The sequence below is a fragment of the Barbus barbus genome (assembly GCF_936440315.1).
Source record: "Barbus barbus genome assembly, chromosome: 29".
Classification (NCBI taxonomy): Eukaryota; Metazoa; Chordata; class Actinopteri; order Cypriniformes; family Cyprinidae; genus Barbus; species Barbus barbus.
The window spans coordinates 1,578,377-1,643,553 of NC_136757.1; the positions used below are offsets into that span (position 1 = coordinate 1,578,377).

Consider the following 65,177-nt stretch of genomic DNA (forward strand, 5'->3'; position numbering starts at 1 on the left):
GTCTTAAGACTGCACAATATATTTCTGTCAGTTTCTTCATGTTAAACCAAACTTTTATTTTGACGGGTTGCCATGAAGAACTTGCAGCTGCTGTGAATGGGATATGACAGTAGTTGATGGTAGAAATGACTCTCAGAGCAGCTGGAGATGATATTTGTGTTCATATTGTCATATAGTGAGACTGCAGAGGCTGAAAACAGCGCTTTAATATGCGTGTACTATCAAAAATTCATTCACTCATTGTGGAACTCTTGGTGCCCTATGCGTGATGTCAAATGCTTCCACAGATTTGTAGCATTTCACCTGAGCATTGCACATCCTGCATGTTGCTTTGTTTGTGGCTCTCATCAACAGTATCTCCGCCATAAGCACTAAATGAATGACAGGCTTTGTTGTAACATCATGCAAGGTAAATAAGAGGGTGACATCTAGTGGAGAAGACTAATAAGATTCACGTTAATCAGATCTTGTTAAATGTTTGCTGAAATAAATACTGGGAATCGATTCACGGCTTTTGAAAATCGATATCGAATCGACATCATTTTAAAAAATGATTAATCAAAAAATCTATTTTTTTACTCAGCCCTATTCTGCATGTCACATTTATTTGGAAGGCACATTTCCGAAAAACATTTACAGAACATTCATGTTTAAATGTTACAGAGTCGACTCATTGTGCTTGTGTTTGCAGTGCGGGAGGTTAAGATGGATGATAAAAACCCCCTGTCTGAGCTACAGGACATCAGTGACAGTGAGAGGAAGACCAGCACACCAGAGTCATCAATCGGTACATCTCTCTCTCTCTCTGTGTGTGTGTGTGTGTGTGTGTGTGAGAAAGAGAGATGCAGGTTGACTCTGTGTTTGTTTTGCCAGGCTCTGGGTCTGAGGATGAAGAAGGTGAGGAGAATGATGAAGAAGAGTCCAGCAGTCAGAGTGAAGGAGATGAAGAGGGCGAGTCAGGATCAGACTCTGAGGGGTCAGAACACAGCGAAGGTTAGCACACACACACACACACACACTCTTCTGCTATAGGTCAGTCTGTTGTTGTTTTTATGTTTGTCTCCTGAGTTTTTGTGCAATGAAACGTCCAACAACAGTGTCTTGCCATATCTGGTTATATATATAAAAAGGCTTCAAATCATGGAATGACCAGTGTTACGTTCTAGACAGGGCACCATTATTTCTCTAGTGCTTTATAGTGTCAAAGCAGCTTCACATGGATAAACAGGAAAACAACAGAATAAATGATGCAAACCTAATCAAATTCTGCTGTAAAGCAGCTCTAACAAGACCGTAATGTCAATGTTCAGCTCCAGTCAGTTCGTGTTGATTCAGGTCAGTTCAATAACAGTTCTCAGGACTGGTTCTCTGGTCTAAGCAAACAAACACAGGGTTGTTTATGACGCTGTATCGTAAGTTGTAGTCTGTCCAGCAGCTTGAATCATGAGGTAGAGCTGCCGTTTAGCCAGTAGCAGACGACAATGAACCAAAAGACACAGAGCCAGTGGTTCAATTAAGTCCTCCTTTTACTCTCAGAAACTTCAATAACACAAAATAGAGCACAAGCACCAGCACGACTTCACAACAGATGCACATGATATTTAACACCACAGAATGCAATTGGTTAACAACCACAACAACCAGTCTCATCCGGCTGCCTTAGTATGAACTGGACAGAAGGGAACTTCTGCAGTGCTGTTGGGAATGATATTTGATTTCCATTGTGTTCGGCTGTTATTTCAGCTGAAGGTGGCTGATTTGAGTAATAAATGTATTTTCTTTTTAAATCCAGTAGTATATATTTATTGGTTATCCATGCAAATCAGGGTCAGAAATGTACAGGTGCTTCAAGGGATCCCTGGGTATTAAGATGTATAGCTTAATATAACATAAATTATGTCTCTTATTTAAATATGTAGTTAGAAAACCCATGAAAGATGTGGTGTTTTAAAAAAAAAAAACGACATAGTTTTTGGACCATGGGGGGGGTGCCATTATTTTATGTGCACAGTACATTCTGCGTTGATGTCAAATGTTTGCAAATGGTTGAGCTACTGGAGCTTATGTCTATAGTCTTTGGCTTTTTACCGCAACACAACTCAGAAAATAAAATACTGATACCATACCACATTGTGTGGCTTTTGGTTGTAATTTTCAGTCGAAGGCAACAAAAGAAGCAATGTAAGACTTCGCTGCTTTCCTAGCGATAAGAAGAGGAGAAAAGAATGTCAAGATGCCTGTGGACGAATAAAACTTCCTAAAGACCTGCTGCTTTTTTCTCTCCACTTTAGCCCTGATGCCTTTGAGTCTTTTAGTAGACCACAGCTACTGAAAGAGCTTACAAACGGCTGCGACAAAAAACGCTAGATGCCATCTGTTAGGATGTAAACATGCCGACACTGTCACGCGGCCGCTAGAGGAGTTTCTCAGCGTGGATTTCCCTCGAGATCCAGAGGCGTTTAGACTCCTTGTGGGGAAAAATCGATGGTACAGCATTTGGTTTAAACCTATAGCATGTCCATTGCCACCTGTAAGCTCTTTCAGTAGCTGTGGTCATCATATCAGTATTTTATTTTCCGTGTTGCCTTTTCCGAGATTTGTTGTGGTAAAAATAGCAGCAGGTAGCGCTAGTAGCTCATCAAGTGCAACCATTTTATGTCATCAGAAGAATGGCGCCCCCATAGTCCAAAATATGTATAAAACGATGTGATTTAAAAAAAAATGATATAAGGTAAACGTATTAAGCTCACCAAAATCTACATTGAGTCATTTTTAGTGCACAAGATATTGGTTTCAGTACAAAAAGTTGTTAAAATAAAATATTAATATCTCACACACAAATATTTAATTTTATTTTAAATGACAAAAGCATTTCAATTACGATATACATCATTGAATTCAAAAAGTCTGGCTGTGCTTATTTCTGTACCCTTTAAGCACACCCCTGTTCCCATTAAGCTCACATCATGTTTTATTAAAAATTCTTGTTTATTTTAAAGGGGTCATATAATGCCCATAAACTAAAAGTTAAATTATAGTTAAGTCGATATTATTTTTTAGGGTCTTAATGAAAAGTCTGCAACACCGTTTGATTTAAAAATTTTCATTGGTAGTGTAAAAAATACCTTTTTTACCGTGTCAAAAACAGCTCTTGGCAGAGCAAGCCGTATTGTGTCATTCTCCTTTAAATGTTAATGAGCTCTGCTGACTCTGCCCCTCTCTTCCGAGCCGCTGGCTCGATTTGAGAACGGGGTAAAGATTTTAGTAGATTAAAAAAAAACACTGGGTGGATTTTTATCATTATAGGGTGGTTGTGTACACACACTGCCAACACACATTTCAGTTCAAACTACTTGTAAGAGTGCATGTAGCATTATATGACCCCTTTTAAGGGAAATTTTGAAAATAATTGTAAACTTTTTTTGAAGGTACGAAGTCAATCACAAAAAAACAGAACACTAGAATCAAGCAACAAGGCACTCAAGTCGATCAGTTATATATTCATAATGAAGTGTCATTAAGCACATATCAACATCTAGACTAACACATTAAAAAATCGAATAAAACAAACCAATAAAACATTGAATTCATGGGATGAACACAGAAACTAGCCTCATTATGAAACCTCTTTTTAAATGGATGTCAGCTTATCTATAGTCTCTTAAATCTGGAGATCACTGCATGATTTCTGCTCTGATTTTCCACAGATTTACAGTCTGGAGAAGATGATGCTAGTTGCCAAAGATCAGAGTCAGTCTGCAGATTTGAGTCACAGAATCAATAGAAAACCAATTAACTTAAATTAAAGTGACAACCATCAGTTAATATTTAAAGTCTGTTTGTGAAGTATTTATATAGATGTTCAATGTGGAAGAGCTTAAAGAGAGCACACTGAGCTTAATGGGAGCAGCAACAATTATTCATAAATTTCATGTAATTTATTAAAATGACAGGATTTTGCTAAATAAATAGTCTAGGCCATGTATTAAGTTCATATTTTAATATGAACAACTATTATTAACATCTATGAAAGTATGAAATACTTTTTTATTGATGTCACACTGAAGCTGTGATTTTCATAGTGTCCTTTAAGCTCTCCTTACAATAATATGAAATCTTTAAAAATTACAGTACTGTAAAACCACAGACCAGCAATAAACTGATTATAATATTATGGATGTAAAAGTACAAGCCAGTAATGCCTGTGAAGTAATATGTTAGTTTAGCACACAATCTAATACAGCTAGTCCGCTAACTGTGTTCTGTAGCATCTGCGCTATGTTGCTAAAACTATCTTTTGGATCTAATGCAATTATTTCCCACATCCAAGGAAATAATACAATAAGTAGTGAAACTTACCCAAAATAAATTCACAAACATCTAAAAAATGCACATTTAAGGGGCTCCTCTTTTGGTGAGAGTTTTTAGACAGCTTTCAAAATGTCCGCCATACAGTGTGAACACATGGAGACTAGCGATCGACCGATATATCGATTTACCGATATTTAAGCATTTTTCCATAATCGAATATCGGTTTTGTAATATCGGATTCCCCGATAAACACATTCCATTTTCCGGTTTTATTTTGTAGAAAACATGGAAACCCCAAAGATGCTTTAATATGTTATGCATTTTATTAGACCAGTGATGAACGCACAGAGTAGCATTATAACAGAACTTTCAACATACTCTTTAAAATTCAACACATCTGGTATGATAAAATAGCATAGTTTTACCTCACACGCATGACCGGAAGCAGAAGCGGTCGACTGTGGCATAATGAAAGCTCTGCTGCTTTCGTGCCGTGTATCGCGCTCGTCCTTCATTATCAATTGCTCCAGCGGCCTCGTTTCGCTTTCACGACTTTCAGCCCCACCCTGCTTTATACTACAGTGACCTTAAGTCTTTAATGCATTAGCTCATCAATGGACATGATTGCATCGGCTGTGGGGATGAAGACAACCAGTCCCATGATTCCACACTCAAATCACGGCGGCGTCAATATACCCCTTCGTTTCTCTGTTTGTTTTGAATATGCGCCCTCTAGCGGCGAAAACTTACATATTGTGCCTTTAATGTTTGCCTACAAAACCACCGCTGGCTCTGCACCCCTTTACCTAAATTCATTACTTCAGACTTATGTGCCTCTAGAAGCTTGCGTTCTGAAAGTGAACGTCGCTTTATTGTTCATCCTAAAGTCACTTTCACAGACTTTTACATTAACTGTTCCCACCTGGTGGAATAACCACCCTACTCAATCCCAGTCCTGAAGTCATCTTCAAGAATTGGCTAAAAACACATCTCTTCACATCTCTTGACACTAGCATTCTCTATTTTATATATTTATAACCTTGCTACATGTACTGCGTTAGGCTAACCTAGACTTGTCATACAGCACTTGCATATTACTGCTCTGTGTTGTTTTTGGCGTTTTATGCCTGCTCTTTTGTTAGGTTTTGATTGCTTCTGTTATCCACATTTGTAAGTCGCTTTGGATAAAAATATCTGCCAAACGAGTAAAATGCCCCCCAGATTCAAGATATGGGCCAAAAAATGCCTTTGCACAATTAAACTGAATCTGCTATGGCTGTTGTGGTTCAAGTGAAATGTGAAAGTGAGCGAATAGTGATTGTGGCATTACCTCTAGATCTTCTCACATGGAATTGTGAGGATTTATGCATCGTTTATTTGCACTGTTGAGCATCACACTTGTATTTATTAAGTGCATGAATTATGTAATTATTGTGTTCGCATTTTATCTTGCTTAGGTGCCGTGAGTGATGAAGAACAGTCAGATGAGGAGGAAGAGGACAGAGAGAATGGAAACCACATTCCTCCCAGTGAGCATTTGCTTTGATATGATATTTTAGTGTTGTCAAATATCTTTCACATTAGTCTGGGTGTGTTGTGTCGTGTTGTTGTGACAGTTCCAGAGTCCCGGTTTGATCATGACTCCGAGGTGAGCGGTGAGGAAGAGGAAGAAGAGGCAGCTGAGGAGGCAGGAGACATCACCCCACAGTCTCCCTCTCATTCAGCCACTCCAGAAGAAAACTTCATCCCCGAATCACCGCCTATCTCGCCCGTAGAGCTGAAGAAAGAGCTGCCCAAATACCTGCCGGCTTTACAGGTACACACGCTCACGTACACCTGTCTGCTTACTAGGGGTACAACAATACAGTTAGTCCACGGTTCAATACGTACCTCGGTTTTTAATCACGGTTTTCAGTTCGGCTCTGATAGCTTGGGAGTGTTTTTTGCAACAAATTAACAACAAAAAACGCCTGTTAACCTCTGTACACTGGAAAAAGTGTGGATTATGTCTGCTTAAAAAAAAAAAAAAAAAAGAACTCAAAAGAAATGTTAAGATTCTTACCCAAAATAGGATGGATCGGCCATTAAGCGCTTTAAACATATGTAATGTTTCATTCTTACTGGATGCCAGAGGGCGCTCTCGTGCGGAAAATCCACACATGCATCAGAGAAGTAACACTGATGACTTTCCAGGAAATCCATAATATGGATAAAGACATCACTATTGCTGTAACTGGATAAAAAGAAGATATAATGTTAAAGGTTTGGAATGATGAAATGTAAGGACAATAAACACTCGCCTGCGACAATATATGGTTTACCGGTGTTCTTCAAGCCATCTCTGGTGTTTTCATAATGATTAATATATTTGTAAGCCATTTCTAATCGACATAGCCTTTATTACAAGATAAAATATATTTTCTGCCTCATTCTGTGATAAGAAGCCACATCAGTTCACAAAAGGAAGTTATTTCAAACACTCGACTAATGTTGTGAAGTAAAAACATTATAATGTTCTCTATTGTTGGACAACAGGTTTAGAAAGGCTTATCATTTCATGTCATTACAAGGGAAGATGCTCATCATCTCCTCATCTCAGCACGTGAACTCATGGACACACACACACACACACACAGCCAGTTCTGAGAGAAATAAAACACACGGATATTTAAACGCAAAACCGGAAAACTGCAATTCACAAGCTTGTATTGAACCGTGGATGTTGTACCGAATGGTTCAATATTGAGAATTGTGGCATCTCTACTGCTTACACAATCAGTCCAGTGCAGGTGTGTGTGACCTGATGTCCCGCTGTGTGTAGGGCTGCCGGAGCGTAGAGGAGTTCCAGTGCTTGAACCGCATTGAAGAAGGCACTTACGGCGTCGTCTACAGAGCCAAAGACAAGAAGACGGATGAAATCGTGGCCCTGAAACGACTGAAGATGGAGAAAGAGAAGGAGGGCTTTCCCATCACCTCCCTCAGAGAGATCAACACCATCCTGAAGGCCCAGCACCCCAACATCGTCACCGTCCGGGTCAGAAACACTCCAGCTTCTACTGTAAACCCACAGATGTGTAAAAATGTCCGGTCAGGGTTTCCGCAAAGTTTTAATTTGCCCTTCCACAATTTAAGGCCTTGGAGCAGAAAGTCTGAAATTCATAAAGTCAGGGCATTAAATGTTGCATGCATTGCAAGCATGATTATTTCAAAAGTGAGTTTATGCTTTAAACGAGTACAAATATCTGTCAGTGAGGTATTTTGAAAATTTCCCTTTTGAATTAAGTACATTTTTCTAAACCATTGGCAGATATTAATAAAAATAATTTTATCAGTTTCTCAGAAAACAAGACATGTCCTTTTGCTTCTCAAGTAAATGTGTCTTGATTTAATTTGCACTGCATGCAACATGCAACTTTTGGAAAATAATACATTTTTAATTAAGTAATGGAGATCTGTTGTAAGTTGTGCTTTCATTGCTAAACCATTTACATTTAGAGACCATATTGATTATTGTATTCCCTTCAGTTTATTCCATACATTTTTCTTGATTTGATCTTAAAATCTTAAATTCATAAAACCTTCTGAAACCCTGACAATGTGCATTTCACTTTTGGTGGGTTTAATTATTTTAGATGTTATCCTGTTAAAATGAACAGGATTTTTAATAGATTTCCATAAAGGTGTGTTTCGGGTGTCGCTGAATCTCTCCTACATGTGCTTTCTGCCTGCTGTAGGAGATCGTCGTGGGCAGTAATATGGATAAAATCTACATTGTGATGAATTACGTGGAGCATGATCTGAAGAGTCTAATGGAGACCATGAAACAGCCCTTCCTGCCCGGTACGACCCTGGCGGCACTAAAGCATACCGAATTATTCACCCTTGCCATAATGAGGTGCTTCACTCGCATCTCTTCTGTTTCCTGCGCAGGTGAAGTCAAAACGCTGATGATCCAGCTGCTGAGAGGTGTCCGTCATCTCCATGACAACTGGATCCTTCATCGTGACCTTAAGACCTCCAACCTGCTGCTGAGTCACAAAGGCATCCTAAAGGTCAGTCATCGTCCGCTGAATTCACGGGTTACACATAACAGCTTGTTTGTATAATCAGCTGTGCAGTGTGTTATATGTGTAGCGACAGATCGACACGTGTCATAATCTGAAAACCATGCCCACCGTGGGGAAAAACCATCCAATGCTCTCCATTGACTTTGTATTGTGGGAAGCTGCATCCTTGTCATTTCTGACTTATAACAAAAAACAGAACAATGTCTAAAAGCTGCTGTGTGACCAGGTTTACAGTAAACAAGCTAAAAAAAACAGAACTACGTTTTATAAGCTGTTGACCCAAAAATCGAGCGTTTAAGGACACAAAAATTTGATCGCAACGTGTCATATTGTCGGAGAACTACACCCACTGGAGAAAAACGTCATCGGCGACAGGAAACATTCATTATTTTTAATCATGTCAAAGGATTATTTGACCACCCAATGTGAACCTAAGAGGAGATATATTGAGAAACTAAATTTGATTAGTCCATGTCAGTACTCCTTGTCCTTACCTTCCTTTTGTTAGAGAAATTATCTAACTGAATGGCCTAAAGTGAAATACCCTGACATTTACAACTATTTATGTCCTAAAACACTTGTTTTTTGGGTTGACAGCTTATAAAAACATAGTTCTGGGTTTTTTAGCTTGTTTACTGTACACAGTTCTCGTCACACAGTTCTGTTGTTGTTATAAGTCAGAAATGACAATGAGGCAGCTTCCCGCAATAGTCAATGGAGAGCATTGGATTATGCCCCCCCCCCGTGTGGGCGTGGCCTAAGTGCGCTCTGTCTCTATTGCTGTACTAGTAGTGTTCTTTGTGTGATTTGGAATATTAACTAAGAAGTGACTGTTTTGCAGATTGGAGACTTTGGTTTGGCTCGAGAGTACGGCTCTCCTCTCAAGCCCTACACACCTGTGGTGGTCACACTGTGGTACCGCTCACCTGATCTGCTGCTGGGGGCAAAGGTCAGTGGACAACACTGGTATGATGTTTGTGGAGCCAATGTTCAGGCACTCAAAAATAATCATTCTGAAGAAGTGTTCATTTGTGTACAGTTTAGGGGTGTGCGATATATCATCTATGATAATATATGATAATAATTAACAATGTGCGATCTAACATTTATCAAATATATTGCAAAAACACACCCAGAGTGTGCGCACATACACATGATATAGGTTAGACTACTGCATTCAGAGTTCATGCATTCACTGTGTGATTCAGTCTATTAAAATACTCAAATTCAAGATATGGGGCAAAAATGCACTCGTATGACTTATGTCTTTTATATTTATATCATCTAATATAGTTATCACACAGAGTGCAATTTTTCTCCAAATATCAGCACAATTGCAAATGTGATATTGATTTTATACAACAGTTTAAAAAAAAAAGGTAATGTGAAGCGACAAATTCCTGTTTTTGCTGCATTTCACCAATGAAAAGTTTCAAACACAGCCACAGCAGAACTGTTTTGCATCTCTGAGCAGCACATGATAGTGATTCGTTACTGAATTGATCAGCCGTTTGAATCAGTTGAATGAATGACTCATTGACAAAACAATTGGCCTTATAAATGTTAAAATGCCCATAAAAGGTAAAAATCTATTTAAACTAGTTGGAAAAGTGAATTTCTGATACTCCTGCAAACAAATCGCCACACTGAATATGAAGAATAGCCAGAGCTTTGGGAGTCAGCTGTCCACGGCAGTCCTTTTAAATTACCTGCACAATAACGCACTCAGCAAAATATTGCCAAAATTTCAGAAAATATAGTTAACATTTTTATCATCGCACACCCTTACTACAGGTAGCAAATATTGGGTTCCCACTATTTTTTTGTTCCGATTTTTAACAAAAACTGTCCTGATCAGGATTTTTGTGCCCCTGATCCCAGTAATTGAATATTAAGTATCTACTGATACAGAGTCCCGATCTGATACTTGTATATCCCTATAGGAATGATGTTTGGTGCACATTCCAAGTACATTAGTGTATGTATGTATGCATGTATGTATATATATATATGTATATATATATATATATATATATATATATATATATATATATATATATATATATATATATATATATATATATATATATATATATATATATATATATATATATATTAGTAATATGTAATTATAAAACACTCTTTCTATGCACACACTATATAAAGACATTGGTAGATGTAAACATGTTACAGTGGTGGACATTGCTAACAGACTGTCGTCACAATTATGAATATGGGACTGCTGATATAAAATTCTTGTTTTTTTTATGTACAATAAGCAGAATAATTACAACATAAGGTTAGAAAGCATGAAGCTTGTGGTGTCAGAATGCCAGTCTATCAGTCAAATCCGAAGCCGCCTATAGCAACGCATTGACAACGACGTCTCTGATGGCAGATGAAAGAAAAGGATAAATGAATGAGATCATTACAAAAGTGTGCATCAAATACACTGAACACAGAAGCTCAAACGTGTGATGCGCTACAACAAGCATCTGCTAAATGTCAATGTCAAACTGGTGATAATGGTGGACGGTTGATCTTGCTCACGCTCTGAAGTTGTTGCACACTGGGCTGTCGATAAACTAGTGTTTTGCAGTCATGTCAGCTCCTGTTTCTTCCTCAGGAATACTCCACAGCTGTGGACATGTGGTCGGTCGGCTGTATATTTGGAGAGCTCCTCACACAGAAACCGTTATTCCCTGGCAAATCGGAGATTGATCAAATCAACAAAGTTTTTAAGGTATGCTTCATCACATCCTGAATGTCTTGTCAAATTAACTTTTTTTTATTTTTATTATTGATTCTGATAAGCAATATTATCAGCTCATCAGGAGGAATCACTTCATAAGGCCATTACTCATTTACAGATCTTTCCATAGTTTTTGGAGCAGAAATATCAGCCCATGTATCTATTCCATTATAGCTGCAAACACAAAATGCTGTCCGTCTTACGTAGTATGCCATATATCGGATTAGTGCAGCCCAGACCTACTATGTTTAATGGGTGCCCAGATGGTGCAGTATATACAGTTATTGAATGCTTGAACCTAAGAGTGAATTCATTTTAAAGTCACATTAAAGTGAGTTTAGCTGAATGAAGATGGATAATCGATGTCTGTCAGTGAGGATTGTGGTGGCGACCCAGTTTTGACCTGATTATAAGAGCCAGCACTAGCATGAACCTATGGGACTGTGGCAAGTCGTGGCCTAATGGTTAGAGAGTCGGACTCGTAATCAAAACGTGGCGGGCACCGAACCCCCAACTGCTCCCCGGGCGCCGCAGCATAAATGGCTGCCCACTGCTCTGGGTGTGTGTTCATGAGAATTTTTTTAGAAAAAAAAAAACTCTTAGTTTTAATATGAATAACTAAACCTGGCTCTCACCAGGAACATAGCCATAGAAGCTGACATGGTGTTAAAAAAGAGAAAACGATTATGAAATTATGCTAAATGATATCCAACCTAATAGGGTGCTTTTACACTAGCACAAAAAAATATTTTTATTTTTTTACTCGCATGATCAGATATTGTAGCTAAGCCTCAAGCATCGACGACAGATCGCTGTTTTTCGATGGAAAGCTTATAAGGAATGTATTTGCTACATTTGTGTAAGCAGTACACATCCAAACACGCAGAGTAAAAAAGCAGTACGTACCTTTATCATTGTAATAACGAGCCACAAACGCGTCCACTGCTGAAATCCCAGTTTAGTTAGAGAGGTAAGGGTCCACAGAACAACATCCCAGCGAGCACTTTTAGTCCAGCGAAACAATAACGCTGTAATAAGGATGAATATTCCTTTGTTTACGTTTCATTTCTTCAGAGAGTTATTGTTCGCGTCCGTTATGGAATAAATTACGCTCAAAAACAGCGTCTTGGTGGTAAAAAAACAACCCGGTGTTGCAGCATACGGTTTTACAAACAGAATGAGACCGTCTACGGAAAAAAAGTCTCAGAAAAGCAGAATATAGATTATTTGAATTTGGCGCTCCCTCCAGCCAGCCATGACGCACGCTGTGACACGCACGCTGTCATCTGAGCGGGGCATAACTTAGCGATCTGCTTTATCCATAAAAAAACTGTTTTTTTTTCTTCTACATTTTTTTTATATATGTGTGTGTGTGTTGTGTGGGGAATGTGGCCGTGTCTGCATGATTATCATCTGTATGGACGGACATCAGCGTGTTTATTAGCGACTCTATGACGGCTATTATTGTGATTCATTTATAGAGACGGGTAATTCACATGAGTCTCTTGCTCAGATTCTTTCAAATAAATTAATCTCACTACATTAATTTATTTCACTACAGAATTCTGTTATTCTATTATAGATTTTTTGATTGCTTCCATTGTCCTCATTTGTAAGTCGCTTTAGATCTACTAAATGTTGAGGTAAATTCTAGATCTAATAACCTGTAGGTTCAAATAACACCTAATTTTGTGCTCCACGCTTGAATGACAGCTTTAACTTGTCCATGCTGGTCAGTGATGACTGTATAAGTGAGAGAATCACAGCTGGTGTGCGTCAAAGGATCATCCACTGGGTATTATGTAGGGCTGTCGATTTTAGTCGACGACACGATTTTTAAAAATCGTCGACTTCATTTTGCTGGCATCGACTAACCGGCAAAATACCGGAAGTGGCGCATTTCACGGACGAGAATCCATAAAACACATTATTAGACTATTTTCCAAGGCTGCATGATATATTAAACCCATTTAAAAATCATAATTAAGCAGAATTGTGAATTCACAAACGCTATGATTTAATAATTATGCGATGCAGTTTAATTATGTCCATGCGTGTAGGTTAAGCTCGTGCGTCTCACAGCGGCTCCGTTCACAGCGGCTCCACAGAAACTGTTATTATTTACATGTGGAGCGACTCAAACTCATCTCTGCATGCTGTTCTGAGTTTGGGTTTATTATAACCTTCATCTGAGAACGCAGCGCGCGCCATTTGATCAGATTTGTGAGGTAAATCATATATAAATCTACACAAACACAGGAGAATACATCACTGTTTCAAAATAAAAGCTGAGACCCTCACTCTGAGTTACACGGATAGATGTCCACATGTTCATTTAATTACAGCAGCTATAGCATTTCTGTCCTAAAGAAATGGCCAAATATTAAAGATTAAGAGTACGTTTGAATTAAATAGTGCTTGGTCAATATTAAACAGTAATGTGTAAAAATAATCATCCGGCCGTCGGCGCTCCTGCAGGTCTTTGTTGTGATGCGTAATCTACATTAGCTCTATTGTTTATAATATATTATGTATTTTAACAGTTTTGTTCAATAAAACCATATGATTTCTTGCTTTTGATACTTTATTTGAACTAATTATTATTGCATCATTGCTATTATATATGTACTTTAAGCCATTTTAAAAGCTATTGTTCTTCTATTTTTATTACCACAAAAAAAATTATAATTATTGGGCCCTATGAAATCCGTTTTATTTCCAAATTATTTTTTTTTCCATTTTTCTATACTCTGTTTTAATGGTTGAATTAAATTTTATTAATCAAAAAGCCGGAGTTTTTCAGTTTTATCTGTACAAAATACTGTTTTCCATATTTTCTGGATTCCATTTGAATTGTTCCATTAAATTTTAATAATAAAAATCAACTCCAATTAATTGGTTCTATAAATATAAAAAAATGTAAAAAAATAAATATATATATTTATTATTTTATTTATTACATTGAATTAAATTTATTAATCAAAAAGCCGGTCTAATTAATTGAGTTTTTCAGTTTTATCTGTAGCCAATTCTGTTTTCCATTATTTTCTGGATTCCATTTGAATGGTTCCATTAAATTTTAATAATAAAAAGCATCTCCAATTAATTGGTTCTATAAATATAAAAAATAAATGAATAAATAAATATATATATTTATTTTATTTATTTTCAGAAATACTGCACATTTACTTTTTTCACCTACATAAATTCTGGTAAATACTCCTTTTAAAAGGTGTTTTTTGATGATAATGTTGTTATTATTATTAGACTAGAACAGGTGGATATGATGTCATTCTCTCACTATAATACTGAACTGATTTCAGTGATTATGAGATGGACACCTGCTTCTTCTTGCACTCTGTTACACTTCACTTTTGCTTTAAAAAAGGATTTCATAGAAATTTGGATTTCATTTGGTTTAATACAACATTTTAAAGTAAAATTTAGTTGTTTTTTTTGTGTGGGAAATCAATCGTTTAGATTAATCGATAAATTAGTCAATAGATTAATCGAAATAAAAAAAGTCGTTAGTGGCAACCCTAGTATTATGTAAACTTATTTAATAAAATCATTGTAGCTTGGGTGGGGATTCATGTAAAGAACAGTTGGTCAAGTGTTTTCTTCTCTAAAAAGGGCCAAAACACATTAAGGCTAATTCACACCGCACAGACAAACGCCAGCAAACTAGTCTGTTAGAGTTGGTTGGATCAGTGTGTTACCCCTGTTGGGGTTGGTTGGAGTTTTTCACCCGACTGAGCATGCTTATAGAGTTGGTCGGTGTCTGCTGGAGCAGTGTGAACACAAGTTATTTTTCATAAGAGGCCAGCTTGTTTGTTGGAGTTTGTCTGTGCGGTGTGAATTGGCCTCAAGATGGACTTCCAATTGCAATGCCATAGTTTACTGTAGGTTTACAGTACTGCTTATGAAGCTTTGCTGAAACATAATTATAGGAAGAGGCGTTAAATTTCCAGCACATGCTGTAAGTGTTTGATCAGTAACAACAGACTGGGCCCGCTGACCAATCAGAGCAGAGTTTTTCAGAAAAGCAGGGTGAAGAGAGGCACTGCAGCAATGTACACTGAGACAAATCATGCGTTTTCAACGTTAAATCATGTGTTCTTTCAGACCAAAAATGGAATAATGAACCTATTAGAAGTATAATATGGTCACTTTAAACATTGAATGTACTGAAGTACATGACATGGCCTTGGTTTTTGATTTTTCACGTTCACAGTCTCTCTTCCTGTGTGTGTGTGTGTGTGTGTGTGTAGGACTTGGGCTCTCCCAGTGAGAAGATCTGGCCGGGATACAGCGAGCTGCCTGCGGTGAAGAAGATGACTTTCACAGAATATCCTTACAACAACCTGCGCAAGCGCTTCGGAGCGCTGCTGTCCGACCAGGGCTTTGACCTCATGAACAAGTAAGAGCTCACACAGTACTTCACACAGCAATTTTATATTTACTATAAATATTTCTAAGTACATGTAAAGTTTCCTTCACCAGTTCAATTTGCAAGAAGCTGGTAATCAGACCTTAATAATGTAATGCACTTTTGCTTGAATACGCGTGGTTAGTCAACATCAGCGACGCTTTCAAAACGGTCATCCAGAGAGCTAACATTACACTGGTGATAAATCAGCTGAATTGTAGAATACGTCACAGAAAATCAAACCTTTGCGAGGTATGAAAGCGTTGAGCAACACGTGGCCGTCCTGTTAACTGGCCTGAAACTCATTATTATTCACAGACTGAAAGGGCCTGTTTTTGTTGCCGTTGTTTTGCTGAAGTGCTGCATCAGTGCAGGAACAGCTGCTTCACATTATGAAACACTGCAGTTAAAAACGAAAGGCTCAGAACAGTGATGCGTTATAAATGTGATTGAAAGCGTTTGAAGGTGTTGTGAAGTACCAGTAAATGCGTCTTTTAGGAGGGTTAGGCACCAAGATCACATGACTTTTATATAATGGTATTATGAACAAAATATATAAAATAGTTAAATTTTCTTAGCTGCAGTTGGTTGAAAAGACGCATTTAACTTTTGTTCTGGAAACCTAAGCATTTGTGGATATTCACAAACCTCGTCATTGGGCCTGTGGAACATCAGCAGCAGTGTGATTGAACGTGAATCATTCATCTGGAAATAAACAGCCATCCATCTGAACGTCGCTACAAGATGTTTGTTCATTTTCAGACGTTTCTGGCTTTCAGTTTCTTTCTCAAGTTGAAATCTCTGAATGGGTTCTTGTTTCCATAGTTTAAGAGGCCCTGATGGAAGGGATGCTAATGCAAATGGTCACGTCCCATCTGAAAGCCCCATCACAGCCTGGCTGCAAATACCACATTCATATGAGAGAGCAGCCGAGGAAATGGCACAAATATAGGAGTCGAAAGAGGAAAGACTCAGATTTGGAGAAATGTCTCAGCAATGGATGCTCTGCAGTGAATGGGTGCCGTCAGAATGAGTCCAAACAGCTAATAAAAACATCACAATAATCCACACCACTCCAGTCCATCAGTTAACATCTGGAGAAGACTAAAGCTCAAACACATCCAGCATTAAGATGTTTTTAATTTAAATACAAGTCCATAATCCATAATAATGCTTCCTGCAGTGAAAAAAGTGTTCTGGTCTGAATCAGGAGAGAAATCTGCACAGATCAAGCAGCGTTTACAAGACAAAACAGCTCTGAACAAATATGTAGCTGGATTTTGATGAGAGAGACAACAGCAGATGCACTTTTTCACTGCAGGAACCATTATTATGGATTATTTTAGCCGGAAGCAACAGTTTGGGATTAAAAATGTCTTAATGCTGGTTTTGTTACTTACAAACATGCAGCTTTTCACTTCACAAGACATTAATTGGCAAAAACAACTATTACCATTATGAACACTGAGTCAGTTTAAAGGGTCATGAAACACCAAACTAGTTTTTCAGCAGAGGTGTTTGTGTTGCACATCATAGAAGACCGTGTGAGCACCCTTTTCATTTTAATTGTTGGAGAGATCCAGTTAATATTGAGCTCTTTTATGCTATTTTTATCTTCCAGGTTTAAAATCTACATCGCGTTGATGTCACAGTTTGTGACGTTGCAAAAGACTATAGGACTCCGATGATGCGTCGGTGTCTCAAGTTTTCATGAGACTGCGCTTTGCTTAATTATTCACAATATCATGAGTTGATTTCCTAAGACACGCTTCAGACTGTGAGATTGTGTATATTAAGTGAAATGCACGTTCATGGATCGAAGGAGGGTGTCTGTTTGCTTTGTAAGAGTTTGGCACAAACGCAATTCATTAGTGTTCAACTGGTTTTTGCAGCTGTATGATGCAACACATTAAAAGGCTTATATAAACACCACAAAATTAGCCTAAAAAGTTATTAAGAGGTGTGCCCGCGTGTTCATATGAGTGCAAATGCCAGTGCGTTTATTTCTTTTTAACAACTTTTTATCTGGGAGCAAAATGAAGCTGTCTGAACCTGAAGCTAGTGTTGTTGGAGACATGCATAATGGAGATAATGAAAATATCTGAAGACCGTTATGAAAATGAATGTTAAAAATGACATGAAAACATGTCTTTAGAACACTTTTAGATTATGATTGTGTTTTCAATCATGTGTTTATGTAGCAATGTTATTACAAAAGAAGCAATCTAAAAGGGAATACACATCCTATGATATTAATCAGAAAACCTTCGATACATAACATTACATCTGTTATCTGCACAAAAGGATGCAAATGCCAGTGAAATTTAAGTTGTGTGCTATAGCGAGAGAGAATTAGAATTTTAGCCAAACATTTATTTCACAATTTTACACACAAAACAACTCTAATACAATAAAGACCAAAAAGCTTGACATTAGCATCAATCATTATAACAAACAAGAAAAAAAATAGAAGTTCATCTAAAACAGAGCAAATTGCGTCATTATAACACCACTGACTTGAAAAGAAAATGTCTTTCGTGATCTTATAAAATTTTAAATCAACCCACACTCTTGCTTTTATCCGATTTTTATTTTATTTATTTTTTAAATGGATACACATGCCAGTGATCTTTGTTGTAGCACGAGAGAGAGATTGAGCTCCTGCCGTGATGTGCTTTCATAACAGCGCGCTGAAACATGGACAAGGAAAGCAGACAGTTTACTATAGATTTCACCTTCTATAAAGTTCTCATTATAATGCTATGGCAGATTTGTGCTTTATTTTCATCTACATTATCAAGTGATTCCTGAAATCGCCTACGCATTTTCAAAGCCATACAAATTACGAAAACAGTTTTAATTGAAATATGATTGCTGTTGAACAAATGACGAAAAAAAGCACTGCTGCTTTATTATAACATCAATATTAAAAAAAAAAAAGAAGAAACATCTAAAGCAATATGACCATCTTAAATAACTCGGGCATTGCATTTGAGCATGAAACTAAACACTGTTAATATGCAGCGCATTCAGCATGTTAATAAATGTTAATATCCCAATGCATCCTATATCTGACCCTGGACCACAAAACCAGTCTTAAGTCGCTTAGCAATAGCCAAAATACATTGTATGGCTCAAAATTATACATTCCTCTTTTATGACAAAAATCATTAGGATATTAAGATCATGTTCCATGAAGATATTTTGTAAAATTTCCTACTGTAAATATATCAACTTAATTTTTGATCAGTAATATGCATTGCTAAGAACTTCATTTGAACAACTTTAAAGGAGATTTTCTCAATATTTAATTTTTTTGCACCCTCAGATTCCAGATTTTCAAATATCATCCTATCATAACAAACCATACATCAATGGAAAGATTATTTATTCAGCTTTCAGATGATGTATAAATCTCAATTTCTAAAAAACACTTATGACTGGTTTTGTGGTCCTGGGTCACATATTAGATGAATCAGATATGTATGTAGCTATAACCAGAAATCACTACGTGACTTTGAAGCCGTGCTTCTTTCTTCTCACGTCTGTGCTTTGGACTGAATGCTGTGCCCAGCTAAACAATCAGAGCTCAGGTTGCCACCCAAAGTGCTGCTATAGCCAATAAAAAAATATTTTTTATCCACAATAATCATTTTTATGATCGATAGTAGCGTTATGGCCGAGTACTTGATCACTGTGGCACATCCCTAGACTCTTTAACCTCACACCTTCGATTACAGTTCCTGCAGTGACTCATTGACTGACAGCAGTGGGCTTCACATCAGTGTTTCTCACACGTCTGTTTTCTGCCTGTTCCAGATTTCTGACGTACTGCCCTTCCAAGCGGATCAGCGCTGATGAAGCACTTAAACACGAGTACTTCCGGGAGTCGCCGCTCCCCATCGAGCCCTCCATGTTCCCCACCTGGCCAGCCAAGAGCGAACAGCAGCGGGTGAAGAGAGGAACGAGCCCGCGCCCGCCAGAGGGAGGACAGGACTTCAGCCAGCTGGTACAGACACTCTTTCAACAAACCAAAACTAACTCTGCTGCCTTGAATACATGTCCCTGAATGATTCAGAAGTTCATGTTGACCTGAAGCTTTCTTAAAACTTTCAAATAAATCACAGTTCTGTCTCTGTTGCCCTAGAGGAGGAGCAATTCAGCTCTGTCTTTTCATGTCGTCATCTTTAGCCCTATTCGGACGGGACTAGATTTACAGGGGGTCGTTAGAGAAATTTGTTTCACAAACGTACTTAGCTAATTTCATCCCATCTGAATCTGTTACATCTCTTGTCTTTCTCACACAACCTCTGTAATAACTCCAGAGCAAATGATCCTCTGAGAAAACTAATCCCATCTGAACGTGAATGTCTGTGATTGCAGACGATATTTTTTTCACAACACGTTTTCTTGTGTTTTGGCCAACGTGAACAACTGTAGATGCTCTTACCGTGCGCATTTTTGATACGTTTGCCTCCCGGCAAAGAAAAAACAAAAAATAACAATTAAATCAAGAATCAAATCACAAACCGTTAAGACTGGCTACTGTAATATCAGCGTCAGGAAAGATTAACGTTACACACCTTCATTTCTGCACTCAATTACATGGCGTTTTATTTACATTTATCTTGATGAAAATTAAACATGGTTTTACTACAAATAAAATAGTAAAGTAACCACACATTAACTATGGTTTTGCTATAGAAGCCATATAGCTTCACCATGGTATTTGTAGTAAAACTGTGGTTATACTATCAATCTGAATGACTACGCAATACACGCATACAGAGCATGTGATCTCTGAAACACCCAGATGTCCAAAACAGACCCTCCCCACGGAGATGTTAGTCGTGTCCGAATTAGCACATGAAAAGTGCAGACGTCAGGTGATAAGAATGGAAACTCAGTATAACTAGTCCCATTTCAATAGGGCTTTTGTCTTCCTAAAACTCTTGGTTATTGTTTCTCAATCTCATCTTTCTGTTGTTCTCTTTAGGGTGATGATGATCTTAAAGAGACTGGTTTCCATTTGACCACTGCTTACCAGGGCGTCTCCAAAGTTGGTCCAGGATTCAGCTTGAAGTTCTGAGCTCCAGCGGCCAGCAGGCTTTCTTTTGCATATGTGTGACACGATACTGAGACTCATTTAGAGAACGAGCATCAGAGAGCAGTTCGCTGAACTTCACTGGGACACAGACTCTGGGGAACAGTTTTTATTTTATAAGCACAGAGGACCTCCATAAAGTTCAAGTGCTTTGAATTCCTCGTGTTCATCTGAAATATAATGCGTTGGTTTGTTTTGCTTGGTTTTCTTGCTCTTTTGTCCAATTTAAAAACAAGCAGCAGATTAAGCATTTTCAGACCTCTTTTTTTCCTCTTCATTTACAGTTGTAGCTAGGAGTAGGATGTTAAAAAAAACATTTTTGTGATATCAAATGAATATTAAAATAAATCCATTTTAAAAACATTGATACCATGGTCTGTCTGAATACTAGATTCTGGTTGACTGGAAGGTGTGCATTAAAGCCACTGAATGCACAGAGTTTGTAGTGATTTTACTTTTGCCGACCCAGGGAGGTGAGATAATGTAGTGATGGGTACTAACGTCACGATTATGTTATGATTTTCATATCACATGCCACTTTAGGTACGGTTAAAAGTAGGGCTGCAATGAAATCGCAATCACGATTAGGCAAAAGCTGTGATGCGCATCTTGTCAGTGAAGCAGGGTTCTGTGATCAGTAGTAAATCTCCAACTGAAGGCCAGAGAAACTCCAAATACACCCCAAGAGATCCCTATAGAGCTAGCTGAATAAACAGAAGATTTAACTGCTTTCATTGATCCAGCGTGACTAATAAACACGACTACGACAATATATGGTTTATCTGAGTTCTCATTATTATTATTTTCATTATAATAAGGTATATAATAATGCAATGCCTTTGCTTAGAATACTTTGAAATATGTTGTGTGCCTTATTCTGTGTAAGAAGCCACGTCATCTCACAGAGGGATTTATTTCAAACACTCGACTGACGTTATGAAGTGAGTTTGGAGTAAAAACATGTTATTAACTGTGGTATTTTCACATGCTTTCAGATGGAGCCGTAGTTCACTGAGAAGCTACGCAAACAGCTGTCATTATCGCAAACGATATCTTCGATTTCATAATCGCGTGATTATATCGTCTGTCACTTTTTGATTTTTTTTTGTGTAGCTTGTCAGTGAACTACGGCTCTGTGTATTAAATGCTGCTTCATCTGAAAACAGGTGGAGATTTACTACTGATCACAGAACCAGCTTTAGTGACCAGATGCACATGACAATCACTGTCGATTAATCGTGCAGCCCTAGTTATAAGTACATCAGATGAGCACTTCCCCCTCTCTTAGTTTGGGGACCAGGACTTTTACCTTGTTGATATGAGAACACTCCCATTAATCATTTAGAATCATGCAAACTAAAGGGAATTGGTCAACTGATTTATCTGAACGATTGGTGGGATATCTAACTTGTAGAACCTCTTACTGCATTATGAACACAAGGAAGACCAGGTGTAATACAATTTCATTAACCGAATATAAACAAGAGTAATCAACAACCACTAAATGAACAACATGAGTGAAAAAGGAATAAAATGCAAGTGATGAAGTTTGCTATGGCAGAGTTACGTTATCTTATGGAAAGATAAAGTGTTGCTTCTCTTAAACTTCACTTGTAGAATGTTGATCTCCTGGAACACACAAATGAAAGTATCTTGAGGTGAAGGTTTGTTTGCAAAAGCTTAATCTTGTCACTAATGTCTGTATGTCTTCTGCCTCTCTGGACTAGAGACTCAGAACTTGGTAAATCCGCTTTTGTCTCTCTAGGATGGAGACTCAGGATGTGCTGCATCTATGGTTGTCTCGCTAAATAAAGACTTTGAGCATAGGAGGTCTGTTATTGCCTCTTACCTCATGGGCCGCAGGTTCAGAAAGTGGTATCTGTTGCTGCCCTCAAAAGAGGCTCAGAACTTTATCTGTTGATATCTCTCCATCACTGGCCAGAGACTCAGAACTGGGTGTTACTGTTAGTGTCTCACCTCTGCAGGGGCAGTCTTGGCCTAATGGTTACAGAGTCGGACTTGTAACCCGAAGGTCATGGGTTCGAGTTTCAGGTCCGGCAGGGATTGTAGGTGGGGGGAGTGCTCTCTCCCACCTTCAATACCATGACTTTCGATGGTGAGACCTTTGAGCAAGGCACCGAACCCCCAACTGTAGAGGAGATGAATATCAAGGAATAATGGTGTAAATTTTGGGCTTAAGCTCTTATATGACATTTACATATTTACACTTATATGACATTGCTCATGGAAGAGATGAGTTTTCAGCTGTCACTTGAATATTGTAAGGAATTAGTAGTTCCAGATGGAGGTGGGAATATCATTCCACCGGCCAGGAACAGTGAATGAAAACATTCTGGAATGTGATTTTGTGCCTCTGTAATGGTCCCACGAGGCGTCGCTCACTAGTGGAACTCAGACTTCTGGAGGGGATGTAGATGAGTGAGTGGAAGTAGGCGGGTGCTGAGCCTGTGGTTGTTCTGTATGCAAGCATCAATGTCTTGAACTTGAATAGTCTCCGTCTCAGACGTCACGCCCACAGACCGTTGGCTGAACGTCTGATGCATATGGCACACTTTACTGGAAACACTTCAGGAGTTTCGAAGTCGTCATCAGATTGGTTGAATTATATAGGATTTCCGGGAGATGTTTGTCTCATTCTTTAACGTTCTGCCTGGAAACAAAAATGCCATGATGCCAAACCCTCTCATTAAAGAAGAAAGCTGTGGTGTTTACAACTGTAATGATTAGACCTTATCAGGATCAACTAAACGGTGGATCTTCAAAAGTATGTGAAATATTTAAAGTTTGCAGCATAGAATCTTTAAAATATGTCCAAGAGTTTTACACAACGGTCTGTTATTGTCGCCCCTAAACATGACGCGGCACTAAAAACGTGATTGATTGCTTTACCTGTCAGTCATATGGCCTCTGGCAGCCAAGGTTCCCAGACCTTCTGCCATCAGTCTGAAGGTCTGGCTACACGACATCAAAGATTACACCAAGATTTCTGACCGAACTTGATGGGGGTTTAATTGTTAATGAACCTAGCTGGATGGTGAAGTCATGCTATAGAGTTGGAGTGGCAGAGAAGATAAGAAGCTCAGTCTTTGCCAGGTTGAGCTGTAGGTGATGTACTTTCATCCATGCCAAGATGTCCGCCAGGCAGCCTGAGATCCGTGCAGCTACAGTTGGATCATCTGGTTGAAATGAAAGATAGAGCTGTGTGTCATCAGCATAGCAATGGCAGGAGAAGCCATGTGTCTATATGATGGATCCCAGTGATGTAGTGTATATGGAGAAGCGGAGGGGTCCAAGAACGGATCCCTGAGGAACCCCCGTGACCAGATGATATTCTTTGGATACCTCCCCTTTCCAGGCCACCCTGAAAGACCTACCTGTGAGAGAGGATTCAAACGAGGGAAGTGGAGTCCCTTTGATTCCCAATGATGAGAGGGTGGACAGAAGGATCTGATGGTTAGTGTTGAAACCTGCAGACAGATCTAACTAATGATTTGGAATCGGCTTTCGCAATCAGCAGGGCTTCAGTGACTTACAGTAATGTAGTCTCAGTTGAGTGACACCTCTTTTTAAAATTGTGACTGATAAATGTCCAGCAGGTCATTCTGAGTAAAGAGAGATGATACCTGGTTGAAAACAACTCACTCAAGGGTTTTTGCTACGAATGGGAAAAGAGACAGGCCTGTAACTTTCTATTTCTGAGGTGTATAGTGTGGGGGTTTTGAGCAGTGGGGTTAACTGAGGTTGCTTGAAAGCGTCGGGGTGTTGATTGTGTGTGTGTGCAGGTAAAAGTGTAGGAGAGACTGCTTGCAGAAGGTGTGGTCTAGAGGTAGGATGGGTTGAAATGAAAGATGATGGCAGGATGAAGTTGGAGCACAGAGGAGTTTAGATACTTCTGCTTCTTTAAGGACAGCGAAAAAGGAGAGATGTTAGCTGTGGATGTGGTTGGTCTGAGTTCTTGACACTGTAACGCTAAAAACTTTACCTTTTGATTTGTACCATTTTCTCTCTGCAGCCTTGAGTTTGAAGGAGAACATCATATAACCAGAGGTTGGAGCAGCTAGTACACACTTTCCTGGAGAAGAGAGGCCGATATTATCTAGACAGGATGTCAAAATGGAGCATAAAGTGTCTGTGGCAGTATTCACATCCATTGATGAGAACTGGGTGGGAGAGGGAAAAAGGATGACACAACCGATGAGAGGTGGGAGAGAGAAAGGGAACAGGTTTCGTCTGAATGAAGCTGGCAGAGCGGTTGGTGAAACACAAGAAGGAAGGTGTAAATTAAAAGTAATAAAGAAATGATCAGACTTTGAAAGATCATGAATGTAGCATTTGAGTCTAACCTTTTTGTTTGGGTTTGAAACTTGAATGATTTTTGTCATTTCGGAGCTTGACAGACCCAGTCTCCCTTCACTTTCAGTATATGGAAGATCAGCCATCATATTCTTCAAAAATCTTCCTTTTGTGTTCTGCACTATGGGTTTGGAACAATATAGCAGAATATTCTTCTGTGTGAAAAAATCTAGAGAAATCTCTTTAAGTCATGTTTCTAAAGTGAAAACCCCACTTGCTCCTCACATTATATAAGGTCTCTAATCGTTTGTTTCCAGCTGTAAAAGGGGAATTCAGGAGTGAGCCGTCTACCCTCATGACCATTTGTTTTCCACTAGCCTTTCCACTCTTTAAATTGCTGCCATGTCTACAAGATTCCAAATAAATGTTCTATGGCATATAATGAGAGCCAGTGTGCTGATGGGTGGCATCTTACACTAGGTGAATATTAATATCAGCATAAGTTAATATGGATAAGAAATGGGCTGAGTACCCCTTTGATTTAGAAATGAACTGAAATCACCAACTAGAATAGGCTTTGAATCACTACCAGTATTTTTTACAGCTGATTTTGTCTATGAAAAGAAAATGCTAGTGGAATACAGTGAGAGTCATGTTGGTCAGCTGTGTAATATGATAATATGAACAGTGGAGTCCAAAAGTGAGGAAACATTGGGCATTTTTAAGCAAGAAATCCATGTTTTAAGATTAAATGTGAAGAATTATGATGTAAAGTGAGCAACTTGCTGGATATCATGAATCATCAGGTTTTGTGCATGCCGACTCTACTTCTGTTGTCATTAAAGCATAAGAGAGACAAAAGCAAGGTATTTAGAAATGTACTTTTTTTTCAGTTTAATTATATGTAATTAAATTTTTCATTTTCAAGAATGAAGCCATTTCACCAGCATTTTCAGACTTTTTAGACCCCACTGTATTTCCCCCCCAAACTTCACCAATCATGTCATTCTGAATTAATTAAAAGCTTCTAATGACAGAATAAATTGTTTTATTTGGAAAATAAGAAATGTATTTACAACACACACACAAGTAAAAACCCTGATATGAAAACATTTGGCATTGTGTGTGTATGAACTGACATGAGTATGTGCCCAAGTGAGTGATGTTCCACAGTGCTGTGGTGAACTTTAACCCTGATCCCGTGGTTTCCTCGATGCTACAGCTATCCTGAGACGAGTGATGTCAGAACCTTCTCTTCCAATCAGGAGACAGGCATGAGAGGATGCTGCTGTGGATCTGGTCTGAGCTAATGTTCTGGATATAATTCACGCTCTAGGAGCATCTCAGGTCCTCAGAAGCGCACTCGTACCCTCCAAGAGTATGTGGTCAGCACCTTGTTCTTCTTCCTCACGATGCAGGTGTATGTGCCCTCATTGATGGCATTTGCCACAATAGTGATGTGGTCATCTTTCAGGGAAATGTAGCCAGGATGAGAGAAGTTCAGAAGCTCGCCGTCTTTATACCAACTATCAGTGTGAGAGAATGCTTCAGGTTAGGACATTTCTAACAAACACAAATGTAATTTATGCTTTAAAATATTTTCTCTCTGAAAAACACAGATTCCAAACAAATCTTCAGGATTGACATCACATACAGAGCCTGTAAAAAGACTTCATGTTTGTTTTACAGCATTGAATCTCAGAGGAATTAAGTGATTGGCAGAAAATCACTCCTGGAGGCACACCAACAGTACACATTTTCAACTCATGATCTTGTTAGTAGAGACTCTGAAATGGATTGGTCATATAAGGGAGACATCCAAAATGTGAACTGTTGGTGTGCCTCCAAACTGGGTTGGAAAATGTGATCTAAAAAGAATTACAAAGATAAAGTCTAAAATAACCAATTTCATAAGAATGAAACTCTGCAGGCCAGAGGACCTCTAGAGGGCCAGAGGTGCCCAGCCCTGATTTAAACGAGCACAAACGCTTCTCACAATAATAAAAAGGTACTTAAGTTTCACTTCAGGTGCACACATGAATTTAATGATTATTCTTAATGAGAGGCCAAGTGTTTGGGTTAAGTAATTTGCATAAAAATATGCCCAGACCACCTCCTTATCAGGCAGGGGTCCTGGAGGGCCAACAGACTTGTGGCTGGAATTCCATCTACAGTACCAAATACTGACTTTAATGGGGGTTGCACACCGGGTTTACACACACAGGTGGTTCCACTCTGCTTCTGTCCATGGAGCCCAGCTATGGCTCCGGACACTGCTCAAAATCCTACCACTCCACAGAGCACCATTCACATAGTTTTCCATTAAATCACATTTGTCCCAAATTATTGTTAATGCACATAAAGACTTCACTCTATGCTGGAAGATCACGTATTGTGTTTTTTTTCAGGAAAATATCTTTCTGTGGCTTGAATATAGTCCATGTGCATCATACAGAAAGCTAGAATAATATAGATTACCGTGCTGCGGCTCTGTGCTGCGTTTTTCATCTGGTGTGTGTGACCACCTTAAGGGGGTGAATATTTCTGTCTCAAAAACAGAAATCCTCTTTGCTTCAATGTTGTAGAACAATAAAACATGAAAACCACCAAGGGTCAAGTAATTTTTATAGGCACTGTACTTTTTAGAATCAGCATGGGTATGGAAACCAGTCAGAATTACTCTAACAATCTGTGTGTAGAAAAGCAAGAACTCACTAGATTTTGCCTTTCTTGGCTGCTATCTTCTTACCACAGCGGAAGGTGAGGTTCTTTCCCTCCACAACAAACTTGTGTTTTGTCCGTGGGGGAGTTGGGGTTGGCGAGGCAGTGGGAAATGGGAATTCTGTTTGAAAATAAAATGAAATAAGATTGCACAACTGATTACTTGTCCAGAACACAATGGTAGCAAGAAATGGAATGAACTCGCATTACTCCTGTTGTTTGAAAGTCTTTGTTCATTATGTTCTCTTGTTCTCTCCCAGTGTTGCAGGTGACCTCACTCCCTCTTGATGGCTCCAAGAATCTCTATTCATAGACCTACTACATTTTTGGACTGGCAGCATCGCTGAAGTCAGAACATGATGACAGTGTTATGTGCTGTTTGCTAGGGAATCAGAAAATTCTCCACAAAATCTCCATGCATATAAAACACCAAAACCCACTTCACATTTGAATTTTCATATTCTGTCAGGTTTAAGGATAAGGGTCCACAAATTAAATATCCCACATGATCGTGAATGCTTGTATGTTGAGTGTGACTGTGCAGTCATAGTGTGCATGCGTTGAGCATATCCATCCGTGCTCACAGTCAATGGAGAAAAAGTGTGCAAAACCGTGCGGAACAGAGAAAATATACAGTAAGTATACTTGGTTATTAAAACTGTACGGCTCCGTGAAACATCTCTCTTTTTCTGGAAAACCAATTACATATAATCTTAACCCAGGCTCATTGGAAATACGTGCTCATGGAGACATTTCTGCAATACAGATATAACGTTATAACGTGCCTTACTGCACAGTTTGAAAGTGAAATGTCCAGTGAGTGGTGCTAAAATGCGTGTTCGATACGTGACCGTGGTATGTTTTTATTACGTTGGTACAGGTACTTATTGTGGCGGTTCAGAATTCAGATGTCCAGGGAGTGTCACTAAAAGTTTAGTGCTGTCGCGTTGGAAAATAACAAACCCCCCACCCAAAACTTACCCGATAGTGTTAACAAATGCAAATGTGATATAAAAATGCATTTGCTGATGCTTCCTCATAAGTGAATTTGAGCTGTTTGTTCATGGGATGAAACTATCATACCGTATCGCTTCATCTCTCAAGAGCAATGTTGTATTGCGTGAGCTACCGAACTAACCTTCTGAATTAGAAAACCCATACATATGAAGCTGTGTATGTGATGCTAACATTCAAAAGAATCAGTTTTCAAATCTCCCAGCATGTTAAAATTGTTTTTAAGTCATAATATTGTGCAAGGAATTGTGCGAAAATGATGCAGCCTTAATCAAAACTGGCCCTGTAAATCATAATTTGTGTGAAATGGAATAAAAGTTGTCCAAGTTTTACTGCCTCTACTGTTCATTTCAACTGGAAACTGCAGCAATTAGTATGCAAAAGTACATTGTTTGAGATTCGCAGAAATGTAGGTAGAAGCACGTATTTCCAATGAGCCTGAATAGCATAATCTCCAGGCCTTCATTGCTTTGGGTGCAGCCAGGAACTTTAAGGACTTTCCTCTTCTCAAGCAGCTTAAAGCTTCATCAAAGCTACCTCTGACCATAACTTGTTGGATGGGATGCCCCTGGGATCTAGAAAGGGAGGCCACTGCCCTACCCTCTAGTTTCCCTACCCAAAAAGATTACCTTCACGTGGCAAGATGGCGCCGGTGTTTGGCTTTGCCGCTGCCACTGTCTGTCTACTGCATTTTGTCCTGCCAGTCCTCTGAAGACAATGGAGGAAGCAGGGGAGATGGGCCGGATTTCAGATGAAGCTGAGACCGTCCTGGAAGTGAGGAGTCGTCGGAAAACGGCATCGATCGCTTCAGATGAGTTCAGCCTGGATATATTTGGCCCATCTGTGGAATGAGTTTCCCTCGTCTACGACTGACAATGTCAGAGTCTCCAATCTCCGTCCCGTCTTCCCAGATATGTTTGTGGAGACTTCTCGCATGCAGCGGATCGAGTCCCCGTAAACTCCGCACGCTGTCCCGCAAAATATCCAGCAAAGTTTTTGCTCTACCTCTCAGGATGGCACTGGTAAATGCTCTTTAAATAACTAATAAAACTTTTGTAAAACCAAAGAGCTGAATTTTTGGTTTATGACTGAAGCCTGGCAGAGAAATTTGGAAAATGCTCCCCTTTGTCCTAAGGATTATACATTTATTGGTCTGCCTAGACTTTCAGGCCGTGGTGGTGGACTTGCTGCTGTGTTTAGAAACTGTTTTTTCTGTTGGATGGTAAATGTTGGGTCTTTTTCCTCTTTTGAATTGCAAGTGATTCAAGTTGGTCATACAGATCCCTTTTATTGTATTTGAATTTATCATCCTCCTGGCCCAAACAGCTCCTTCTTAGATGATTTTAGTGATTTTTTATAATCTATTCTTAAACTGACTTAAATTGTGATTGTTGGTGACTTCAACATTCATACTGATGATGTTTCTGATAAATTTGCAACTGATTTTATAAATGTTTTATAAATGAGTCTTTTAATCACATCCAATATGTTACCGGTCCTATGCATATAAGAGGGCATACTTTAGATCTTGTTTTCAGTTGTGGTTTAAATATTGGTTCTGTTTTGTCTGAAGATATTTTTATTTCAGATCATAATTGCATTTCATTCGACTTGTTTTGTAATTTAGATTCACCATCTTGTAGTCGAGTAATTAATTCTCGCATCCTAAATAACCTTTCTGCCGTCCATTTATATGTCAAATGGTAGTGTTGATGTTGAAGTACAATCTTTTAATGAGCATTGCCTTTCAGTCTTGGATGAAGTTGCTCCTGTGTAGTCCAGCGCAGCTCATCTGATAAATTACACCCCTTGGATCAATAATAGTATCCGCTCTTTTAAACGTATTTGTCATAAAACCAAGCATCTGTGGAAATCTACTTGACTACTAGTTCACTATCAGCATTTAAAAGAACTTTTAATGGATTTTAACGACAAGGTTAAGGATGCCAGAATTAAGTATTTCTCAAATATCTAGCAGCAGACATAATCCCAAACAATCCCACTTTGTTTTGACACTATACTGTACATAACATTAGGGGTGGGTCATATGACCAAAATCTTATATCACGATATGAGTAATTTTATATCGCAATAACGATATCACAATATAGAATTTTCATATTCCTTGTCACCAATGTCAATATCAAACTAATACAAGCCTAAAAATAGACAAAAAAATAAACAAAACTCAAGTTCACTGAGGATAAATAAACAGTCAGTGATGAAATAAGGATAAGAAACTAATTGCAAGCAATAGAACAAAAAACTACAATAAATAAGAAAGTATATTGTAGGACTTCTCTCCTATTCAAGACGCAGATAGGCCATCGAATCAACTCATTACGAGGTCTAAATTAATCATTACTACTACTGACGTCAATATTCTGAGTGGTTTCCTGTCAGCGTTTTTCATATAACTCAATCAAAAGACTACAGTGATCTTTTATATTAAGAATTGAGAGAGCTCTGTGTCACGAAGCATGTTCAAGAGAAGCCTCGTGAAGCAATCTATGGAATCAGTGCACCCAACAGGAAAAGGGTGATTCAATTAACTGACTGCCCGCAAAACCATGAGATCTGTAACATGACCGTCTCATGACTCCTGCATCTTCATCTCGGTCTTCAACTTTTCTTATGATGGACAAAGAAATTCAAACTTGCATAAAGGATTTCTAAAGGACGATCATTTATTTCCATTGCTATTAGAGCAAGTGTATACACAATAATTTATAAAGAATCCTTGCCGTGTGTTGTGTAATTTTCAAGTCTAAACATCTGCCAAAGATCTTGTTTACCTTGCTCATGGTAAAATTATCATTTTGTTTGAAAATATCGTTGTGCCACAAATAAGTAAAACAAATTGATAAGACAGTAAGTTCGACTACGACGCTGGACGTCCAAGTTGATAAATTATTTTAATCAGATCGATTTAATCAAATCAATATTGAATCGCAATAATCGATTCCCCAAAAGGATAAATAAGAGCTGAAATAATAGCTTAAATTCATTACAACATACATTGTGTAAATTAATTAGTCTTCACTGTTAATTATATCTATAGATAGATAGATAGATTAGATAGATATAATTAACACATGTATTATGTATAGATTTATTCTATATATGAATAGATAGTATATAAATTATCATTATATTGGAGAGCTTCCCCTTTAAGACCGAAGTCCGGATCCAATATACTGTTACATATGCGTTTTCGTTTTCAGCTGTTTACTCTCTCTTAAGACCTAAATCACTATGTTTATGAGGATACTTGCAAAGCCGGGGATTATGACGAATATAAGTGTGTTTATGTAGTCGTTCAAAGCCAATAAAGCGGCATAAAATGTGTTCTCCTCTCACACAGAAACAGACTATAGCTCTGTCATTTGTTTCAATGGCTTAAAATCAGTTGTTTTAAAACTGCAGTGCTTATAAACGCGTGTGCATGCTACAGATGTAGTCCCTCGTTTAGTGACATGACATACGGCCAAGTATGGTGACCCATACTCGGAATTAGTGCTCTGCATTTACCCTATCCAAAGTGCACATACACAGCAGTGAACACACACACACCGTGAACACACACCTGGAGCAGTGGGTAGCCGTTCCCTTGTTTAGGAACGAGCTCCTCGTTTTGTCCTGGCTGGTCGTTCTTCTCCTGCTCTGAACCACCTGGTTCTGTCTCCCCTTCATGTCCCGTGGTTGAGTGTAAGATTGCCAGCCAAATGATGAAAAAGTATTGCCGTAAACAATGTATTTTGCGACACCACGAAATAAACAATAGAGCATAATATGAAACGATAGACTATAAACGATAGTCCATCTGATATATATTGTCATTTCACACAGCCCTACATAACATTGTCTCTCCTCTATCACCTGCGGTTCAAATCACTTCAGTTGATGAGGGCAACAGTTTACTCATTTTGTTTGTGTGGATAAGATAAACAATATACAAAATAATATTACTCTCTCTCCTTCACTTCAAATACCATGTGTCTCCAGGCCAGTAAGACTGGAGAATTTTTCCCCGATAACGATGATCTCACTAAGGTAGTTAGTTCTATGAAAAGTTCTTCTAGTCCTCTAGATGTGGTACCCACTGCTTTGTTTAAAAATGTTTTTGACAGTATTGGTCCCTATGTGTTATCTATAACTAATAATTCATTAACATCTGGTCAAGTTCCAGGTTATTTTAAACAAGCTGTGGGTCAACCTATTCTAAAGAAAACAAATTTTGATCCATCTTTACCCCAAAATTATAGACCTATTTCTAAATTACCTTTTATGGCTAAGGTCCTGGAAAAAGTTGTTGTAAATCAGCTCTCAGCTGTTTTAGATGGTTATAAAGTGTTTGATAAATTCCAATCTGGCTTTCGTCATATGCACTCAACTGAAACTGCTCTTCGTAGAGTTGTAAACGATTTGTTAATGCAAGGTGATGCAGGAGAATGCTCTGTACTGGTTTTATTGGATCTCACTGCTGCTTTTGATACAGTTGATCACTGTATATTAGTTGAGCGGCTTAGACAGCAGGTTGGTATCTCTGGAACAGCCTTGAGTTGGTTTTCATCATACTTATCAGACAGGTCTTTCTCAGTAAGAGTTCAAAATTATACCTCATCAACAGCACCTGTGTTCTGTGGTGTTCCCCAGGGTTCCGTTTTGGCCCCATTGCTTTTTACTTTGTATTTGCTGCCTCTGGGGCAACTGATAAGTAATTTTGAAGGCATTCACTATCATTGCTATGCAGATGATATTCAACTATATATTTCTTTTAAGTCTCATGAAATTACAAAATTGTCTACTCTTTTAAATTGTATAAACTCTATTAAAGTCTGGATGACAAATAATTATTTACAGTTAAATCCTCAAAAAACAGAAGTACTTATCTCGGCTCCTATCCTAGTCTTGGTTCTTTATCACATTCTGTTAAATCTACCCTTTGTAATTTAGGTGTTCATATGGGACAAGCCTTCAGTCTTGATCAATATGTGAATTATTTGGTTCGTAACTGTTGAGAAACATCACAAAATTGAGGCCAGTTGTGTCCACAGCAGAGATGGAAATGATTATACATGCAATTATTTCCTCCCGCCTTGATTATTGTAACTATCTTTTTACCTGTTTTAGTAATTCATCCCTCAAAGGTTTACAAGTGGTTCAAAATGGTGCTAATAAGCTTTTAACCAAGTCATCAAAGAGATCTCACGTAACCCCAATTTTTATTTCTTTACATTGGCTCCCTGTCAAATTTAGAATTAATTTAAAAATTCTCGTGATGGTGTTTAGAGCGTTGCATGGTCAAGCCCGCATATATAAAAGAGATGTTGCAACCCTATAACTCTAGTAGGAATCTGAGATCCTCAAATCAGATCTTGCTAGTTGTTCCACGCTCTAGATTGAAGACAAAAGGAGACTGTGCCTTTGAAGTAGTTGCCCCCAAGTTGAATGAATGAATGAATGATGCATTTATATAGCGCTTTATAGTGTATTGCTGTACACCCAAAGCGCTTTACAAGCATGTGGGGTGGTCTCTCCTCAACCACCACCAGTGTGCAGCATCCAATTGGATGATGCGACGGCAGCCACAGTACAACGGCGCCAGTGCACTCACCACACACCAGCTACAGGTGGAGAGGAGAGAGAGTCATAGAGCCAATCAAGTGTATGGGTATTATTAGGAGGCCATGATTGACAAGGACCAGTAGAGGGAATTTGGCCTGTACACTGGGGAGTTGTAGAATGCTCTTCCTCTGAAACTGAGATCTGTGGATTTGGTGGACATTTTTAAGTGGGAAAGGTTATGAGTTAGGCCACCATTAGGCCATTAGACCACGACATGGGGACGTCATAACCTAAAAGTTGTGAGTTTGAGTCTCAGGTAGGCAGGAATTGTCGGTGGGGGTAGTGAATGTTCAGCACTCTCTTCCACACTCAATACCACGACTGAGGTGCCCTTGAGCAAGGCACCGAACCCCCAACTGCTCCCCGGGCGCCGCAGCATTGGCTGCCCACTGCTCCAGGTGTATGTTCACGGTGTGTGTGTGTTCACTGCAGTGTGTGTGCACTTAGGATGGGTTAAATGCAGAGCACTAATTCCGAGTATGGGTTACCATACTTGGCCACGTCACATCACTTTCATTTTCACTTTAAAAAGCAGCTGAAAACTCACTTGTTCAAACTTGTTTTGTCTAATTTTTTTATGCCACTCAGACCTAATGGGTGGAGGACACTTTGAAACTATTATTCCGACGAGGATTGAACCTGGAACTCCAAGCTGAACTAGCCTGTCGTGACAACGGAAAAACTCTCAACAAATTCATCAAGTTGACCATTCAAATAGACAACTTGATCCGCTCATAACATCCCGTCCGCACAACACAACTCACCACACAATCTTCCGCCTCTTACACTGAACCCATGCAATTTGGCTACACTCACCTGACTCCTGAAGAATGCGACCGATAAGTGCAACTTCACCTGTGCATGTACTGTGGTCAATCCGGCCATCTCAAATCGACATGTCCTGTCCGGCTCTTTGCATCTAAAGTGAGTTCCTGCATCCAAAGAAATTACTCCGCCTCATGTATCAGAATACCAGTAGAGATATCCATCGCTGGTAAAGTTATATCCACTTCTGCCTTGCTAGACTCAGGAGCAGCCAGTAATTTCATATCTATGAGTTCGCTCAACAACATCACCTCGCTCTAACACCATGTAATTCTCACTTTTGCAGTGGAGGCGCTAGATGACCTCTCGGAGAAGTGAGGATTGCATACATCACTGACGGAGTAAAGATGCAAGTAGGAGTACTCCATAACAAGTCCTTTAAATTTTATGCCATCAATTCCCCAGATCATCCTCAGTTTACCATGGCTATGCCGACACAGTCCTCAAATCTCATGGAAAGAAGGACAGATTATTCAATGGTATCCAACCTGTCACGAACACTGTCTGACTCAGCTCTCTCCCCTGTCAGTTGTAGCGTGGCCACACAATTTAAAGTTTTAGTTCGGGTGCCAGACAGTTTAAATAACTGTCGAAAAAAAATAATGACCCCACTCAGTGCTTACCAAATAAAGGATTTTCCAAAACAAGTTCAAAATCAAGAGATATTATTTCAATTCAGTCATGCATAGGCTACAATTAACAAAATAATTATTTTGGGGTATTCATAGAAAACAATACGCGTGCAAAAATACTTTAGATCACAGTTTCATAGCGAAGAAAATAAAAATAGAAATATTCAAAGTTTTCAAAAAACTAATTATAGATTGCTGGCTTCTGACAAGAATAAATTGGCCATCCCAGTTATCATCTCATCTTTCCAGCAACTGCGCGATCGATCTGATACCAGGTACCACTCCTCCTAAAGGCAGAATCTTCCCGTTATCACAGCCTGAATCTGATGCCATGAAGAGTTATATCAAGGAGGAGTTAGCTAAAGGTTTCATCAGACCCTCAACTTCACCTGCTTCAGCTGGGTTCTTCTTTGTAAAGAAGAAGGACGGAGGTCTCAGACCCTGCATAGACTAGCACGGCCTCAATGACATCACCATAAAATTCTGATACCCATTACCACTAGTACCTGCCCCTCCACCAGGCCAAATACTTCACCAAGCTTGATTTGCATTCCACATACAACCCGATCCGAATCAGAGAGGGCAATGAGTGGAAAACTACATTCTCTACATCTACTGGGCACTATGAATATTCTGTTATGCCGTTTGGCCTTGTGAACAGTCCTTCAGCCTTTCATAAATGATGTTTTCCAGGATATGTTTGACCGATGGGTGATTGTGTATATTGATGACATCCTGATCTATTCATACTCTCTTGAGGAACACATCCAACACGTCAGATCTGTTCTTAACCACCTGATTCGGTACCAACTTTACGCCAAAGCTGAGAAATGTGAATTTCACCAAACAACCACGTAGTTCCTAGGATACATCATCAGCCAGGAGGGAGCGACTATGGATGATAGCCAAGTCAGGGAAGTAGTGGAATGGCCTCAGCTACACACAATAAAGGATTTGCAACGCTTCCTCAGCTTCGCTAATTTCTATCGGCGGTTCATTAAAAACTTCAGCTCAGTCGCCGCTCCATTGACCGCAATAACAAAACGCACAACTTCTTGCCTCACTTGGTCCCCCAAGGCAGTGTTTCCACTAGGTTTTCGGCTTTGGGGGGGGGGGATTCCACTTTTTTCGGTTTTAATTAACCTTTTTAATGGTTAATTATTATTTTTTTAATCAAAAAGTATGTCTAGCTAATTAAAATCATGAAACTTGAACAATTTAACGTCAATTTATTAAAAGTTTAACAAAAATTACATGTTTAGGGCCCTATGAAATGTTTTATTTTTTCCAACCTTATGTTTTATTGTCACCAAATTCTGTGTTTTGCATGTCTAATTATTTGAAACCTTTATTGTCGACTTAAAAAATAAAAAAAATTAAAAAAAATTAAAAAAAATTGGGAAGTCGTGGCCTAATGGTTAGAGAGTCGGACTCGTAATCGAAAGATTGCGGGTTCGAGTCTTGGGCCGGCAGGTATTGTAGGTGGGGGGAGTGAATGTCCAGCGCTCTCTCCACCCTCAATACCACGACTGAGGTGCCCTTGAGCAAGGCACTGAACCCACAACTGCTCCCCGGGCGCTGCAGCATAAATGGCTGCCCACTGCTCCGGGTGTGTGTTCACGGTGTGTGTGTGTGTGTGTGTGCATTTGTTCACTACTCACTGCTGTGTGTGTGCACTTGGATGGGTTAAACGCAGAGCACCAATTTCGAGTATGGGTCACCATACTTGACAATACGTCACGACTGGAGAGCATAAAAACAAGTTTAATTTATTCTTACAATAACCCTATGTTTTTTTCCCTCAGAAATTTTGTGTTGTGTATTGCAATTTTTAAGGCATAAAACATATGCCTTAAAAATGAATTAATTTATCTTTTAATTAAAGGAAATTAAACTAAAAATTTTATTTTTGGAAAATAAAGGGGATTTAATATTACAGTTAAAAACATTGATGAAATATTGTATGATTATCCCTTAAAAATAAGGTTTTAATAATTTTAGTAGTAGCCTATTACAGACATTGTACTAAACAATAGTAATGTTGCCATTTCTGCCACAATGACTTCAAGGTAAACCAAACTTTTATTTAGACAGCTTGCTGTGAATACCTTTACATTTCTGTGTGTATATGATATGATGAGGATAGTTTTACTCAAATGAAACGGTCAAATGCTCATGAAGTGACTCTCAGAGCAGTTCTGGAGATGTTGTTCATGTAGTTATGTCCTCATTAGTGAGACAGCAGACGCTAATATCACCGGAAACGTCACACGTGCTTCAATAGTAGAAAAAACTGCACGTCTACGCCATTCATAACACAGAGACAGAATTAATATTTAAATAGTCTTTTTACGTCTTAATATTTCCAAATACGAGTGGCAGTGTGCTCATTTGTGTGTGCGCATACGTGTGTCTGTGTGCGTGTGTGTGCATCGGGGCTGAACTCTGCTGTGATACAGCGATACAGAGAGCACGACTATGTAGAGACCAAAATGACATGCCGTCTTGTAAATAAGATAAATAACATATGGCTATTTAGTTTGTTTAATAAAAGAACAAGGTATTGACCTGTTCTATAGGAAAGGTAACTTTAAATGACTTCTGTTGTGATCTGGTGCTACAGAGAAAATTTAATGAAATAAAATTAACTTGACCTTCAAGGGGGGGCGGGGGGTGCCGTTGGGGTAATGGTAAAGGAAACACTGCAAGGCTTTGCAGGCTTTCCAGGAGCTTAAGACCCGATTCACCTCTGCACCCATTCTCCATCATCCCGATCCAGGTCTTCCTTTCATTGTAGAATTGGATGCTTCAGACACAGGAATCGGGGCAGTTCTCTCTCAATGTCACGGATCTCTAGCTAAAATGTTTCCCTGTGCCTTCTTTTCTAGAAAACTGTCACCTTATGAACAAAACTATGATGTGGGCAATCGCAAACTGTTGGCCATGAAAGCAGTGCTGGAGGAATGGTGCCACTGGCTGGAGGGAGCACAACACCCTTGTACCATCCTAACAGATCACAATAATTTAGATACTTATGCTCAGCTAAATGACTGAATCCCCGACAGGCAAGATGGGCTCTATTCTTCACTCGGTTTAATTTCACAGTCACATACAGACCCGGCTCCAAGAATGCCAAAGCTGACACATTATCACGATTGACTGAGGCAACAAATCACTCCAAGGTAGAGGAGAGTCTCATTCCCGAAAACCTGCTATTAGCACCTGTCCAGTGGGACATCTTGACAGAAACCAATCAGGCCAATGCATAATGTACTCCACCACAAGAATGTCCACATGAACACACCTTTGTTCATCCACCAAGTACATGCTACTCCCAGCTCCGGACACCCAGGCATTACAGCTACTCTTCCTCTCCTTAAGAATCGGTTCTGGTGGCTGTAACATTTGTTAACAACTGCACAGAATGTAACACATCCAGGACTTCCCAAAAACTATCAGCTGGTCTCCTTCAACTATTACCTATCCCTCAACACCCCTGGTCTCATATCGCCGTCGACTTCATTACTGACCTTCCCAACTCCCAGGGCAATACCACCATACTTACAGTCATAGACCAATTCTCTAAATCCTGTCATCTCATTCCTCTACCCAAACTCCCTACTGCCTTCGAAACAGCTGAAGTTCTATGCAACTATGTATTTCGGTTCTATGGTCTACCCAAGGACATCGTATCCGATAGGGGACCCCAGTTCATTTCCCTAGTCTGGTCTGCATTCTTCAAACACCTCAACATAAATGTCAGTCTCACATCTGGTTAGCACCCACAGTCCAATGATCAGACTGAATGCATGAACCAGGAACTCACGTTTCCTCAGTGCGTACTGCCAACAGAACCAATTGATACTTAATGTGGGGCAAAATTCACTTCAGAAACCTGCCACTGGTCCATCTCCCTTCAAGTGTGACTTAGGCTACCAACCTCAGTCACTGAATAGCTGCGGCGCAGTGAGGAGACTTGGAATTGAGCACACACCCACTTACAGCAAGCTGTGAGGAGACAAGAGGAACAGGCCAACCGCCACCGTCGTCCCAATCCTGAATATTCCCCAGGTCAGTGGGTTTGACTATCCACCAGAGACATTCCATGCCTCAGACTTCCAGGCAAGAAACTCCGTCCTAGCTATGTTGGTCCATTTAAAATGATCATACAAATTACTCCAGTTTCATTTCGTCTAGATTTGCCTGCTAATTATTGTATTCCTCCCACTTCTCATGTTTCACTGTTGAAACCCGATGGTGGTCTGGGAGGAGTGCAGGAGGAGGGAGCCAAGATCCAAACACCCCCGCCCATTCTGGTCGACGGTGAGGAGGTGTACCAGGTTCGAGTACTACTCGACTCCAGGCACCAGGGCGGTATAATCCGGTATCTGGTTGACTGGGAGGAGTACGGCCCGGAGGAGCGCTCCTGTTTTAATGCGAGGGACATACTCGACTCCATACTCACGGAGGAGTTTCATAGGAAGCAGATAACCTCAAGATGGCATGGCAGCCATTGTGCTTGGCTCTCCAGTTGTTTTTGTGTTTTTGTTAGTTTTTCCTATTTTTTGTTTGTCAAACACGATCAGTTTCACCAGAGAAGAACTGCTGAACATTCGGCAGAACACACCACAAAATCTCCAACCGGTTTTCGATTATTTGGATGTTTTGCTGAACATAGTAGTCGGCGGAGCTGCAGCGCTGTTTAGATGCTTTAGGACGCGCAAACGAGGGAAGCGAGCCGGCGCGCTCGTGAAGCTCAGACAGCGTGGATTTTGACGTTGCCTAGCATCCGTCTGGCGAATCTCCGCTCTCTACCCAACAAAGCGGACAAACTACTTCTGCTTTCCCGGTTAAATAAGGACTTTTCAAACTCTGTTGCTCTGTGTTTCACGGAAACCTGGCTGAACAGCGCCATTCCAGATGCGCGTTACATCTGCCTAATTTCCAGCTGATCAGAGCAGATCGCGAAGCGGAATCAACGTGGAAATCGCGCGGCAGCGGGACATGCTTCTACATCAATGAAAGGTGGTATACAGATGTAAGTGTTAAAGAAGATGTGCTGTTCAGATCTAGAAATGCTTTTCATCAACTGTAAACCTTTCTACTCGCTGCGAGAGTTCTGCACGTTCATTCTCGTGAGTGTCTACATTCCACCGCAAGCGCACATGAACTCAGCTTTACAGAAACTTGCTGATCAGATCATAGACACAGAACAACAACACCCAGACTTTGTTTTAATCATTCTAGGAGACTTTAATAAAGCAAATCTCTCCCGTGAACTGCCCAAATACAGACAGCATGTCACATGTCCCACCAGAGACAGTAATATACTGGATCATTGTTACACAACAATAAAGGATGCATATCACTCTGTCCCACGGGCAGCTTTAGGACTCTCTGATCACTGTTTGGTTCATCTTATTCCAACTTACAGGCAGAAACTGAAGTCAGCTAAACCTGTAGACAGAGCGGGTTTTACAAGCTTGTCTCGACTGATTGGAGTGTTTTTGAAGCTGCTGCAAATGATCTGGAAGAGCTCACAGAGACTGTAACATCTTATATCAGTTTCTGTGAGGATGTGTGCATCCCTACCAGGACTCATCTAACTTATGACAACGACAGACCATGATTTACTGCTAAACACAGACAGCTCCGTCAGGCCAAAGAAGATGCTTACAGGAATGGGGACAGAGTCTTGCATAAACAGGCCAAAAACACACTGGAAAAGGAGATCAGAGTGGCAAAGAGGAATTATTCTGATAAGCTAAGGATCCAATTATCTTCCAGTGACACGGCTTCAGTGTGCAAAGGTCTGGAAGACATCACCAATTACAAGACACCATCCCCCAGCACTGTGGAGAATCAACAACTGGCAAACGATCTGAATGAGTTCTATTGCAGGTTTGAAAAAACACCTCCTGCAACCCCCCTCTCCCCCATACCTCAACTGCAGATAAGAGAAGATGACGTGCACTAGGTCTTCAAAAAGAACAAGAGAAGGAAGGCACCAGGCCCAGACAGTGTGACACCAGCCTGTCTGAAATCCTGTGCTTACCAGCTGGCCCCATCTTCACACAGATCTTCAACAGATCACTGGAGCTGTTGATGCCTTCAACACCCCTACTAGCCATTATGAGTATCAAGTAATGCCAATCAGGCTGGTTAGTGCCTCAGCCATAACCCTGCTCTGTCAAACAGGTCCAACCCTTCCTAGGTTTTGCCCAATTTTTCAAACAGTTCATTAGTAACTAGCACCATTGCAGAACCCCTTACTGATCTAACTACGAAGACCTCTAGGTAGCTTCTATGAGTAAAGAGTCAGAGAAGACTGACTGGACATTTAAACAGCTAAAGCAGCAATAGTTACACACCCATACTGACCTTCCCGGATCATTAGTTGTCCTTTATAGTGGATATAGATGCCTCAGACTTGTGTGGAGCTGTTTTGTCTAGTCTCAAAGTTGGCAATTGAAGAATGAAGACACTGGCTGGAGAATGTGCCTCACTAAGCTCTCCACTGCCAGCCAGCCAGTTGAACTTGTGATGCAGCTTGTTTTCAGCATCCCCCAAAACATAGTATCTGACAGGGAGTCATAGTTAAAGGTGCAATAGGAGATCTCAGAAAATGCCAACTTTAGCCTGATAGCACTGAAAGCGAACGTCCCACCCTCCCTGCAAACGCTGTGCAAAGCCACGCCCCCTGAACGCACATACGCTCAAAAGAGCAGAATACCAGAGACAACATTAAATTACTACAATAAGGTACATCAACGGTTCCCAATTACAGTCCTCGCACCCTCCCCACTCTGCACATTTCATATGTATATCTTATCACGTCCGACGGTTGTTATAAGTTATAAGTGCCCTGCAAAGTGGACATTACCAGATATACTGCCATGATTCCAGTTCAAAGCGAGCGTATATGTTCCATACAAAGGGCATTAAAGTGTTCGAGACTTTGTATTTATTTACAGAGATATGTTATGTCACACTTCACACTTCTCTAGTAAGTTTCATCTGTGTGTGAAGACGCTGCATAGCGCAAATCCGTAAATGAATGTTCCCAAGTGAATTAAACTTCAACAGATTTCCCCTGCTCAGGGAGTAGGGAGCAATGAACACTGTGTAGGGAGCATGTCAATCGGAACACAGTTCATGCACGTAGCTCTATTCTAACGAGCTGGTTATGTGAATCAGGTGTGTTATCTAAGCGAGACATGCAAAATATGCAGAGTGGGGGGCGCGAGGACTGGAATTGGGAACCGCTGGGCTACATCATGTGTCATTCACTGGTGAGAAAACTTTATAGCACAGCTAGTAAAAGTACTACAATACCAGGAAGGAAGATCGGGTTGTTGATGTTTGCCTGCCATTCTCGCTCTGTCTGCACAGTGTGCGTGAACACGCTGATGATGTATCCTGTCTGCGTGAACAGGGTGTGCAGAGGTAAACAAATACATATGTTGACAGGCAGGTAGGAAAGCCAGTTAAAACACTCAGGCCGAGCGTTTTGATTGGACGAACATTTCCTGGTCCTACACCTTCCACAGAATATATAAATACAGATAAATACATTTAGACCACTTAACTTAATGATTGCTATCAGGATGTGAAGAGACTTTCAACCAGAATAACAAAAAATGTTTCTGAAGACAATCACCTATTGCACCTTTAACTTCCCTATTTTGAAATGCTTTCAGTTGTTTTATTGAAGAATCCATCAGCCTGTCATCTAGTTTTCACCCTCAATCTAATGGCTAAACAGAGAGGGTTAACCAGTAGAAGACCCTTAGATGCTTGGTCTGTAACAATCCGATTTCTTGGAGCTCATGTCTGATTTGGGTACAGTTCATTCACACCACCTAGTTTTCTTCCTCTGTAGATATTTCCCCCTTTGAATGCCTGTTTGTGTTTCCCCTTTTTCTGGAGCTTGAGTCTGAGGTTTTTGTACCATCTGCAACAAAACTGGCCCAGAGATGCCAACTAGGGATGGGCGATATCTTATCATTTGCGATATACCGGTAAAAATTCTCCCCCCCGATAAGAATTAGTCTTCCCGCAATAAAAACGATAAAGTCTAGTTGTTGACATTTCTGTGTGCGACTGTGCGGAGCGATATCGCGGAAGGTGGACATGAAATTGAGGAGGAGTTTATAGCTAAATGAGGAGCTCCTTCTACAATCTGGAACTGGTTTGGTCAGGGCTGTACAGTGCACAAAAAAATTAGTCTGAATAAATGTAGTACAGTATCACGTGTGTGATACAGTTCTGCATGTGTATGAGCCTGTTTACAAACCTGTTGTCCAACAAAGATTTCATATATTGACATGCTTTGTAGAGTGTTTGAAATAACTTCTTTTTATGACCAGACGTGGTTTCATATTACAGAATTATAGTATTATATACAGCGATACAGGCTATGTCGATTAGCATTGCATTATAAATATACTTTCCTTATAAACAAACACCCAAGATTGTTTGAAGAACACAGATAAACCAATAAATTTTTGTGTATGTTTATTGTCTTAAAGTTTCATCAGTTATAATTTCTCTTTCTCCTTTGTGCGTTTTATTCAGCGATAACTGGATAGCTTGGTCCATATTAGGGATTTCAAGGAGCATAGTCAGTAGTATTACTTCTGCTATGGACTGTGTAGTTTCTGTGCAAGAGCACCCCCCGGCTTCCAGTATGAATTAAACAGTCATTGCATTACATGTGTACTCAGTAATGCTCATAACACCCTATTTTGGGTAAAAATAGGAAAGATAATACTTTTCTCTAAAGAAACAGGATTCCCTGAATTATCGTCATTGAAATTGTTATCACAATCTGGGCATTCACATAGAGGACAATCTGACCTGGAGTGTCAATACCACTACTATCATCAAGAAGGCACAGAAGAGACTGCATTTCTTGAGAATACTCAGGAATTACCAGCTCACACAAAACCTGTTGGTGTCCTTTTACCGTTGCTCTGTTGAGAGCATTCTGACATACTGCATTTGTGTGTGGTTTTCTAGCTGCACTGCTGTGGAAAGGAAGGCTCTCCAGAGGATCATCACCACAGCCCAGAAGGTAATCGGTTGTCCCTTCCCCTCTATGGAAGAGTTACACAGTTCCCACTGTCTCTTGAAAGATCAAACAAATTTCAAGGATCCATCTCACCCAGGACATTGTCTTTTTGAATTGCTACCTTTGGGCAGACGGTACAGGGTGCTAAAAACTCGAACAAACAGATTAAGGAACAGTTTCTATGCCAAGGCTATTTCTGTTCTGAATACTACAAAAATGTAAACTAAACATCATGTGAGTTGTGTTCATCTCTGTTGAATGTGATGTGAATAGTTTACATGTCTGTTTTTAAATACTACAATAAATTAACTGATAATTATGTGCAATATTGAATGAGTTGTGCAAATCTGTTGAATGTGATATCAAACAGTTTACATGCTCAAACTATCTGGTTTTGTATACAGCAATAACATTTAGTATATTGTTGAATATGAGTCATGTAACCGACTGTTGAATGTGAGACGTCTTCTGTGTGTAATGCTATGTTACAGATCCTGTCATCTGTTTACTATTTATTAGATTTATTTATTTTTTTTGTTACACTATGCACCCAAATGATTGCATTCAATTTCGTTGTACTAGTACAATGACAATAAAGATATTCATTCATTCACCAGGAATATCGTGATATATTTTAAGCCCATATCGCCCATCCCTAATTCCAATTTGCCTGGTGGAGTGCAAGGAAAGCCCTGCTGTATATAGATACTCTTAACAGGAATAGGCTGATCAGGACACAGTCCTACTCTACTACTCAGTCCAGGTCAGAGGGTGTGGTTCAACAAGGGATCTCCTCCTTCCTGTTGAGTCTCAGAAACTGGCCTCTCAGAATCCAACATCAGGAACCATTCCTAGCTGTAAGACTTCTGCCTGAACTGACCTTTCCGGCAACTAGAAAGCATTTTGATCTTTTCTAGTTTAGTTGCCAATCAGATTGTTTTCACTTGTTTGTTAGCCAGCTTCTGTGAAAATGTAGTACTCTTTGTTGAATCTTTAAGCCATTTTTGTATCATTTAACTGAATACCACAGTAAATGCATTCAAGATATTCTGAGTTCATACTTCAACCGTCTCTTAGTACTCCTCTTCCCAGTAGTTCAGTGGTTGAGCACCACCCTTTCTGGAAGATTAGGGTTTGATTCCCACCTACAGCACAAAAACTCGTTCCACACCACTTTTCTTTCGTTAGCTTGCTTGTCAAAACCATTGTCAAAAAGACATTTCACACATCTCAGCCTAGTAAACCATTTTAGACACACATTTTGCGGAGATTACCGCACCATTATTTACCAAAATGTAAAAATAATTTTTGATACCTGTTTATTATTATTATTATTATATTATTATTATTACTCTACTAAAAAAAACTCTCCCCTAAACAACATGCAATAACAAAATGATCTGTGGTTGGTTGCTGTACATGTATTTCAGGTGGTCTCTTCCTGTCTAAGCAGGCAGAATTGGCCAGAATAAGCTGCAATGAGGACCACACTTTATATTGTCTAGGTCTAATAGGATTTTTCTATACACTATTTTTTTTGGTGATTCGTGGTCTGAAATAACAGGCCTCTTACCATAACAGAAGTCACAGCTGGAAGGACAGTGTTTCTGCATGAGTATCCTCTTGCTGTCACAATACCCCTTCCTTGCCCAAGCAGGACAGATAAATAATCGATCCAAACACCCTGCAGTGGTATGGAAAACAGGAAATAAGAAGGTGTCAGGTGTCAATTTTAGAAATGCAACAGTATAACAAGTAATCCAGTTTGTATAGTTATTTTTGATGGGGGTTTTTTTGTGCTTATGAGTAAAATACCATAGAGTCGATGTAATCCCCAAACCTCATCTTGAGTGATGAGTTTGCGGCCTGTCAGTGTGGCGTTGAGGTGCATTAAAGCCTTGCGATTCTGAGAATGCATCAAACCCAGTACATGACCGATCTCATGAGCCGCCACGTGAACTAGATCTGTCAGCCACACTCCTGAATACAACGACAATCACAGACACAAACACGTACAGGTCAAATCCACTTCCTCTTTTTAACCCCTAAAAATATAGCAGCAGAAATCATGACTCTGAATACCACTAAACAAAACAACATGCAGTTTACTAGATGTTCTAATAAAATCTTAATTGCTGTAGTCTTTTTAAAAAAACAAAAAATTTAACTCATTTTAAGGATTTTTTTCCATTGATTGAATGAATGATCACGTGATTTGACACGTTGTTACTTTCAAAAGGTAATTTCATCTATTTTGATCACTACCATAGACATCAGTGTTTATATCCATTTTTAATCTTTATTAAACTTCTGTAATCATTTAATTTTTGTAGAAACTGTTTCATGCCTATACAGAAAACTGCTATTTTTGGGTCATTGGCAGCACAAACGCAGATTTGACTGTTCTAGTGTGATTGTACTTGTTAAAGCTTTCATTAAAAAGAAAATTGTGCTTCTTAATGCATCTTAAAGGCTCTTGTTTAGAGTCAGAACTAGGGTTGGGTATCGTTTGAATTTGATCAATTCCGATTCCCATTCTGCTTATCGATTCCCAATTTCGATTCCAATGTGGTAAAAAAATGAAGTCAAACATTTAGATATCAAACATGTTTATTCTGTGTCTCTTTTTGCAAAACATTTAATTGCTGCTGAATACCATGAACAAAAATCAGCAGGCTACATAAGAACTGGACTCGATTAAGAGCTGTTTGAGTGAAAAATTGTGCTGTACGATTCTGGATAAATTCAGCCTTTTTTTTTAATGGATGTTGTGGTTCTCTCACAATTCTGAAGAAAAAACGTTAGACAACTAAACAAAATCTCATGGCATTTATGAATAGAATGATTCAATGACTCACTCAAAATTGACTTGTTTCATTACTGGATGAATCAGTGTTTTTGAATGAATCGCTTGAATGAATGATTCAAAGACAAATACATTTTTAACAGCCCCTTTTCACCACCTAAAAAAAAAGCTCACATGAATTGATAGGCGCAATTAAATTTTTTATTTTACAACAAGTATCCAATTCCGGACCTTAAGTATCCGATTCTGGAATTGGAAGTGATTTTCGATTCTCAAACCTAGTCAGAACTAATAATAAGTAGGGGTTTGATATGTTCTATCTGGTCTATTTTATGGTGTCTGTATATTTATTTTGGCGTAATGAACATTTCTTAAAATTATGACACCCAGGAAGCTTTCTGGACCATTTCTACAGCATGGTAGTAAGTCAAGTAAACAATAATATTCCAGTTTTCTACATTTTCACCCAATGGGGGAAAAAACACGTGCCTTTATTCCAGCTGAAGCGCATGTTTCCCAGAATCCAGTACTCGTCATCATCAAAGTGGATCTCTCCGGTCTGAGGAAAGAAGGCGTGGGCCAGTTCTCCGGTGATGCCGTCGAAACAGTAGTGCAGGTAGGACTGCAGACAGTCGGTGTGGTTTCCAGAGTAGAAGCCTGACGAAAGTCAACCAACCAATATGATTCTTGAATAGTACCTCCTCTCCGATACGCATTATACCAAAGACGATACATCCCATTTTTTGTATGTCTCCATGTCTATACTACAACTCAGAATCAGTCCCATTTAACTTAATTTAACTGACTCAAACACAGCTTCCAGCAAGTACAAACCGTTCACCACCAGTCACTGGGGTGGATCTTCAGAACCTGGCAGTGATCAATGAGAATCATGCCAATCTGAGGAACCGTCAAGCAAGAGGTGCGTTTCCCGAAACAATGACATAACTCGCTGCTTAACTAACCACAGTATGATACATTGTTGAAGAATCTAACTAGCAATTTAGGACCATTTCCTGAAAATGCAGGAACTTTGTCACGCATTCGTCGTTCGAACCACCTTAATCGTTAATGATGCCAAGCTGATGGTGGAGTGATAACTTCACTTAATCAAATTAACAGAAGAATTGCGTTTTTGTTCTCTGTTATTTTGCTGGTACACACATGCACACTCTTCAAAACAGTGCTTTAATTCTCTTAAGAAACTAAAAGATGTAGAATGAAATTGTATGCGTATGGAATGAAAGATTTGATTGAACTACATGCTAGCTTGCTTATTTTGCTCAAGTGCATGATCTCCACGTCATAGTAACAACAAACTGTGCTTCTACCCACAGGTCGAGAGATGTAGTTCCAGCCATTACAACTTTGTGATGGTGTTTGCGAAAGTTCGCTAAAACGTTAGATTTGGGAAACACCAAATCCTTGAACGATGTCGTTAATGATGGAAGTTGTGACCATAGTTGGCAAATTATAAAATTTTTCTCAGAAACACAAAACCACCAACTTAACACATTCTGTATTACTTTGTCATTTCAAATTCCTCTGTACTGCAACAAACAAACAAACAAAAATGTATTTGATGTACCAATTTTGATGTCGGCTTCTTGATCAGATGGGACCTCACGAAAACTGAAGGGCGAGACATCGCTCCACATAGAGAAGGCCTTGGCTATGCCTCTCCGTGTGTCAGTGGCATTCAAAAGATTCCTTGGAAATGACAGCAGTCTGCATGAACACACAAAGCACCCATTAAAATGTGGACAAGTAAACAAAAAAATGTACATTTATTCACTGAGGATAAATGATTCTGCCATCATCTACTCATATTGTTCCAAACTTGTATGACTTACTTCCTGCCGTGAAACACGTTTTCATTTCTAAAAGAAGTTTTATACCAGATCAAACTTTGACAGACCAGGATATGCAAGACCCCAATGAAAAATGAATGGCATAACTATACTGCATGACCGGAGGGAAACAAATTCTGTACTCATTGACCTTTGGATCCATGCTTTTGAAATCCTAGAGCTTCCAAACATGGGAAAACATGGAAAAAATGTAAACAGGTTATGAAATATCAACAAAACAGAAGCCGTGCGGGACTTCACAGGTTTCAAACAGACGGCTGTGATATCAGACGAATGCACAAAAACATAAAAGGATTCTTACTTGTAAGTCAGCTTGAATTTGTCCCACTGCAGTTTCTCTGGAGTGAGCGTGTAACGTTTGTTTCTGGAAAGTCGAAGCACATGGGAGCGGGCGTCTTTATGAATTCCAATGATTAAAACACCAGACATGAGAGCTTCTTCCTTGGACAAAAAAAATCTCAGATTAGATTAGATTGATCTGTGAGCAGGATTTTCCATGAAGGTCTGTGCCATGCTTAATCCTTCAAGAGCGATAAGTCCACTTGTGAGGTGCTTTAAAGTTTAATTTGCTCTAATAAACGGCTTGTTGAGCCAGGAACACATCTTGTATTGATTAGTCAGGAGTAAAATGAGAAAGTTCAGTTCAGTTATTAAGTCAGACTTGTTGGACTGCTCTTCTCATCTTTCAGCCAGTCTGCTCCGCTGTCTGATGTAAGACAATTATTTCATGCTCTTTAAAAAAGAGTGCATGCAAAGCATTGCAGTACATTTACATTCAATTAAATTCTTAGTTTAAAACTCCACATTAGTTTAAACCTTTCATACTTGTTTCAAAATACAAGATAATTGTCATATATAATAAGAACATTTGGTTTAATCACCAATACACAACAGCATGACCTTTCAATTAAGTAATTTGATCTATTTAAACAAAATAAAAGTTCAAATCAGATGCTGTCAGACTGTGAGTGCCGTGGCTCTCGCTGATAGTGATTATAAGCTAGAATAGTTGAATCACAGCGTTATTATAGTAAATCAATGAAGAAAGAAGGACTCTAAAGAGGCTTTTAAGAGATTTACACATCATGTTCTTATAATACTGCAGTTGAAACACACAGATTTGCTCTAACCACACACAACGTTTTTTTTCTGGGAGTTATCTGTGTGTTTTTTCTTGTGAAAGAATTTGACCTCTGTGGTATTACTCAGTTGAGAACTACATTTTTAGTCAGAGTGTGTAACCACAGCCCACACACATAGGGAAGTCGTGGCCTAATGGTTAGAGAGTCGGACTCGTAATCCAAAGTTTGTGGGTTCGAGTCTCGGGCCGGCAGGGATTGTAGGTGGGGGAAGTGAATGTCCAGCGCTCTCTCCACCCTCAATACCACGACTGAGGTGCCCTTGAGCAAGGCACTGAACCCCCAACTGCTCCCCGGGCGCCGCAGCATAAATGCTGCCCACTGCTCCGGGTGTGTGTTCACTGCTGTGTGTGTGTGTGTTCACTGCTGTGTGTGTGTTCACTGCTGTGTGTGTGTGTTCACGCTGTGTGTGTGTTCACTGCTGTGTGTGTGTTCACTGCTGTGTGTGTGTTCACTGCTGTGTGTGTGTGTTCACGCTGTGTGTGTGTTCACTGCTGTGTGTGTGTTCACTGCTGTGTGTGTGTGTTCACGGTGTGTGTGTGTTCACTGCTGTGTGTGTGTGTTCACGGTGTGTGTGTGTTCACTGCTGTGTGTGTGCACATTGGATGGGTTAAATGCAGAGCACGAATTCCAAGTATGGACTTGGCAGTATGTCACTTCACATTCACAGCAAACACATGCTATCAACTTGCTGAAGTACTCAACTACATGAGTGCTCATTATAGAAAATCAACAACAAACAAACATTAAAATAACTTTAAAGAGCCCATGACATTGTTGACATGATTCACAGGAAGCTTCGGTGGGACATATCAAATTATCTTTTTTTAAAACCATGGATGAAAGCACTTTCATGAATACGTTTCATTCTCAACAATAAATTCCAGCCAATTTCTTAGCAAACGGCTGTTGAAAAAAATAAAGTACAAGTGCTAACTTAACTAAAGACTATGTTCCTACAGCTAGTTGGTGACAGGTTGTAATTACGCTGTAATTTATCAGAAATGATACTGTAAGTGTATGTCCACTAAAGGACTGTCAACTATATGAAGGTCTCAAAGCTAACAGTTTTGATTTCATAAAAATGTGCACTGTAATGAATTGGCAGGAAGATGCAAGTCTATGGGGAAAAAAAGGGAAAAAAAATTAAAACATGTCTTTTACTAGCCATAAAAAATCGCCTCATTTTATATTGTAATCCCAGAAGGTATTTGGCCTGAATTTGAACTCAGACGTTGATGTTGAGAGCGCTCTCTGGGTTTCAAAAAGCTGTCCAAATGTTTTCACTTCACTGGTAATCTGACCTTAAACTAGTGCCTGAAACAGACACATTAAGCAGACATTCACAGACACATACACAAACACAGCAGAGAGCCAAGGAGTCTCTGGGTTAGAAATCCACAGTGTTTGCATAAAGCTTGGCTCCTTTTTGCTTCACACAGAGTGTACAGTCTTCCAAACTGGACGACTGCATGGACTGAAAATTGAGTGTTTAATCTTATTTTTATACATTACTGACACTCTATCATCCAATTTGATACTGTTAAAAGCGCTATATAAATAAAGGTGACTTGACTTGACTTGACTAACGTGGAGGATTTTCTATACATGCTGTCAAGTCCTTTGCTGCCTTTTATCTCAATCTTCTGGAAAAGGGTCAAGTGGCGATAGAGCGCCCGAGTCTGCGTGTTTTAAAAGGTAAAAAGCTAGCAGACGCCACTTGCAAACACTGATAGGAGCAGTAAAGTTAAGATAGTAATAACTAGAGGAGATGGAGACTATTTTGGTCCGACAGGGCAGAGGGGACATTCCTGAACTGATTCGCTTTCAGGCCAGACTCTTAGGCCTGCCTTTATATCACATGCATTTACAAGCAGACGTGGTTTTTTAAGCTGCACTCTTGGCAAGCAAGACTTCCATTCTTTTCCAGTGGAAAATAATTGAAAATGGAAAAACATATTTTAGGTCCAAGATACATTGATGTAGTGGAACTCACAAATGACAGTGTTTTGGGGCGATCAGCTTGCCGCCTAGTTTAATCATACAATATGTGTTCAGCTACTCTTGAACTCATGATCTAAAGGAGTTTGAGACTTGAGTAGGGTCTCTTTGCAGGGTGATGCAACTAGATGCCAAAGCAGACACTCGCAGGACTGTCTAAAGATTTAGTCAGAGATCCCCAGAACCCCATGAACCAAGAAGAAACACAACAGGACATGAGTGCATTTCAAGAAACATGTGCCTTCATAAACTGTACGTCCTTCTCTTAGAGAGCAGATGATGAACAGAGTCTTCAAGAGCAACAAGAGCAAATTCTAAGAATGCCATTTTAAAGGCATCACTGAATATATCAAATACGTTTTTTAGCAGGACATGATTTGGAGCCACATTATTTGCCCAACTCTGAGGTTTGGTGTTGGTTGCCAATGTCAATGTTAACTGGAATTCATGCGGCTTTCTGCAGCCGGCACATGGAGCCTCCCAGGACTGTTTGCTGTGTGCATTCCAGTCAGTCGCAGCTGGTACTTCACTGGGTTTCCGAGACAAAAGAAGGTGGAGGTTTAGTCCCAAGCAGCCATAGGATCAGAGATAAACCAGCAGGTGCATTTCCACCGAGCTCAGGGCCCGTATTCTTAAAGATTCTAAGAATCCTCTCAGAGAGCTCCTAATTTAGCTTAAACATTATAGTCTATAGTCTATTATAAGCCTTCACTTTGAAATTACAGGCGTAATTTTTCCTATTTTACAGTACTCTTTCACACTCACTCACTCACTCACTCACTCACACACACACACACACACACACACACACACTATATAGGCCGTATGTACTGTATATATAGCTAAATGAATTACTAACCATAACCTTACAAAAACCTCAAAAGTTTACAATGACTTCAGTAATTACTAGAGAGTTATCATGATCTTCACTTTAGAATAATAATCCAAATAATTAGTAATTCCTTCTGAAGAATTTGGTAATACTTGAGTCAAGGGGAAGTCGTGGCCTAATGGTTAGAGAGTCGGACTCGTAATCCAAAGGTTGCGGGTTTGAGTCTCGGGCCGGCAGGGATTGTAGGTGGAGGGAGTGAATGTCTAGCGCTCTCTCCACCCTCAATACCACGACTGAGGTGCCCTTGAGCAAGACACCGAACCCACAACTGCTCCCCGGGTGCCGCAGCATAAATGCTGCCCACTGCTCCGGGTGTGTGTTCACGGTGTGTGTGTGTTCACTGCTCCGGGTGTGTGTTCACTGCTGTGTGTGTGTGTGTGTGTGTGCACGTTGGATGGGTTAAATGCAGAGCACGAATTCCGAGTATGGGTCACTATACTTGGCTGAATGTCACTTCACTCACTTCACATTACTAGTGGATTACCATGATCTTTACTTTAGAATTAATTATACATTATGTATTATTCATATTAATTATGAACCTATATACAGTAGTTCAGTAGTTCTTAGGGAGGTATGAAAAAATAATAGTTACTGATTAGCTAATAGTGAACTATCACATTTGACTAAGCACTATCACTTACTAATTCATTAATCAGAGTTTCCTGTTAGTTACTAATAGTTACTAGAGTGCTAATATTGCGTTACTCATGTGTTCTTGTGTAGTTATTCATTAATGATGGAACAGTATTCTAAAGTGATACCCTTTTTTCTTTACTAGGATCTTTTCTTTAATTCTAATAGGAAACATTTCTACGAATTTTCTTAGAACTTTGTGGTGGCAAAGAGACCTGCATCTGCAATGAAATCCACAGAAATGTTTGACTACTGACCAACATTTTTCGTATAACTGGTCTCTAATGCTCAGTGTTGGGGGTAACGCATTACAAGTAACAAGTTACATAATCAGATTACTTTTTTAAAGTAACAAGTAACAAGCATTGCATTGCATTGAGTTAGTTTTTCAAATAATTAACGCAAGTTATATTGTTTTCCCATTTATTCACGGACAGCTCTCCTGTATCTGTGTTGAGAGAAATTGGGAGTAAGCGCAGAGACAGAGGCACTTCCCTCAGCCTAAGGTTTATTCATTTTGGCCTTTAGAGTTGCCAAAAAATATAACTTTTGATTTTTTTGTTTTTAAAACATAAAAAAGCAAGCCCAGCCCAAGTGACAAAAAGTAACGCAAAAGTAACATAATGTATTACTTGCCATAAAAAGTAACTATGTAACGTAGTTAGTTACTTTTTTATGGCATAATACAATATTGTAATGCATTACTTTTAAAAGATCTGCATAACCCAGAGGACAGTTCTCAGGTGTGGAATCATAGGATGGATACGGATAACTTTGCAAAATACATGGCATCAAATCTTTGAATCATATTCAAGGACTTTTTGTTTGAAGCAGTAAGTAGCAAGTAAACCAGATGAGGATGAATGTGAAGAAAGTGGATTAAAGGTAATTTAGCACACACTGAATAACAGGGATAATGCTGCCAAGCAGCCTTTTGCTGGGTAATGACCTTGAAAGAGTCTCTGATCGTTGTATTTTCTTAGAATTGCAGGTCATTTTCTCCAAATGCAGGATATCAGGATATAGGCCTGTACAACTAATCATATCCATGTCACGTTGTTAGATTCAGGAACAGAAAATGGATAAATCTGAAGTGTCTTGAGGTTTAGCTGCTTTCCTCTTCATATGTTTGGTATTCTCGAAGACTCTTTTCTTTGTTGCACCACACTACATAACGATACATGACAAGAAACCGTGGCCTATATTCAATCTCCAGCTCCTTCCAGGATACAGCCGCTCACAAGAATCATGGTTCAAGGTGCTTTTAATGGACAAGGAACCATGTTTGACAATGGCTGACCTCAGCACAAGCAATCAATCAAGTGATCTGTTCGAACAAACACGTAACATAATACACAAGAGAGCGACGTGCTGCAGACAAGCCCAACCTACAAAGCATTATATTATCATAATGCTGTAATTGTTAAAGCCTTTCCTAATCCAAAATGCGATACTTCAGAGCCTTATCGATGCTCCTTCCACGACAAAGACAAACTATCTTCCCAGCTACTTTTGTGATGACCGAATGATCAGACACTTTCCAAAATATTGTTCATTCAAGTCAAAAGAGCTACTCTTATCTATTCTTTCACTGCGTCGGGCAGCTTTCTCAACTGTTGGTCATGAGCTGCCAATGGTGACTGTAAATTATGTAACACTGCTAGATCCAGAAAAGTCTTCTGTGAAATAGAAAGGTCTGAGATGTGGACTGGATACGTTTGTACATTTACTGAGACAGTGTAGTAATATGCCAAAGCAAATAGTTAAATAGCCCAAACAAAACCGTCAACACTTCTATAAACCAGCCAGACTGAAAAACCTTGGACAAGTAATGCAAGGGTTAAAATCCTAGAGACAATCGAGGGGTTCAATCGAGGGATCTTCTTTTGTATTGTGACTTATAGTACATCCAAGTGATTATTGAAAAAGAAAAATAGGTGGGTACTTGCTTCTATGCATCAGTTGTTGATTGGATGTTGAGATGGGGGTGTGGTATTCAAAAGTGAGGTTTAAAGGAATAGTTCACCGAAAAATAAAACTTTGCTGAAAATGTAATCTCCCTCAGGTCATCCAAGATTAGGATGAGTTTGTTTCTTCATCAGATTTGGAGAAATGCATCAGTGTCTCAGCAATGGATGCTCTGCAGTGAATGGGTGCCGTCAGAATGAGAGTCCAAACAGCTGATAAAAACATCACAATAATCCACACCACTCCAGTCCATCAGTTAACATCTGGAGAAGACTAAAGCTCAAACAAATCCAGCATTCATTAAGGCGTGTTTAACTTCAAACCATTGTTTCCGGCTAAAATACAAGTCCGTAATCCATAATAATGCTTCCTCCAGTGAAAAAGCCCATCTCCTGTTGTCTCTCACATACGGTGGCCGAGAGTACAGTGCCCAGGAGGGGCCATCTTTGGTTCACTTAGTTTTGTCGAGGCCACGACACATTAACTCGTGGGAATGTGATATTATGTCGTGCCACGAGATCGTTTAGTCGAGGTAACGACATCCTTGTCGTGGCCATGACTTCTTATGTTGAGGGAACAATATATTTTTCTCATGGCCACGAGTTTAATGCATAAACAAACCTACGTGACCATAGCAATCTGGGATTTTCAGAGATGGATAAAACATTTTTATTAACATTAAACATTTAATTTAATATTTCTATATTATTATTATTAGGTTACATTAACTTGTTAGAGCTATATTTTTATATTTATTTCATATAAATATAATATTTTATTATTTCCCCTTTCAATTCGTGTATCGCTTTACCTAATTAACGTTCTGTATAATTGTGCTATTTGCTACCATATATTTTGCAAATACTGTAAAGGCCTGACAATTATTCCCATCTTTATGATTGTAGGCTATTTATGCCCATGCGTGATGATAAATGAGCGTGTTGTGTTTTCATTTACGAATTAAACTACGTAAATGATTGATTCCTCGACGAAACACTAGGTAGTAGGCTATAATATTAATCATTATTAATTCGCAGAAAAAATAAATTATATTCTATTCTATTTTATTTTATGTACTTATGTAACATTTAGCCTATTCACGATAAACTTAATTCGAGTGCTGTTTACATTGCGTGCCATTGCTTACAGTCCGGTAACCTATATATGGTCAATATAATTTAATTATGTAATATATCTTTATAGTAATTAATATAATAATTTCTTAATTCAAAATAAAATATTAATGAATACATCTCTGATAAACCCGGGTTGCTATGGTCACGTACGTAGGTTTGTTTATGCATTAAACTCGTGGCCACGAGAAATGGATGTTGTTCCCTCGACAAAATGATCAATTCGACAATGATATTATGTGGTGGCCAAGATTAAATATGACGTTCCCATGAGTTAATATGTCGTGGCCATGATTTAATATGACGTACCAATGAGTTAATATGACGTACCAATGAGTTAATATGACGTTCCCATGAGTTAATATGACGTTCCCATGAGTTAATATGTCGTGGCCATGATTTAATATGACGTTCCCATGAGTTAATATGACGTTCCCATGAGTTAATATGACGTTCCCATGAGTTAATATGACGTTCCCATGAGTTAATATGACGTTCCCATGAGTTAATATGACGTTCCCATGATTTAATATGACGTTCCCATGAGTTAATATGTCGTGGCCATGATTTAATATGACGTACCAATGAGTTAATATGACGTACCAATGAGTTAATATGACGTTCCCATGAGTTAATATGTCGTGGCCATGATTTAATATGACGTTCCCATGAGTTAATATGACGTTCCCATGAGTTAATATGACGTTCCCATGAGTTAATATGACGTTCCCATGAGTTAATATGACGTTCCCATGAGTTAATATGACGTTCCCATGATTTAATATGACGTTCCCATGAGTTAATATGTCGTGGCCATGATTTAATATGACGTTCCCATGAGTTAATATGTCGTGGCCATGATTTAATATGACGTACCAATGAGTTAATATGACGTACCAATGAGTTAATATGACGTACCAATGAGTTAATATGACGTTCCCATGAGTTAATATGACGTTCCCATGAGTTAATATGACGTTCCCATGAGTTAATATGACGTTCCCATGAGTTAATATGTCGTGGCCATGATTTAATATGACGTTCCCATGAGTTAATATGTCGTGGCCATGATTTAATATGACGTACCAATGAGTTAATATGACGTTCCCATGAGTTAATATGACGTTCCCATGAGTTAATATGACGTTCCCATGAGTTAATATGACGTTCCCATGAGTTAATATGTCGTGGCTATGACAAAACTAAGTGAACTGAAGATGGCCCCTCCTGGGTACCGTACGAGAGAGCTCAACACGCTGCAACTTCAGAAAACACATGCAAATAGAAAAAACACCTGCAAATCAAGAAAACATTTTCATCAGTCTGACAGCACGTGCTGCCAATGCTCACAACACAAACAAATAAAGAATTATATTTGCAGCGCGTGTTGTCAAATTGATGAAGTTGTTTTCTTAATTTGCAGGTGTTTTCTCTATTTGCAGCGCGTTGAGCTCTCTTGGCCACCATACTCACATCAGAATCCAGCCACATATTTGTTTAGAGCTGTTATGTCTTGTATACGGTGCTTGATCTGTGCAGATTTCTCTCCTGATTCAGACCAGAACACTTTTTCACTGGAGGAAGAGTTATTATGGATTATGGACTCGTGTTTTGAAGTTAAAAACCTACTGATGGATTTGTTTCTTACAAACATGCAGCTTTTTGCTTCACAAGACATTAATTGACTCTCATTCTGACGGCACCCATTCACTGCAGATAATCAGCTGGTGAGCAAGTGATGCTAAATTTCTCCAAATACATTTTGATGAAGAAACAAACTCATCCTCATCTATGAAGTGCACTAAATGAACACAGAAGTCCTGCAAGCATCACCAGAGAGATGTCATAGACGGTTAAAGATCTTTTGATTAAACATTTTGAAGTTAAAACATAAAAAAATGAAACATGCACAGATGAATTGTTCACAGTAAGATCTATAACATGCATTTAATGTAGTTTTCATTTCATGTCTACTATTCACGGCTCATGATTCGGGACTGCCCATACTTCCAGGACTACATGTGCCTCCAAGCACCCTACCTAGTGATGAATGGGTCGCTCTCTGCAGGCATTACAGACCTCCTCGCAGGTGGTAGCCTATATTAGGGGGAGTGGATGCACTCAGTCTAGAGAGAGTTTTACAGGACAAGACTGTGAGTGGAAAATGAGTTGTTCTGTTTCTCGGAAGAGAAAGGAGAACAACAGTATATTTAAATGATTGTGTAGCCTAAGTGTTTTTGTTTTTCTAAGGGTTACACTAGTATGGATCAGTCACAGTGAAGAAGCCTAAAAGCCACAAAGCACCTAAATGCATTGTTTGGCATTGCCAAAAGCGCATGCTCGAAAGTTTCAGAATGTAAAAGTAGAGGTGAAACACACACAAAGAAAAGAAACCGCAGCACAGAACGCGTACACGTCCGAGGGGAAATGCAGAAGAATGTCATTACTGCTGTCAGACAGACGTCGCTCGTCCCCGCGTCGCGTCTCGCCACGAGCACTGCGTTTTAGGAACGACGCGTCAAGTTAAAAGCAGTTCGCCGCGTCTCGGATCCCCCGCGTTGCGTTCTGTCCCACTCCGTTGCGCTTTTTTTGGACGGCCGCTTCTTGTATTTTTATAACTCAAGGGTTTCAATGACGCGTGACGCTTTGACGCGTGTCTAGCGCTTCTGAAACGATCGTCTTGATGAAAATCTAATAGCATACCTCAAGTCTCCAGACAGGCAAAGCCGTGACTTCATGCATCAAGAGCCCAAACCCCGCCGCCGCGAGCAGAAGCAGTCCTGCGAAGTATTCTTCTTTCCGCAGACTGCCGTAACCTTCACGCACCATCTTAGCGACGTCGCCGTCCGAATGATTTCCCCTAGCAAAGACGTGTCAGACCTCCTCAGCCTTTATTTCCCGCGGGTGACTGGGCTTGCCATTGGGTTCCTGCAGCTCTGAGAGCGGCCAGTGCGCCAGACTGCAGCTCAGTGAAGCACACATTGTAATGCAATCAATGCAGCTTTTACCACTCTTGCTGTTTCATTGTCATTTTTGGAGGATTAATCATCTTTCAAAAGACATCTGCCTTTGATTCGGCATCATGCTTGCGTTTAAAAACAAAAGTAGCCCAAATATAGCTTATTGAACATCCAGGTTACTTAGCAAATGTTACAGATTACAGATTACAAATGACCCTAAAATGTAATAAGTAGTGTAACTGTTTCAATTACTTTATTAATGTAACTGATTGCGTTTGACTACTTTATGATTACTTCTAATGTTTTCAACTGTTAATCATTTTCAAACATGTAAAGCAGGCAGGGTTAACGCTCAACACTGACTACTGTCAGACTTTCAGAATCCCTCATCTACTGAAATAAGATTATTATCATTTAAGCACAGCCACAGCAAAATATTACTTTGAGATCATTCTGAGGTTAAATACAGATTTAAAACCATAAGAAATTGTTTAGTCAAAATCAAGTCTGCACACAGAAGGAAACACTGGCATCTAACAACGCTTTGGAAAAAAAGTTCATCTTACATAATAAATATACATAAACCCAGATAGGAAATAAAACTCATCGAATAAGCATGTGTCCTAAACTCCTGAAACACGGGCGTCTCATATTTATTCGCATTGGTTTCGTTTGAACCAAAGTTGTTGTTTTTTTAAACATTATGTAAATTGGACTTTTAACATTTACCCACAATATATTTGAATGAATCAGGTCACATGAACCCTGAGCCACCAGAAAGGCTAAATAAGCATAAAACAACCTTAAAATAACCATTTTATTCTTAGTGTCGTCGACCTGATTGCAAAGACACTATTTAAACTTATTGACACATTATTTTCCTTTTTTGATATTGTGCAGTTGCTTTGACACAATTTGCATTGTAAAAAGCTCTATATAAATAAAGGTGACTTGACTTGACTTAGTGTGAGGAATATTTTAATAATCTGAAGAAACATTTCCGCTATAACGAACCCTTTGTCCAATGGAATGGTTCCATGGATATTAAAGGTTCTTCATGGAACTATATGGATACCAATAAAGAAGCTTTATTTTTAAGAATGTGTAAACATTTTTTTCACCTGACATGTTTAACTAGAACAATCTAAATCACTCATTACAGACATTTCCTTAAAAGTTTTTAGTGGTATGCTATATCTTATATTCTTCTAGGCATGGATATTGCATTGAATCAGATATCAGTCTCCATTGCATTTGATTTTCTGAAAATGACTTTATCTGTCAAAAGAGAAGCATTAATTACCCAACAAAATCGGATGAACTCCTTCTGCTCTCCCGGTCAAACAAGGATTTTTCTAACTCTGCTGCTATGTGTTTCACGGAAACCTGGCTGAATGGCGACATACCGGACAGCGCGATCCATCTGCCTAATTACCAGCTGATCAGAGCAGATCACGACGCAGAATCAACGGGGAAATCGTGCAGCGGCGGGACGTGCTTTTACATCAATGAGAGGTGGTGTACAGATGTAACTGTGTTAAAGAAGATGTGCTGTTCAGATCTAGAAACACTCTTCATTAACGGCAAGCCTTCATTCTCGTGAGTGTCTACATTCCACCGCAAGCGCACGTGAGCACAGCTTTACAGAAACTCGCTGATCTGATCACAGAGAGTGAGCAACAACACCCAGACTCTGTTTTAATCATTCTCGGGGACTTTAATAAAGCAAATCTCTCCCGCGAACTGACAAAATACAGACAGCATGTTACATGTCCCACCAGAGACAGTAATATATTGGATCACTGTTACACAACAATAAAGGACGCATATCACTCGGTTCCACGAGCAGCTTTAGGACTCTCTGATCACTGTTTGGTTCATCTTATTCCATCCTACAGGCAGAAACTTAAGTCTGCGAAGCCTGTATTAAGATCTGTTAAAAGATGGACTAACGAAACAGAGCGGGATCTACAAGCCTGTTTCTCTCTCACTGATTGGACTGTTTTTGAAGCCGCTGCCATCGATCTGGACGAGCTCACAGAGACTGTAACATCTTATATCAGTTTCTGTGAGGACATGTGCATTCCTACCAGGACTCATCTATTCTACAACAATGACAAACCATGGTTCACTGCCAAACTCAGACAGCTCCGTCAGGCCAAAGAAGATGCTCACAGAAAGGGGGATAAAGTATTGTACAAACAGGCCAAATACACACTGGAAAAGGAGATCAGAGAGGCAAAGAGGAATTATTCTGACAAGCTCAGGAACAAATTCTCTTCCAGTGATCCTGCTTCAGTGTGGATAGGAATGAAGGATATCACTAGCTACAAAACACCACCCCCCAGCACTCTGGAGAATCAACACCTGGCAGACGACTTAAACGAGTTCTTTTGTCGTTTTGAATGATCACCCCACACCCGCCCAGAACACCCCTCCACACAACCATTCACACCTCCAGCAACCCCTCTCTCCCCCACACCTACAATTCAAATCAGCGAAGACGATGTGTGCCAGGTCTTCAGGAAGAACAAAAGAAGGAAAGCACCTGGTCCAGATGGTGTGTCACCAGCCTGCCTAAAAATCTGTGCTGAGCAGCTGGCCCCCATCTTCACACAGATCTTCAATAGATCACTGGAGCTGTGTGAAGTCCCCTCATGCTTCAAACGCTCCACCATCATCCCCGTCCCAAAGAAACCCAAAATTACTGGACTTAATGACTACAGACCTGTGGCACTAACGTCTGTAGCCATGAAATCATCCGAAAGACTGGTTCTGGCTCATCTGAAGGACATCACTGGACCCTTACTGGACCCCCTGCAGTTTGCCTACAAAGCAAACAGGTCTGTGGATGATGCTGTCAACATGGGACTGCACTTCATCCTGCAGCATCTGGACAGACCAGGGACTTATGTGAAGATCCTGTTTGTGGACTTCAGCTCCGCTTTTAACACCATTATCCCGGAAACCCTTCAAAATAAACTAACCCAGCTCTCCGTCCCCACATCCGTCTGTCAGTGGATCACCAGCTTCCTGACAGACAGACAGCAGTTAGTAAAGCTTGGTAAATTCACATCCAGCACCCGCACCATCAGCACTGGAGCTCCTCAGGGCTGCGTACTCTCCCCACTGCTCTTCTCCCTCTACACCAACGACTGCACATCTAAAGACCCCTCTGTCAAGCTCCTGAAGTTTGCAGATGACACCACACTGATCGGCCTCATCCAGGACGGTGACGAGTCTGCTTACAGACAAGAGGTTAAGGAGCTGGCTGTCTGGTGCAGTCTCAACAACCTGGAGCTTAACACGCTCAAAACTGTGGAGATGATCGTGGACTTCAGGAGAAACCCCCCTGCTCTCCCCCCACTCACCATCATGAACAGCACTGTGACTGCAGTGGAGTCATTCAGATTCCTGGGCACCACCATCTCTCAGGACCTGAAGTGGGATATTCACATAGACTCCATTGTAAAAAGAGAGATGAACAGTGTCATGAAAGGGCACTAAACCACAAATCTCTTCATTTCAAATCAGGTTATCATTTACAGTAGCATTATCATTACTATTGTGGGGCAGTCGTGGTCTAATGGATAGAGAGTTGGACTTATAACCTGAAGGTTGTGGGTTTGAGTCTCAGGGCCGGCAGGGATTGTAGGTGGGGGAGTGAATAACCAACACTCTCTCCACCCTCAATACCACGACTGAGGTGAGACCCTTGAGCAAGGCACCGAACCCCCAACTGCTCCCCGGGCGCCGCAGCATTAGCTGCCCACTGCTCCGGGTGTATGTTCACTACTGAGTGTACACTTGGATGGGTTAAATGCAGAGCACTAATTCAGAGTATGGGTCACCATACTTTCCCACACACCACTTCCCTTTCTCTACCTGTAATATTATTAAAATGATCATCATTATAATCAGTTGCGCTGATGGCACTAGGGACGGGGGGGGACAGATTCATAGTGACCCGATCCGTCCCCCTCACTGTCTCTACGAAAGGCAACATCAGTATTCGGAGGATAAATCAGGGGTTCCGCTATGTACATTAGCCTAAGTAGTGGCGGCCAGGCCACATGCACTAAGCCATTTTTGAAAAACGCTTTTGACCGCTTTCTGACCGAGTCCCAAAACACGTGTAGCCAATCAGCAGTAAGGGGGCGTGTCTTGTACTGATAGAGAGAAGAGAGCGCTCTATTTGAGTGCACAGGATGGATATTAGCAGATCGACTATAGATAGAGAGAGATGGCAGATAAAAAAAGAGGAAAATATCATAGAAACAAAACATTAAAAAGAAGGGTTACGATCAGGCAAGAGGTAGGACCCGTGTAAATATAGATCGGAGCAGCTTTCCGGCGGTGGAGAGAAACTCAAGGAGCAGGAAGGGCTTGAATTGGACACCAAGGTTGTGTTGTTTCTTTTTGATAGGAGAGTAACGTTGATTTTGCTTTGTCTCACACAACTTATCCTTGTTGGCTTTTGCGTGATGTGCTTTTGTGTCATCTTTGCTTGTTTCTGGATTGTCGTTGCCATGGTTGTGTATGTAGGCTAGGCCTACATGTGGATGCTGAGATTTTTTTCGAGATTCGCAATCGCACATACTCTGTTTATACTATGGAGCAGCAGTACTAAGCCAGTACTATGAAGCAAGGTTCACACTTCGGGCACCCCCACCCCCCAAAAACTGGACTGCTGACAGCTTGGTCCCCCCCAGTTAAAAACTCCCATCTGCGCCTCTGATTATAATGATTTTCTTTACATCTATAAAGAGCCAGTAATGTGGGTGACTAAAGCAGGCTCATCAAGCTTCCTTTTAAACTGTTCTTTCTTTTATAACCGTATTATTAGTTTGATATTGGTTGGGATATTTGAAGAGAAACAGCACTGTATTGTTCTGCTGTAT

The 65,177-nt window shown here is 39.7% G+C and overlaps 2 protein-coding genes across 7 annotated transcripts in view; one reads left to right on the forward strand and one right to left on the reverse strand.

Moving 5' to 3' along the window:
* cdk11b (cyclin dependent kinase 11B) overlaps positions 1 to 21,431 on the forward strand; it is a 37,502-nt gene extending 16,071 nt beyond the window's left edge. For 2 of the 3 annotated variants that reach the window (XM_079383680.1, XM_079383681.1), the window contains 12 exons: positions 692 to 787; positions 874 to 993; positions 5,769 to 5,840; positions 5,928 to 6,127; positions 7,133 to 7,345; positions 8,046 to 8,151; positions 8,242 to 8,363; positions 9,220 to 9,327; positions 11,005 to 11,121; positions 15,402 to 15,550; positions 19,379 to 19,568; positions 20,556 to 21,431. In XM_079383680.1, the coding sequence (XP_079239806.1) occupies positions 692 to 787; positions 874 to 993; positions 5,769 to 5,840; positions 5,928 to 6,127; positions 7,133 to 7,345; positions 8,046 to 8,151; positions 8,242 to 8,363; positions 9,220 to 9,327; positions 11,005 to 11,121; positions 15,402 to 15,550; positions 19,379 to 19,568; positions 20,556 to 20,648 (1,586 nt within the window). In that variant the 3' untranslated portion in view covers positions 20,649 to 21,431. Of the gene's footprint in view, positions 1 to 691; positions 788 to 873; positions 994 to 5,768; positions 5,841 to 5,918; positions 6,128 to 7,132; positions 7,346 to 8,045; positions 8,152 to 8,241; positions 8,364 to 9,219; positions 9,328 to 11,004; positions 11,122 to 15,401; positions 15,551 to 19,378; positions 19,569 to 20,555 lie in introns of all 3 variants that reach the window. The other variant, XM_079383679.1, reaches the window with a different exon arrangement.
* A 4,577-nt stretch (positions 21,432 to 26,008) lies between these two features.
* Positions 26,009 to 60,304, reverse strand: mmp23ba (matrix metallopeptidase 23ba). 4 transcript variants are annotated; one of them, XM_079383684.1, is made up of 8 exons: positions 60,020 to 60,304; positions 49,849 to 49,988; positions 49,265 to 49,404; positions 48,166 to 48,333; positions 46,686 to 46,850; positions 46,444 to 46,554; positions 27,727 to 27,819; positions 26,009 to 26,503 (listed from the first exon to the last, which is right to left on the reverse strand). In XM_079383684.1, the coding sequence occupies exons 1-8, from the start codon at positions 60,143 to 60,145 to the stop codon at positions 26,478 to 26,480; spliced, it is 969 nt and encodes a 322-aa protein (XP_079239810.1). In that variant the 5' UTR covers positions 60,146 to 60,304; the 3' UTR covers positions 26,009 to 26,477. The 4 variants fall into 4 exon arrangements, with proteins under 4 accessions (XP_079239810.1, XP_079239808.1, XP_079239811.1 ...); XM_079383682.1 differs by having other exon boundaries at positions 27,693 to 27,819; XM_079383685.1 differs by having other exon boundaries at positions 27,693 to 27,819; positions 46,711 to 46,850; positions 60,020 to 60,287.
* Between the last annotated feature and the right edge of the window lie 4,873 nt (positions 60,305 to 65,177).

What these genes read in the sequence shown, in the direction of transcription:
- mmp23ba (XM_079383682.1), bottom strand. Translation starts at nt 60,145, where the DNA reads ATGGTGCGTGAAGGTTACGGCAGTCTGCGGAAAGAAGAATACTTCGCA. An exon ending in GCGCTTCAGCTGGAATAAAG is followed by an intron (nt 46,851 to 48,165) that starts GCACGTGTTTTT and finishes CGTTGTATTCAG; the next exon opens with GAGTGTGGCTGACAGATCTA. An exon ending in GGGATTACATCGACTCTATG is followed by an intron (nt 46,555 to 46,685) that starts GTATTTTACTCA and finishes ATACCACTGCAG; the next exon opens with GGTGTTTGGATCGATTATTT.